Raw genomic sequence first — 72,089 nt, forward strand, 5'->3', positions numbered from 1 at the left:
CTAGAGGAGGGGTGAATAGCGCTCGTGGCTTTCACGTTCATTTTAAAAATAATCGAAGAGATAAAGGCAGCGAAATAAAGACAGAAAGAAAATAAGACAATGTTAACACTTTGATTTACTTGGTTCAGAACCTATGATAACTCCTACTCCAAGGTCTACACGTGAGAGTGCTTTCGATGGGCAAATACTATTCATTCAAATAAGTTACAAATGTGAATAAGTAATTAAGTGCAAGTAACTTGACAATTAAACAATATCGACAACTTTAGAAACAGATCTTGAATGTAGTCATCATCAGAGCAACTTTTAGGCATCAAAGAGGTGTTTTCTGAGCAGCACGCAGAAGCGGAAGTTGTTCGGAATGTTGTGTTTTAGCCTCTGGTCGAAGCCTCCTTATATAGCCCATTCTGAGAGCCTAGACCACCCCCAGGTGGTCTGATCGTGACGTAGGCCCATCTAATCAGCGCTCTCTAACTTGGCGACCAGATAAACTTCAGCGTTCCAGGGCCCAGACCAGTTCCGGGTGCTTGAACCGCAAAGGCACCTGCCTAGGCGCCTCGCTAGGGAGAAAGCTTCCCGGGCGCCTGGAGAAGCTCGGGGCTCTCGGACCACCAATTTCTAGTACTTCAATTTTCTGTAAAACAAGGTTAGTCCAGGCAGTAATATATAATAAAATATAAGTTTTGACAGTCGTCAGACTGTCCGATCCTGACTTTGAGTTTCACTGAAATTCTAGATCAGACCAACGCCTACTGTTTCTTCTTCTGGGAACGCATTCTCACCTACTCCTCTCAGGAGAAATTACCATTTTTCTCATCAGTTCTCTAGACCGTCTGAACTTCTGCTCAGCATCCGAGGTTTCAGGACTTTTTTGATGGACGTCTGATCCCCAACCAATCCAATCTTCCACATGGTGTCCGCAAGTCCCAGGACTTCCACCTAGAATCCTCGATCTTAGGATTTTGCCTCACGTCCTCGACCTACTAAGACTTTACCTAGTCCCCTGAACTAGGACTTCATTGTCTAACCGCAGCTAGGACTTTCCATAACCTAGAGTTACCTCCCCCTAGGATTTTCCACCTGCCTAGAATACGCTATGACTTTTACCTAAGAATACTTAGGACTTTCCTATAAGCTCATTCATACTTATTAGATAATAAGTAACCTTAACTTTGAACCCTTTGCCATTATCAAAACATAGATTTGATTGTCTGATGCTCCCTGCACCAACAAATCTCACCCATGTTGTTCAATTCATACGTTAGAAAAAATGGTTTGTACGACAGCAGGCACAATGAACAATTACTGATAAGAAAGTTGTTACACTTAACTGTTCTATAGAATGAATCTAAGACATCAATATTTTGCCTTTACCCCAGATTAAATCATTTACATTATCATGAATATCTCTAATCCCTCATAATAACTATTATCTCAAGAGCATATTAAACATCTTCAATCAATACAATTATTCATAATTACATTTTATGTATTCAACAAAAATATAATTGGTACCAATGAATAAATGCCAAAGATATAAATCAATCATAATCTTTCTTTTTAGCCAGAATTTATTTATTCTAATCAGTCATTTTTCTAGGTATGCTCCATAGACCGAATCACTTATAGCCAATAGGAAACATGCTAAAGTAGCAGACACTGATCATAACTTCAAGTAGACAGCTAAATAGTCACTTAGGGTAAGATTGAGATTAACTTACTCAAGGGTCTCATATAGTAGAGAAGTAGGGATCTATTCTCCTACTACCCTTATTGTCACTATAGCACACGTAGTATGAATCACATGCTACGATATTTTTTCTTTACTAAAAAGAGTATGTTTTTCTCAAAATTTAACTTCATACAAATTTTAATCTGTACATACCTAATGTCTAATCCTAGATTCAACATATAAATTCCAATACAACCTTAAGTAGATTCAATAAATGGTGGGTTCATTTACTCCGATCATTACACAAATGATCTCATTTTGACACAATTATCAAGACAATCTTAACTTATGGGTATGTCTCTATTCACAACTACATAAGTTGTTGATAAATAACGGTCTTACCTCTATTTATACTTAACAAATATAGATGATTGTCCATGTGAGTGAACTAATCTCAACCTACCAATATACTTTTCAAGACTTTATTCAAATGTAACATAGACATATACACATAATAGATCATGACATTTTCATATATCTAATTGTCTTTACAATATATTACACCTTTTTGAAGTCCCAAAGACTTCACATGTCTTTGAAATGACTCTTTAGTCAATGACTTAGTAAAAGGATTTACAAGCATATTATGTGTAGGGATGTACTAAAAAATTATCTTTTCCTTGTCAACAATATCCCTTACAAAATTATACTTAATTTTTATATTGTGTTGGCCCCTTCTCGACCGGCTAAAGGAGGGGGGGGGGGTGAATAGCCCTGAAAATAAACGAATACCCTTTCTCGATCTTCGAACTAAGTTAGGCAAACACTTGTATAATAACAGAAAATAAATTCATAAAATAAAGGCAAAGGTAAGAAAGACTTAGTTTGCAATCAGAGGATTGCTAATCCAAGGTACGTGAAGCTCACTATGAAGATCTCTTTTGGGCGGAGTAGCCTCTTACAACGTTGATAGCTTACACAGTAGTAGAATAGAAAGATAACTCATTTACAAGTGTTGTGTTTTACTACTGATCATCAGAGTTGTATTTATAGCCTAGTTTCGGGTGCCTGGAAGTGCTCAGGGCACTGGGTCTGGATAAAATTTTATCCATGACACAACGGATCATGATAGCATGACACAAATAGAGTTTTTTGGTCTCAGCTCTTGGACCAGGTCAGGGCGCTCGGATCGAGTTGAACCAGCCCTCGACCAGAGTGCGAGCTCGGGCACCCTGGCTGCCCCCGCTCGAGCACCCAGACCCCAGTCAACTTCGAGTTGACTTTTGTGTCCAAGCTTCTGCTTCAACTCTGCTTGTTCTGCTCGCTTGGGTGATTTCTGTCATCCGGAATTGGGCTCACTCGAACGCATCTTCCGGCCTTTTCCTCGAGTAATCTTCCACTCCGGCATCTCGTCCCTCATAAATGTCATGCGCTCCCTTCTCGTTCGTCAGCGTACTCTTCCATAGCATATCGTCCCTCCGACGCACCAAGTTCGTCGACTCTCTCTCGTGCTGTGCTTCTCGTGCTGGCATCTCGTCCTGTACTTCTAAGTTCCTGTACACTTAAACACAATGCATCAAACCATAATAGGACCTAACTTGACTTGGTTGATCACATCAAAACTACCACGAGGTACTTACAGATTATCACAGTACACTGTAATAGGACTCCCACTATTCTCAGTAATATTTAGATGCTTCAGAAATCTTCTTAACTAGACAACCTCTTGCATAGCCATTGTATAAGCTAGATGCTCAGCTTTTATTGTCAACAGTGCTACACAAGTCTATTTCTTGCTATTCAATGAGATGGTGTCACTATTTAGCAAGAAGGTATAGTCAGATATAGATTTTCTGTCATTAAGATCCCCTGCCCAATCTGCATCTGTGTAGCCACTCAGACTCATACTTGATCCATAGAAATAGAGACAATAATCAGCTGCCCCTTTGAGATATCTGAATATTCTCTTCATTGCTTTCCAAAGTCTCGATTATGGGTTTGACTAGAATGACGTAAAGGGGGCATCGTGATTAAATGGCGTAGATTCATCGGCATGCCTTCAACAAGGAAGTAGGTCCACTTATGTTGGTAGAAAAAGTTTATCATTAGTGTCCAAGAAGAAAAAAGATTTTAGATGTAAAACTAAGGTTTGAGCTACATTGGCCGAAATCCTTAACAATCCTTTTCTCGCCCTCAGGGCGTAGCGCAGACGGTGGGCGCATGGTATCTCTGGCGTAATGATCAGGGGTCGATTCTCAGGAACTGACGACCTGGGGTTTACCCCGCCATGCGCCTATGGCCTGTGTACTTGCATGAACCTCCCTCCATATCCGTGGGGCCGGCACTAAGGGGACCGCTAAGGTAACAGATCTACCTTTTCTTAACAATCTTTTTCTCATTCTCATACCTTTAAAAAAAAAATCATACAGTCTGATGTCAATATACAGTGCAACGATTAAACTCTTTAAGTGATTAATCAAATATAAATTTAAGAATATTAGCTGCTTAGATAGATTTCTATGGACGCTTTTTAATTTATCATAATAGCTCCTAAAAATTTTTAGGACCAAATCAATCATTTTTAAAATTAATGGGTTAAATTAGATAATTAGATTATTAAAAAAAATCACAGTGCATGTAACTAAAAGTCTTAGTTTATCTCTTTGGACTTCTCTGCATTTATTATTTCCAAAACATAAATAATCCTTGATTATTTAATTTCCCGAAGCTCTTGAGCATATTAAAAAAAACTGAAACAGTCAGCAGCAAATGGAGTGCACATCAAAATTTCTTTTACCAGAAACCAAAGACAAACTGAAACAGTCAGCAGCCAATGGATTGCACATCAAAATTTCTTTTACCAGATACCAAAAACAAACTCCCCCAGTCACACGCCGTCTCAAGTTCATGTGTTGCTTCATCTACTGCTGGAAGCGACTTTGATCCGTGACCTGCCATGTTCCACAGCAAGGATTGGTTTTGTGAAGAATTTATATAATAGATCTAAAATAAAAAAAAATAAAAACTTAGCCAATGGATTCTTCCCACATCTTTAAGAGGTAGTCCTCGCAGCTGCTGCCGTTTATCTCTCTCGAGGAGGCCATCTTAATGGGCTGCTCTCTGGCTTCGCGCTTGAGGTTGTGCCGATATTCCATGGCTACTTGCTCGAAGACCTCGAATTCGAACATGTTGATCTTGATCTTGGGCACCATGAGATCCCGCACGTAGGCAAAGGCGAGTTGATCTCTGGAGTTGAATGCCGCGAGCTCGTTGAAGAGGAGGCAGGAGAAGAGGTTGCCCTTCAATCCATGCCTCCTTAGTATCAGCGCAGTATCTGGAACGTCTGAAAAAGAAAAAACAATTGCACATGATTTCTTTGTTCAGCAAGAAGAAGCAATCGCAAGAACAGAATAATGGTCACCCGTTGTGTAAGGAAGCTTGCTGGTTGACCATGGTTGTAGCCCATTCTCGCAGTATGTCTCCATTTGCACCCTTAGCGACTCCAAGTCTGCCCACTTCTTCCACCTCGCAGTAGCGATGGCCTCCTCCATGGTGTGGATGTTAAACGGGTGATTCGATATCGCCATGTCTGCATCTGGTATTACAAGAAGAGAGTGGATCAAAAGCAGAGGATCCACCGTCAGTTGCAGCTTGGCGTCCAGCCACACGCTGAACTTTGAATTGGGGAAGAGACGCTGCACCAGATACTTGGGAATCACTCCATTCATTGCTGGGTTGTCGTAGGGCAATTGGTCACCGCGGAGTCTCACTATCCTCCACGCTCCGACCATGTTTACTTCCTCTTCGTTGGCGGAGAGGATATTGTGGGCGACGAGGACTTTGTGGGTGGCGTCGTCGATGAACATGAAGAAGCAAACGAAGTCTATTGTGTGAGATCCCAAGCCTCTCGGTTGCCGGAGTTTGTCATGGTCACCAATGATTGCTGATACCACGACTACGCCGTAGCATTTCTGCATGGCCAACCTGTCTAGATTCAAGAGCATACAAATAAATGCGCGAAATCAAAGTGGTTTCTTCGATTAATGTTTCTACTGATCAAACAATTGAAATATCAAACTGCGCGTTGAAAACAAACAAGAAACTTAAATTTCAAGATTGAGTTTTTTATCTTTTCGTTAGGCATCTTCTGATAGTTCAGAAAGGACGAACCAGATTCTTTGATGGGGAATGCCTGCAAGAATCCGCATGGGATCGCAACCCGATCGACATGGTTGTGATGGAAGAAGGACTTCCTCTTCCTGGCAGAGAAGTTGCCGGAAAAGCTATCTCCTTTTCCTTCTACATACCTCAGAACAGGGGATGACGTAGAATTCCAGCAGAGATTGCGGATCTCGTGGAGAACCTTACCGTAATCTTCTCCAAGGATGAAGAAAAATATATCAAAATCAGATCTTGGACGGAAGAAGCAGAGAATTGGGAGGTAGAAAGCGTACCGGAGAAGGGGGCAGAGGAGGTGCAATCGGAGTGGGCGGTGGGGAGGGCGTATTTCTGCTCGGAATAGGAGAGCGGGTAGGAAAAGCCGACGGAGCTTGGGAAGGGCGGCGGGGAGCGGAAGAGGCAGGTGGAGTGGGTGAAGGAGACGTAGAGAGCAATGGGGAGGGTGGTAAGGAAGTAGAGGAGCGACAGGAAGAGGAGTTTGGATTGGAAGAGGAGAGGGGTTGTCACACAAACATGCCCCATTTCAGCTGTTAAAATTGCATTTGGAGAATTGGATTAGAGATGATCGACAATGGACATAAAACTTAGATGAAGACATGGTTTATCATTATCGTGGGAACCGTTGAATAGAATTTTAATAATATCACTTTAATAATATTTTATTAATTTTTTTAATAAGTTAGATGATATCTAGAATAGATCCTTTTTCCTTAGCTCAACATAACCAGTCACGTTGTTTGGCCCCAATACATCTCTTGCCAGGGTAGCTGGAGACCCCTATACAACTAGGCAACTTGGCTTCATGAGCCCATTCATGTAGCTTAACCATTTGAGTCCCCTCTATGGTTTGACTCCGATTGGTAGAGACAGATCCACTTAAGGGCAGTTCTGAATTATAGTCCAGCCCTTAGTTGAATACTCATGTATATTCATACACAATGGACTATACATTTAAGTATTGAGTTTTTAATAAAATAAATAAATAAACTAATTGAATTATCAAACACCGAGTGAATGTGCTGATTTAAAAATTAGATTAGCATCGAACAAAATTCATTGAATAGGCATGAATATTATTCGGAGATTATTGGTACAATTGTCAATGGATCAAGATTGATCGATTTAACTAAATCTGAGTGGATTCGAGTTTAAATTTCAATATTTGGATAATATGTTTGGAAAATATTTGGAAGATGTCAAGTATGTTAAAGTTGATCGGATACTTGACGATATATGAGAGAAAAGTTAAGTACATTGTGGAGAACCAGATACTTGACTAGCAAAGTCCTAACTCAAGGGTTAGGCAATGGTAAAGTCTTAACTCGAGGGTTAGGCAAAGGTAAAGTTCTAACTAAAGATTAGACAAAGGAAAGTTCAAGTGGATTAAAGAGGATCGCACATTGACAAAGGGAAGTCCTAACGGGAGGTTAGGCAAAGGAAAGTCCAAGTAGATTAAGGAGGACTGCACGTCGATAAAGGGAAGTCCTAACTGCGATTAAGCAAAAGAAAGTCAAAGTGGGTCAAGGAGGACCACACGTTGGCAAGGGAAGTCCTAATTGCGGTTAGGCAAAGAAAAGTCCAAGTGGGTCAAGGGGGACATCACTTGGTGATCGGAAGTCCAACAGAAATTTGGCACAATATGTAAAGTCCAAGTGAGTGAAAAGGTTAATTGGACACTTGGTGAATAAATTCCAACAGGTTACCGTTGACCGGATGTAAGGCAAGAGAACCCTACACTTGGGTTAAGCAAGTTAGGGTTGACCAATCAATTGAATAATTGATTGAGCCAATACCAATCAATCAGGTGATCGATTGTGAGCATTTGTTCTCAAAATAGTGTAGGATAGAGGCACGTGAGAGAGGGGGATGAATCACATATGTTTTAAAAACTTATATTTTTCATCTTTTTTTTTTAAATAAAGTGTGTCGTGGAATAAAACAAACTAACAAAACAACACACATTCTATTTTACTTAGTGTAAAGTTTTCAACTCATACTTCAAGACTCAGGTTCTTCGGACCTTTCCGATAGGTAATTCACTAATCAATCACTTCTTTACAAAGTATGAATCGGTAACAAAACTACCAACTTTAGAATAAGAAGTGCAGTAATGAAAACAAGAGTAATAGCTACATGTTACCAAAGTCTAGGCTCATTTGAGTACGTAGCGATGTCGTGTCATCTTACATTGTTGAGGCTTGAAATGCAGCAACATAGCAAAGTCAGAGTAGCGGAATAGTCATAGGAGTGCGTATCAGGGATGTGTTTAATTGCACAATTCGATAGCTTCTTTTATAGAAGATTCGAGGCGCCTCCTTCCCTTGGAGGCACCTCCGGTTGATCTGATCTTCACAGAAGACAACAACTCTTATCTGTGTAGATGCGCCACCTTTCCATTGGAGGTGCCTCGGTTCGTCGTGACTCTATCCTTCGTGGCCACAATCCTTATCCTCACAGGGAGGCACCTTCATTCTCCCGAGGCACCTCCGCACCTCCAGTACTGAGGTGCCCCCTTACCACTAAGGCACCTCCACGACCAGCTGCTTCAAGGTGCCCCTAAACCAATCTGAGGTGTCTCGAGTGAATAGTATCCGAGGCTTCTGTAAAATACAACGCCCAAATAGTAATTAAATAATAAGGTTATTTGAGAAATAATTTTATTGAATTTTTTAAAATTTTTCGAGATTTAAACGGAATCCGTATGACTCGTTTTGAGGGGATGAATTGGTTGGGCTAGAGAAAGCCTATTTAGAATATCCATTTTAGTTGGGAGTTGATTGAGAAAATAACCTATGCTTTAATTAAAGGGACCTAAATTATAAACTTCCCTTTCCTATTCATTCCACGCTCGTGCTCGTGCCCTAGCCATCCTCACTGCCCGATCTCCTTGGCCCTCTCCTTTCTCTCGGCACCGTCATAGACCACCTGGGAAGGGAGTCGATGGGCTCGGTGCGTCCGAAAGACGAGAGAGCTGCGGAAGAGTACACCGGTGGGCGAGAAGAATGTGCGCGGCGTTCGAGGGACGTTAAGCCGGGGAGAAAGACTGCTCGAGGAGAAGGTCGGAAATTGGGTTCGGGCGAGCCTTATTTCGGTTGGCCGGAATCACCAAAAAGAACGGAGCTTCGGAAGTTGAAGCAAAGAAGTAACTGAGCTGGAAAATCTGCTTAAGGCGCCTTCATCATGGCTTGAAGGCGCCTTCAATTGATCAAAAGCGACCGTTTGTTCGCGGATAGAGTTTTATCCGCTGACTTGGTTGGAGGCGCCTTGGACCTCTGTTGGAGGCGCCTTGGACCTCCGAGATAGACTTTACAGGGGCTATAAAAGGACCCCCGAAGCTAGGAATTATTAATCAATTAAGAACTCAACTCTGTAATCAATTCCTAGCAACTAGTGAGCGTTCTAAGTGGGTAAAAAGGCTTCTCCGCCTACAATGAAGGAGACTCTGCTAGTGCGATCTTCGACTGCCTTGGATTAACAACCGTCTTGGTTGTAACCAAGTTAAACTTCTATCTCCTCTTTTATTTCTATTTTAATTTTATAATTGTTGCTGTATGTTTGAGTTGAAAGCTTTGAGAAGGATATAATTTAATTTTACAGCCAATTCACCCCCTCTTGCCGGCCTCCGCTGCACCTACACAATGATTATTGGAGGATCACTTCAAACTAAGTGATGATTAGTTTCAAGAGGTGCATGATTATTTTCAGCATGTGAGGGATTTTCAGGATCAAGTGGTAGTTTTTATTAGGGATTATAATGACGACAAAAAAAGAATGGAGGATTTCAGAAGCTCTATGGAGATTACTAGGCAACATGTGCCCATAATTTATCTGTATCATGAGCATATTGACACTATACCTATGTTGCCTCAATTTCCTCTATGACCACGTTCCCCTCGTCGCTCAAGAGTCCCAGTTCCACCTCCCCATAACCCTTACCCTCCTCCTCCATCGGACCACCCTCCACCATCGGATTATTTTCCTCCTCCTCTGTATTAATTTCATCGGGACAATGAAAGTGTTCAAGTCTAGGGGGAATGCATTTGCTTGTTTTAGTTGTAGTTTACTTATTTCAGTTCAGTTTTTCATCTACTGCACTTTGGTTTTTGTTTTGTTACACTCTTGTTGCAACTTTTGTGATAAAAGAGTTACATCATCATCTACTTTACTTGCTAACTTGTCTAAAAGTAGAAATCATAGCATGTTTATGTCTTGATACATGTGTTATAAAATTTATTCTAGTATTTTTAATGGATTTTCTATTTCTATCTCTTATAGCATGAAATGAGCAATGAATTGTTGTGAATGCTTTTTGGGTATTAGGTTGATGTTGAGTTTCTCACTTTACATAGCTTATGCCTTGAATGGTCGATAACCTTGAATAAAGTCATGATTCATTGAGTGTGTGTAGTACTTGGTTTCCTATGGTGACTTCTTAAACTAGATCTTGATTACTGGATGTTGCTCAATTCATTAAAGTTTATTTGGAAAAATTTAAATATCCCTATTTAAAAAAATCCTAAGTATTACACAATGCAATAACTTGGTGGATAAATAAAAAAATAATATATATATATATATATATATATATATATATATATATATATATATAAAGGATATAAAAAATAGTTTCGTAAGTGAAAACTATCAAGTTACCCCTTTTAGACCGAGTTGGGTGACTAGGAAAATAAATATTATGTTTCTCTTGATTTTGAGTCCGCCTTTGAGACTTTGGGTAGATTAAGAGGGATGAACCAAGTGTGTAGCAGGTAAGTGTTTATCGTTGGGAGCACAAGGAACTCAACTTGATAATGACTTGACTATGATTAGAGATTGAGACTTGAAGAGCGAGTATAAGTCACTTAATTGCACTGCGCACGATAACTTAATTTTGGACTAAACTCATAGTATTCTACGATTATGCTCACAAAATGAAACTAGTTGATAGGCAAAGATCTATTCATTAGGAATTATAATGAATTATCTGAACACTTGTGTCTTGATTGCAGGTTTTTTCTTGAGGACAAACAAAGGTTTAAGTTTGGGAGTATGATGTGCGTAATTTACATACACATTTATGCATGCTTTATCGCACATCTACGATTTTATCTTAATGTATGTCTTATGCTTTTTGTACTCCTATCATTATTTTGGCATAATTACTCTTTTGATTTGGAGATTTTCTCTTGTACATTTTGTGATGATAGGAACACTTTTGGAGCGGAAATTCGCTAAGTAGGAGCATGTGGAGAAAATGGCAGAGCAGGGTCGTGTCTTTTGGCATGATCATGCTACTTCTACCAATTGCAACTAGAACATATCCGTGCCCCAAGCACAGCCGTGTGAAATTTCTTGTGGCTAATAATTTCAGGTCGTGTAGATCTACACGACCGTGTGGTTCCTCAAGAGCTTAATTAGAGTAGTGCATTACTTGAGCCGTGTGGATTCCACACCGCCATGCACTAATTCCAACAGTCAACAAGCTTTAGCCGTGTCCAAGGGGCAAGGCCGTGGCCAGGCCCGCAACTGGGGCCGTACTAGCCTATTAAAAGGAGTTTCTTCCCAAATTGAGGGAGGGAAGCTTTCCCCTTTAAGGGAGATGATTCAAAGCTCTAAACCTGACATCCGGGAGGCTTCAACTCAACTATCCAAGGTTGGATTCCAGTTCTCCACCTCTCCATTAGCAAGGATTGATTCGATGATCACTCATCGACACTCACTAAGTTTCCTTTCCCTTACATTCTAGATTTGGATGTGGAGATTAGTGTACTTTATCTTTGGGATCAATTTTCCTCTTGTTATAGAGTAGATCATCTGTTCTAGGGACTATGGAGTAGATGTGAATGTGGATTTGATGTAAAACTCTTGGATTATGTCAATGCCCTATTCAAATGATGCTTTCATTTGTGTTCTTGTTAGATCTAATGTGTATGTATGATTTTATGCTTATTTCTCATGTTAGATTTGATGAATGTGTGTGGATTGTTATCTTTACATAGATTGATCTGTAAATTATATGACTGAGAGTCCTAGTGATAAGGATTCCCTCTTAATCGGACATCTAAGATTGATTTAGATGTAGAGAGGCAATTCTCCCAAAGGGAGATTTTAATTACTCTTAATGAGGTTTTCCTAATCTCATGTACATAGATGATGTGAGTGACCTAGGAATATATGACCGAGGGGTTCTAATGACAGAAATTTCTTCTTAATCAGACTTCTTAGGCTACCATTTTCATTTAGGTACATTGGATGACAATAGGGATAACACTCCGACATATAGCCGTGAATTAGTGTTAGTACATTGATTAGACTTCTTACATATATGAGAGTTGATGATAGGAATGTAAGAGTCCAAGTACATTAAGTTCCTTCATTTTGAAACTAAAACTCCTAAAACCTTTTATTAAGAAAGACTTCCTCAATCTTCTTATTTCTGGGTTACTTTCTTTATTTGTGTTCTTTACTTTTATGCAAGAAACCCTTTTTAAATATTCGTTAGTTTAGCTAATTCTAAGTGTAAGTCTTTAGATGTTCCCAATCCTTATGGGATAGATATTTTTATTACTGACGATATAACTGTACATTTACGGCTTTGTAACAATAGCGGATTCAAGAATGCTGGCTGTCAGGATGTGCCTCTATGCTCATTCCCTTGATTTACTCAGGTAGCTAGTTGAAAACTTTCGTATGGCTGGACCAATTATCCTAGGATTAATCGAGTCAAAGACTTGGATAGCTAATGCCAACTAAAAAAAATAAAGAGTTATTATATGAAAAAATTATAACTCTACTCACATATTAACTTTGACGCTAATTACTCACTTCCTAGCAACTCTTTGCCTAAGAAAATTATCGTCACTCAAAATTTAAATCACTCTCTTACATCTCATATACTAAAAGATTACTATTTTCTAGATTTTATCCCTACCTAGTTCTCGTATACCAAGGCCTCACTTTTAAGTCTTTGATTTATTATGTATCCAATTTATTTTAATTTATGGGGACTTTATTTATTTTCTGTTGAACTTTTATATCAGTTACCACTTATATATGTTTTTTTTTTCAAATATTTAGTGAACTTTAACTAATTTAAAATTAAACTAATATAATTATTTTTTTATAATCTAGATATCTAAACTTTGACTTCAATTAATCTCAGAGGTAAATGATTCTATCGAATAAATCCAAAAATACAAACAGATTCATTTCTAAAAACTAAAGTGCATTTGGTTTGCTTATTTTTTATTTTTATTTTTTGAAAAATATGTATTTCTAAAAAAATAACATTTGGTTTATATTTTCTATATCTATTTTTTTTTAAAAAATAGATAGTATTTTCATTTTCTATTTTCTAGAAAATACACATTTTTAAAAAAATAAAAATAAAAAACATGTAAATTAAACGCACCCTAACTTTTAGAATTTTTGATTCCATGAAAGAAAAATACTCTATGTGCATCATAGTTGAGATTCTATTGTACTCGTAATATTAGTGTTAATAAAACTTAATCGCTTAATACAAAATCTAAATACAGTAATATAAATTTGACATTAGATCTTTATCAACTATATTAAAACTATATAATAAGCTTGAACAGTTAGTACTAAGCTATTCGAACTTTGTTTTTTGGGGGTTAATTTGTTCCTTACACCCCAATATTAGTGTCTCTTAAGACGGTATCTTTCCTTCCCATGTAATGAATGATATATCCCCATCCCGTGGCCCTTCCCTACCGGCTACAGCAGCATGATACGAATTGAATTTGTATAATTAATTATTTCGATAATTATGAATATTGAAAATTCCACCGAAACAGATGCAGTGCTTAACAAATAAGGTAAAAAGGATGTCAGATCCAAGCCTCCACGTCTTCCTCCCTTCCCTATCGGAGATTTAGGCCTTACCTACGTAGACTTCCGGACAACTCCTCCGGCGCTTCTTTTCCCCTTGGTGGATGGAGGCTATCAGGAAGCAGGCTTCCAAATTCAGGGAGCAGGTAGCCCGACAGCAGCAGGTAATCCATCTATTTTAAGCTTTTTATCGCTATTCCTTCCCTCATTCGTTTTGGGCGCTCTTGCTTTGGTTCGCCTCTAGGGGCTTTGGATTCAAGCCGATTCACTGTATCTAGGGCATCCATTGACTCATCAAAGTCAAACAGTTACCTCTTCTTTTCCAATCTCTTGTTTTCGTGTATTTAACCTGTTGAAAGAAATCGAGGGAAGTACGCGTTTGCTCATGGCTGCGTATTGTTGGTTGACGCCTTCTTTATTTCTTTTTTCAAGGCGGTCGAGTCATCATGGCGTGATTGAATGCAATGATGATCATAATCCAAAAGGTTAATCTCGATGAATGGGCAATAATTATAAAAGAAGAGTAGACTACCTTATCGGAGTTATTATTTCATAGATTACAAGGTTATAATCTTGAATAATCTGTGTTCCATGGAACTCTATAACTACATAGAAAAATGTGGTATGCGTTTATTTACCTTAATTCTATCTAGCAATTGAAATCAGGAATGGTAATTACTAATAACTAGTCATTTGTAAAGAAGGGGTCATAACTCAGAACAATATTCTTACTCTCTAATCTCTATCCTTTCCCTATGTTTTTGGTGCAAGAATACAAAACTGTATATGGTAATTCACAATTATATGTTATATCTACCAAATTGCATCTCTTTGTAGACATCAAATATTTTTAAATACTCATTGATTGTTGATTTTATTTACTTCTTAGAATTTACCTCAGTTTTTTTTCTCTCTTTTCTTTCTGCCAAAATTCATGTGGTCATGTGAGAATTCTATTCTAGTTGCTTGAAGAATCAATTATTAGAGTGTTGTTCTTTAATTTTTTTCACCAAAAGAACTTGTAAAAAACAGAGCCACTTTTCCCTCTTTTGTTGCAGTGACTTCTTTGTTTAACTGAACATAATTTTCTTTTTGTGAAATGATTTATAGCTTCTTGTGGATTTATCTAGACTTTCATAGGGACTACATAAATTCAATATATGCTGCAAAATTTTCACACCAACTATAATAGATTGGATACCTACTGATATCATGTTGAAGATATGTAACATCTTTCTTTGTTTCAACAGGCAGTTTTCAAGCAATTTGGAGGTTCTGCATATGGAAATTCTGATAATGCATTTGCAGATTCAGCAGCATATCAGCAGCATCATAAATTAGAAAAGCTTCATTCATCAACCCGTGCTGCTAAGGTTGGAAATTGGAATCTTTTATATATTTTCTTGCCCAATTTTTGCATATTTCCTTTTTGGGTAAATGCCTCTGAATCATTTTTACAGCATTTTCAAAGGGATATAGTGCGTGGTGTGGAAGGTTATATTGTTACTGGATCCAAACAAGTTGAAATAGGTAATTTTTAAAGTTGTTTGTATTTCTTCGTCATGTTTATTCACATTTATTATTATTATTATTATTTATCTAGGCAATAAATTGTCTGAAGATAGTCGAAAATATGGTGCCGAAAACACCTGTACTAGTGGGAATACACTATCAAAAGCTGCTTTATGTTATGCTAGAGCTCGTGCTCAAATGGAAAATGAGCGGGGCAATCTATTGAAAGCTCTTGGTACCCAGGTCTGTGAATCAGCTATTCCTTGTTTATATCAATCATTTCATGCAGTTCTCATGTGAATGATGGCTGATAGAAGGCATCGAACTTATTGGTCCATAGAAGTCAGATAGCTTCTTCATATATATATATGTGTGTGTGTGGTTTTATGAATCCTTTTCCTCCTTTCTACTGCGAATGTAAAGGTTGTAATCTCTTCACAATATTTATTTTCATTCTTATGGATTTTATTTTTTTGACTACTCACCATCTATCTATCTGTGCATTATTCATAGGATATGCCTGAACTTTTTTTCTTGTGTAAACTTCAAGTGAAATTAAATTTTGGTCAAGGTGATGCTCCTAATTGATTATTTGTTATTTATTTTAATTTCTGAATATATGTGCAGCCAGCAATTATTTCTTGCTTTTTTCCCCTCCTTTTTTATTCAGTGTTCTGATAAAAAGAACTGTTGACAAACAGTTCATAGACTAGTGAACGTGCTTTGGATATTTTCTCCAAGGATGCTTAGGTAGCAAATTAACCAAATAAAGGCTTTTGAAAAAAATCTCAAATATAGAAGGAACTGCACATTCGAATTTGAGGCTAAGTCTCTGTCAAGTATGTTTATTAAATGAAGTCATAAAAACATAAAATAAGCACTAAGTGTCCTGCCCTTTTTTCACACATGTATCAGAAACTGTAATTACCCAATTTCAGTTCAGGATACCTTTCTCAGATAGTTTTATCTGGATTTCTTTTAGATATATTATTCCTAATCATGAATAACAAGTGTTAGTTAAGTTTTATGTCCTTGGCAAGATTTCTGGTTAATCAGCATTAAAGTGCAGTTTGCAAGTGGAGACTGTCTTGGTGCTAGCGGGGTTGGGGGAGTTCACTTTTCAGCTATGTCATCAACATTCATTGTCATCGATGCTGTGGATGCAGTTGATCCTACAACTCATCAGTCCATATGAGGATGGTAAAACCTTGATGCAACGGGGCACAAATTGCACTTCTTACTTCCAGCATAAATATTACACCTTTGCTACTGAGAACTTTATCTGGTCCATAAAGTCTCTGAGTTTCAGATATCAGAGTTTCTTCTTCACCTAACCATACCCTGCCAGATAGCCTGGTTATATTCACATTGAGTCAGAAAATGATCATTGAATGACGTGATTTTGAAGATGTTGGATCAGTTTGGGAGGGCTAGTCTTATCCTCTACTTTGCCAGTTGCATCTCCTACTAGGGCTATCACAACCTTACTGGTTTTGTAGCAGCATGGTGCTCAATTTATGGCTAATTATCTTTCCAAGGAGGATGCAATTTCAAGGGTATCTTTTATTTGGATTATGTGTATGGAAAAAAGGGTAAGTTGTATTAGGCTTCCATTGACAATTCGTTCCTTTGATGGGGAACTTGCAGTGAGCTACTTGTTCTTGGGTGATTTTAAGTTATACTTTGGTAAGTAAAGGCAACAACTTTTGTGACTTGAGTTTCTTGACTGATAGGTTGGATTGAAGCAAATTTTTTGAGAACATCAACATCATTAATATTTGCAACACGAATAAAAATAGATCATTTTTGAATATTTTAATAATATAAAAATTGACTCAGTGTAATCTAGAGGTTATGGGTTTGAGTCTCGGAATAACCTCTTGCAAAGTAGGGTAAAGTTGCATACAATAGACCCTTCACCAGGATCCGCATTAGCGGGAGCTTCCTTCACCGGTAGCCCTTATAAAAATTGATTCGCAGTGTACATTTTCTCTAATTGATTTTAATAGAATTCATTTAATTTCAGTTTCTATTAAGCCTAGTACACCTAATATAGATTTTCTTGAGTCTTAGGGAGGCCAAGTTATTGTTGAGTTTATAAAGGAGGTTCTCATCTCATTGTGAATTCATAGAATCAACAATAGAGTTTATTGTATAGTTGACCATCGAGGGCAAACTATGAGCTGCAAGACTTTGAGAACCTTGTTCATAATAGTAATTTAGTGTATCTCCAATCGACAATGATGAACACTCGATGGCTAGTGGAAGACTTTCGTGGATATGCTGAATTCTAGCCACTCGTCGTCTGGTTGCCTCTCGGACCATTCCTGTTGCGTTGTCTCACTAGTAGCTAGCAAAGAGGTCCTTCAAATTCTACAATGGGTGACCACTAGATGAACAATTCTGAGTAAACCCAACCAAGGTTCAACGGTTCGGAACCGTTGGTTCAATAGTTCCTAGAATGTTGACCCTTAACCTTAATCATCCAAGATGGTTATGGTTCACTGTTCGAAACCGACGGTTATGGTTTCATGGTTCGCAACGATTCAAACTTATTGTTATTTAAAAAAAAAACTATAAATTTATAAAAACTAATGAAGAAGTGCTTGCACTTATTTAAGTTTCTTACATATCCCCATAGGATATAAGGGAATCAAAGCCATTGCTTAACTTTTTACCTTTTTTACGTTAGGAAGTGACGTTATTACTCACTTTCATTTTTCGTTCTGTAATGTTCGTTCCTTTAGTATCAAAATCTTCTACTTCGACATATGAAAGTTTCAATCCTTGTATTCTTTTTTTTGTTCTCGTCCAATCATCAAGTAATGCTTGCGCTTCCAAAGAGTCGGGAGATAGTAGATTATCGTTTATCCATAATATTACTCTGTTCTACAACAACGTTGACATTGAATAAACTAGAATTTCTTTTGCTATGATAGAGAGGATGAGAACATTTTGATTCTTCTGTGACCTCCACTGTAGAATATTGAAATCTGACTCGCTATCTGCTTCACTAAAATCAAAAGAAGTCATAAAATATTTTTTAAATTCCTGTGTACAACTTGAGGATCCTCGCTGATGTTTCGTCCGTTGTCTTAATAAAATTGTGTTTTTGTAAGTTTTAAATTATTACTAATATTGAAATTTTGTATTTCATATATTTTAATTTTTAATCCATATTTTAAACTATAATCTTTATAACTGTCATATAAATTAGTTCTAATATTTTGTATAATATTAGCCGGATTAAGAGAATAAGAATCTTTAAATGCAATTAAAATATCATAATACAAAACTAACATTTCGTGTAAAACATATAATTTTAGTCTAAGGTCTAAAGCAAATGCAACTAAATAAATATTTGGAATATAATAAAAATATTTTTCCCATTTTATTTTCATTGTTAATACGCAAGGAGATAAAAGTTCATTCGTACTATGTTATTTAAAACTAAACCTATACTACAAAAATTCACCATAGCTAAATGAGACGTGGGATGCTAAACAACTGAATGTTGTTTGGCTGAATCATTAAATATTTTTAAAATTTCACAAATACTACATGTATTTCATCGGTGTGAAAGTAAATATATATTAGTATTATTAGTAATTTGTATAAAAAAATGAATAAAAGAATTCTCTATATTGAAATATTAAAATGAATCTTATAATAATTGATATGTTGAATTCACAAATACTACATGTATTCCAACGTGTTGGTATATCACATAGAAATTATTTAGGTCTCATTTCTTTAATTTTAAAAAATCTACCTCATTGTTTCATTATAGTAGGATGTGACCATAAATAAGAAATAACAATTTTAATTAACTTAATTTGATTTTCTAAAATTTTTTAATTCATCTTGAACACAAATTTAAAACATGAGATATACAACGAATATGAAAAAATTAAACCACCAATAACAAGTTGACATAAATTTAAGTTTTTCAATACTTGCAATAGTAGAATTAGCATTATGAAATGATATTGAAAATATTTTAGAAGTTAATCCATATTCTTCTAAAATTAAATTAAGAGATGTGAGCAATATGTGCTTCATCAAAAATTCTATAGGCTAATAAATGTCTTTGAATTGGCTAGAGTTACAAGTCACACTTATATATGAATGAGTTTACCAATAATTACTCAAAATATTAGAACATAAAAAACCTTATTATTTAATTTACTAAATTTTTTAATTAAATTTTTTTCTTGCCTTACTAATCTTTTAATTGTACAAGTGTTGTTCGGGGAACATGTGATGCAATATTTATATTTTGTACGCATTTCTATAGACAGAAGAGTGACCTCAAAATATTTAGTAAAAATAGACAATTTTAACGGAGTATACAACAACAACAACAACCAAGCCTTTTCCCACTAGGTGGGGTCGGCTGTATGAATCCTTTTACGCCATTGAGCTCTATCTCCTATTATATCATCATCTATATTTAAATAAATTTTATCTTGTTTTATCGTTGCTAACCAAGTCTTCTTTGGTTCCCTCATTCTTGATTAATGTGCATATTTGTAATCGTCTCACATCGCCTAATTGAGATATTTATTGATCGTCTAAGTACATATTCATATCATCTTAAATACATCTCTCGGAATTTTTCCTAAATAGGTGCAATTCCAACTTTTCCTCTAATCTTCTCATTTTTTTTATCTGTCCATCTTCATATATTTAACAGCTATAAAGACTTTTTTAGTGTGAACTTTTATAGTGGTATTAAAGTTTTTAAGTAAAATTTAATAATCATGTCAAGCAAAAGACCTTAGGTCAACAACATAATTTCCTATCACGAGATATCTCAAAGTTCTATTGCAAAACAATTTATCTACAAAAGAAATTATTTCTCTAAAGCCTTGTACATGACAAATGTCATGATACTTCTCTTAAACTAATTATCAAATATAGATGTAATTTCTAATTTCACTACGTCATTTCATTATGAGAAGTTTAGTCGATCTGGTGAGATTGTATGTGCCACTAGGAGGTGAATAGCGCAATAAAAATAAATTTGAGTGATCAAAATAATAAACACAACAAATATATTAAATGCTTTTATATTGTTAACGGAAAAAGATAAGTGTGGTTGAGATGTAAATCTTTAAAGAACTTCATTACTCACTCTGAAGTCTTTACTCTAGTCGTTACATCCTCATACATATCCTTAATTAGTTCAATATATGTTATGTTAACACCTCTCTTCTAAAATTCTCCATATAATTTCTCTTGGGACTCTATCATAAACTTTTTCTAAGTCAATGAATACCATATGTAGATCTTCTTTTTGCTTCTGATATTTTTCAATTAATTGTCTAAGAAGATGTATAGCTTCTATTGTTGACCTCCCAAGTATGAACCCAAATTGATTTTTAGTCATCCTGGTCTTCTTCCTTAATCTTTTTTCTATTACTTTTTCCCAAAGTTTCATAGTATGACTCATTAGTTTAATACCCTTATAGTTTACACAATTTTGTATGTTTTCCTTGTTTTTATATAAGGGAACTAGAGTACTTATCCTCCATCGATCAAGCATTTTTTTCGTTTTCAATATCATGTTAAATAATTTTGTAAGCCATTCAATACCTTGTTTCCCTAAGCACTTCCATACCTCTATCTAATATCATCGGCTCAACGACTTTCCATTATCATCTCATTTAAAGTTTGTTTTACTCAAGTTCGAATTTACGATAAAAATTAAAATTTCTACGCCATTCGACCTAATTAAATTACCTAAGTTAAGTTGGTCACCTAAACCTTCATTAAAAAGTTGATGAAAATACCTCTTCCACCGCTCTTTTATTTCTCCATCATTTACTAATACCCTATTACATTCATCTTTAATACATTTTATTTGGCTAAGATCTTTTGTGGTCCTTTCTCTCACTTTAGCTATTCTATAAATATCTCTTTTCCCTTCTTTTGTATCCAATTTTTGATATAACTGTCATTGCTTCACTCACTACTTTCTTAGTTCTTTCTTGGCTATTAGATATTTTTTAAAGTTTTTCTCGCTCTTATAAATATATAATTCTGATTCGTTTTTCCTTCACTTTCTCTTGTACTTTCTTATTCCACCACCAAGATTCTTTACTTAGTGGTGCATGTCCCTTTGACTCACCGAGTACACTCTTAGGTACTATTTTCAACTTTGATACCATCTTATCCCATGTTGTATTAGAGTCATCGTATATTTCACCTAATGCTTGTACTTCTACCTTCTCCTTAAATATATTTTGTTTCCCATCCTTTAACTTCCACTACTTAATTCTAGGAATCAGATATATTTTATATCCAACACTACTACCCTATGTTGGGTAGTTAAGCTTTCTCTAGGGATGACTTTGCAATCTTTACAAATCTTTCTATCCTTCTTCCTAACCATAAGAAAGTCAATTTGCGATTTATTATTCCCACTTTTGAATGTGACTAAGTGTTTCTCTTTTCTTAAAAAACGTATTAGCTAATATAAGGTCATATGCTATCGCAAAATCTAATATAGTTTTCCTTTCCTCATTCCTCGTTCCAAACCCATAACTCCCATGTACTCTCTCATATTCCTCATTTTTCACTCCGACATGCCTATTTAGATCACCTCCTATTAAAATCATTTCACTTGGTGGAATATTTTGTAATATTTCATCTAAGTCCTCCCAAAACCTTGATTTGGTAGCTTCATCTAATCCTACTTGTTGTGCATATACGCTAATTATGTTCATAGTTTCTTTCACCACTATTATCTTAAGGGCTATAATTCTATCCCCTTTTCTAACTACTCCTACAACTTCATCCTTTAACAAATTATCTACAATGATACCCACTCCATTTCTTGCTTTACTCTTTCCAGTGTACCATAACTTAAAACCCGAGTTCTCTATCATCTTTGCCTTCTCGGCTATCCATTTTGTCTCTTGTACACACAAAATACTAATTTTTCTCCTAATCATCATATCTACTACCTCCATTGATTTACCAGTGAGAGTTCCTATATTCCATGTTCCAAATATTAGATTATTAGTTTTCCTATCATATTTGTTCTTATCTAACCTATGGTGTGAGAACTTTTGCCTATTTAACACTACACCCAAGTTCTCATGGAGATGTAGCGGTCCTTGCTGAGACGTTACAGTTGGACCCTATAACACGAACTCTTGTATATTTATCACTACACCCGAGTTCTGGAGATGTAGCGGTCCTTGCCGAAACGTTACAGTCGGACCCTGCAACGCGTTCCTTCCGGGGAACAACCTAACATTAGCACAATAGTTTAATGGATTCATTCATTGAATATTTGCCATAGTTTGACACTGGCTGGCAACCTAATGCAACCCTCCTCCTTCATCCGGGCTTGGGACCGGCCATGACCGGTCATCATCGGCGGAGTTACAATTTTAACGGAGTATCCCGAACCTTAAGAGTATCGGTACTTCCTTGTGTTTTGGGCATCAAAACTTGTTCTGGCTATCATCAGTAAATTGAATGCCGTTAAGATCCACATTTAGGTTGACTATTTTCTTGCCCTTTAGAGAGCGATATGATGAAATTCCTTTCATTAGAATTAGAGAATTGAAGTTGAAAGCGATTTAGAGATGAGAGCAGAAAAGATAGTGTGGACATAATGAGTTGAGTTGTCTATTTATAGAGTTTGGAAAATAATAGACACTAAATCGTAGCCATTGATAAAAAAAACGATCAAATAATCTCAACCATTAAAAAAAGACCCACATTGCCTTCAAAAAAAAAAAATGCAGTTTAACCGGTGGTTTGAACCATTGATTCCACGGTTAATTAATGCTTTGAATCGGCCCTAGTCGATTCAGTTCCGATTTAGGCCCGTGTAATTGGGTCATAGTTGTTAAAAGTGCAGGGTGCAAAAAAGCGCTGAAGGCCCTTGGGGCTTAAAAAGTACAAAGAGCAAAGCGAAGCGCACACTTTAAGAACAAAAAAGCATAATAAACAAAAGGACTATTATATCTATTAAAGTCTTTGAAAATCCAAATGACCATAGACAAAATATTCTTTGCTGAAATTGTGGATTATTCAAAAAAAAAAAAAAACTAAAAATAAGACAAAAGTCTTTGAAAATGCAATTAACAATATTTGGATTTTTAGGATTCGAACATATTGTATAATTCCAAGCAATATAGGAATTGTTGTATTTGACATGGTTGAGATTTAAGACCACTGAAATCAATAAAAAAAACAAAATAGTAAAACAAATATCAGAATATAAATCTGATTTATATGAATTAATAAAATTTATTTGAATTTTTTTAATTTAAAATATATTTTTTCATATATTCTATTGGGATGATTTAATTAGGATTTATGAAAGCTATTTGAATGATCCCATTTAGGTTGGGAGTAAATTGAATTAATCAAATCCACAGACCTAAGCTTTCGTCCACAGTAACCGCGGGCATTGCAACGCCTCCCGGACACTTGAAAAATACAAAAGAGTAAAAAAATTGACAGAAAAGAAGAAAAGAAGATTCTTACCAAAGATCGAGAGGCAGCAGATGCTTCTGGCAGTGAGAGGCAGACCAATCGACTTAATGATCAATTTAAAGAGGGTTTAAGGCTTTAAACTAAAACAAAAAAGGAATGTTTATGTGCTTTGCGCAAGAGCAAATGCTTGTGCTTTTGTTCGCGCGTGTGCTTCAGAGACCTCGTGCGCTTCTGAGGTCTCTGAAGCGCATGGTTTGTGACTCGTTGCGCTTAGCTCTTAAGTGAGGTCTTCGTGCTAAGGAGGAATTAGAGGAGATCAACGTGGAATATTGGAAGGTTGATCAACCATCAGACTATGTCATGGATCTTTGGGCACGGGCCAACATGCTAGCTGAGGCAGAGCGTCTATTCCTATAGCAACGAGCTAAGTGTGCATATATGAAGAACAATGACCAAAGTTCTTTCATGATCTTGTCAAGCACAATAATAAACACAACACCATTGTGGCGATCACAAAGGCATTCGATGAATGCTCAACAAGTTTACTAGAGGTTATTGTAGAATTCGTTGGCTATTACAAGAGTTTATCGGGGACAGGTGTACCGTGTGCCAATTTGGACGTCAAAGTGCGCTTAGAACAGGCTGATAATCAGTGAGGTCCAATAATAGGGCTTCATCCTACCTATTACTCCGGAAAAGATCAGGCAATGACAAGGCTCTAGGCTTGGATGGATATGAGAAAATTTTACAAGGTGGCATGGGAGACAATCGAGTTTGATTTACCGTGAGTCTGATTTGCAATAAGTAGTCTTGGAGTTCTTTTCCTCTAGCTGCTTGCTGAAATAATGGAATTATGTGCTCATGTTGTTAGTCCTTAAATTTGTCCATGCTCCGAGTGTCACGCGCTATCGGTCAATATCGTGCTGCATGGTTGTGTACAAGATAATCTCCAAAATACTAGCAGCAAGGTTGACAACATATTTGATCCAGCTTAGGTGACCTTTGCTCAAGGATGATCGATAGTCGAAAACATAAATCTTGTGCAAAAATACTCAAGGAAACGGGTCCACGCTGTGGTCCAAAGTGGATCTTCAAAAGGCGTTTGATATAGTAGACTAGATCTTCTTGAAGACTGCCTTGCAAGGCTTTGATTTTTTGCAACTCTACATGGAATGGATCGTTGAATGAGTTACTACCACTCCCTTTTTGGTGTGCATTAATGGAGTAGTATACAGACACTTCAAGGGAGTGATGACAGGGCGACCCCCTTTCTTCGTTATTGTTCAGGCTATGCCTTGAGGTGTTTTTCAGACTTCTTCGGGTTTCTACGTCGCGACTGGGGTATCATCATCATCATCTTATTGTTGGATCGAAAAGAATTTAGATATCTCCACAATGGTATGATATTGTCCACTTTGGGCCTAAGCCCTCATGGTTTTGCTCTTGGGCTCTACCCAAAAGGCCTCATGCCAATGGAGATATCTTTTCTCTTATAAATCCATGATCTTTTCCATATGTTTTCAATGTGGGAGTATGTTTGCAATCTTGCAACTCCAACACTTATGTGTGCAACTACTGACATCACACATTTAGCGTATGCAGATGATCTTCTTTTGTTTGTGAGGTGGGACGAATCCACCATCATGATGATTGCAGATTGTTTGAGGGAGTTTGGTGACATTGTTGGACTGCGGGCCGGTGCACAAATCAAAAATGCATATGGACGGTGTCGATGCTTGGATGCGAGATAGATTGCTGGAGCTCACTGGATTCCAACAAGGAGTTTTCCCCTTTTGGTATCTTGGCATCCCCTTGGCAGTCAAGAAGCTTCATGAATCTAACTAGGGAGCATTGATAGTGACAGTTATGGGTCGGCTAACCTATTGGCTGAGACACATGCTGTCCTATACTAGGAAGTTGAAGTTGGTGAAGACGGTTCTGCTACGCATCGAGTGCTTTTGGCTCTCCATACTGCCGGCTCCGAGTGGGATCATTGACAAGCTATACTCCATTTGCAGATCATTCGTATGGACTTCCAGACATCCCCCTATCTCTTGAACTGCAATGTGCTTACCGAAGGAGGAAGGGGGATATGGGGTTAGAGATCTTCGAGTGTGGAATTCGGCGCTGCTCAGTCGTGCTCTATGAAACATTTAGTGAAAGAAGGACTCAGTTTGGGTCCGGTGGATTCATTATCTGTACTTGGGGTGGACGGCGGACTGACCTTTAGGTGTGGCAAACAAAGGCCTTCGATTCTCCACTCGTCAAAAGACTGCTGCAGATTCGGGATGGCTTTCTTGCGCACACGGGCACACTGGAGCAGGATGCTATGTTGCTCACTGATTGGTACGCACAAGACCAGCAGGGACTTTCCAAAGCCTTGGCTTCTGTCTGAGAAGCAGTGCTTAGCCATGGGCCACCTTCGTTTGGAAGCCTTACCTCATGATGTGCGGCGGATGAGACACTTGATCACACCTTCTTCTGGTGTTCAATCAGCATGGTCCTATAGGCCAAAGTATCGACATGGCTGGGAATGCTACGGGAGATGAGCACATCAAGGAGAATGCTGCGGGTCCTCAAGAGGACATTCCGAGGGAGTTGCCATCTCACTAAGGCATGGTGTTTGGCTATGTGTGTACAGTATATCTCATATGGAAAGTTAGGAATCCATGTAATTTTGATGATGATGTGCCAAGTATTGATAGGATGTTCATCAAGATCCCAACGTATATGTTTTGATCGTTGAACACCTAATATGTACATTCTTTTCTCGACTCCTTAATAGTATTTACCTTATTAAAAAAAAAAAAACCAAAACAATAGAGTTTATTGTTCTCGATACTCTCTTCTCTACCATGTTGCATGGTGCTGTGTTCTTACCTGTAGTTTTCCTTTGTTGCTATGCAAACTCTTGTTTTTGTAATTCTCTGTGAATTTTTTTACAAGATGCTATTTTAAAAATTATCAGGATTCTTACATATCAGCTATCCCTATTTTTGATTTTTTGTTCTTTTTTTATCTTAGTTATTGATTTCCTATTATTGCTGTGCTTGTACACATGCATCAGTTCTCCATTGATGATATGCTGTTCCATGTATTGAGATTTGTGAGTATAAGGCATGAGAATGCTACGCGAGACGTGCTGTGAGATTGCTTTAGAAGTTCATTGGTCATGCAAACATCAAATTTGAAAGCTTTCTGACACTCTCAACAATGCTACATGCTCTAAATGTATACTGATCATATCATTTCTCATGATCTTGCCAGGTTGCAGAGCCATTAAGAGCCATGGTAATGGGTGCTCCCTTGGAAGATGCTCGACATCTTGCCCAAAGATATGATAGGATGCGCCAAGAAGCTGAAGCTCAGGTAGTACTGTTGCAAGCTAGTTAAATTATCTTCTATTCCTTTTTCTCTGTAGGTATTATGCATTTACCAGTATATCATCCGTATTTTATGAAGCTTTGGTTATGGAATATTTTTACTTTTTTGTCAAATTGGTGTCTGTATCTCAAGTTTTTATTTATTGACTCGATAAATTTTCAATCTTTGTCAAAAAGCTTGTTATCAACAAGGATGCAAACACCGCTAAATATGCTTAGATAAGTTAAATTTTTCATCATACATAAAATTGTAACTGATTTGCATGCATTTCTTAGTTCCTAGTGCCTCCCAAATTGCATGTATGTGTATATATAACATTTCAACGTATACAAATAATATTTTTACTCTTTATGCCATGAAAAATTGGAGATAGAAAAATACAGAGATAGAAATAAGGCAACATAGAGGTGATAGAGTGATTCTCTAATACTTTTGAGAAAAAAAAACATATATAGAATTTTCTTCCCACACCATTTCTTTGGAAGATTTTATAGTTAAAATTAACCATTATTTTATCATTCTTATTTTTCAAAAACTTTAATAATAAAAGTAATGAGAAGGAAAATATAAAAAAGATGTCTTAATGTTTTTACAATAGTTAAATCGGTCTCATTGACTCATTTGTTCCCCCCCCCCCCTCTTTTCCTTTTAAATTGTCTTCAAAGAAATGGAGAAATTTAGAATCCCCACTCACTTCTCTCTCTACTATGTTTTTTTTTTTTTTTACTAGTGTTCCATTTGCATTTTTTTTTGCTAGTGTTCCATTTGCATTAGAGAAAAAGTCGGAGTTGTATCTATTAAGGGAAAACTCCGAGAGACACGTTTAAGATAGTATGAGCATGTACCTATACCAACAAATGCTTCAATTAGACGATGTGAAACTATGACAAAGACGTATATCAAACGAGGAAGAGAAAGACTAAAAAAGACTTGGTTAACAACAATAAAATAAGATAAAATTTATTTAAGTATAGATGATGATATAGTTCAATGTCATAAAATGATGAAAAAAAATGATCCATATATCCGACCCCACCTAGTGGGATAAGGTTTGGTTGTTGTTGTTGTTGCAGTGTTCCATTTGCTGTAGGAAACACATTGCATGATTAAGGGCATCTGCAACTTACTCCCATTATAACATCCACCACCTTATCAAAAAGCATGGGGTCTACTGCTACATACTCATTATAACAACACATTTCTTTCACCCATATTCCTTTTAACATTAACACTCATTATTTATAGGTTTCACAGTCCATTCAATCATCTTAAAATAATATCATAAATATGTTTTAAAATATTTAAATAATAATAATTATTTTTAATACATTTTAAAATTTATAATTTTTTTAATAAATAAAATTAAAAAAAATACACTCACATAGTGTGTGACAAGTGAGATTTTTTTTATAACATCTTATTTTTTTATAAAAAAGGCGATTGAACACACCTTTAAGTTTTTTTTTTTATTATTTTTTATATAAAGAAGGCAATTGAATGCGTTCAATGCCATGTTGGCATTAACGCCGACCTGCAGTGGTTTTAACATCAAAAACCAGTTATAACACCGGTTAAAAATAACCATTGCGGAAGCCCTAATAGTTGTCATGCACCAAGTGATCCCTCTTCCCAAGGTTATGAAAATTCACTTTGAAGCTGCAACAATTCCATTGATACATGTATCACTTCATGTTCTATCCACAACTACATCATAGGTAAAACACTTGTATTGACTCAAAGGGGTCTCTCAGTATATTGCAGTAGGTCATGTGATCCCCTAGTTAGACATTAACAATACTAAATGTAACACACCCTTCATATCCCTGAAGTCATATAATACCCCAATTAAGCATTGGTAGCTCAATCGTCATGCACTATTATATTTATGAAGATGCGTGATTACTAATTAGGGATTGATTACCTAATTCGTCATACACTCTATAGTAACCTTGAAGTCATATGATATTTTAGTGCACACTAATAACAAAAATCATTAGGCACCCTGCGATTACACTCCAATCATTGACTAAAAGCTCTTGGATGATTCCAAGATACATGTAAGTCCTCCCACTATACGTTAACTCATCCTATGATCTAAGTATAGCCATTATACTATAGATTCTCCATGTTCGTGTAAAATGTCTAGGAACATATGACCATATAACTCTCTACATCATTCTTGATGGAAGAAATAGCATCATTACACATTCTCTATGAAAGATAATAAAGGTAACTAAACATATATCATGATAAGCATGATTAAGAAGGTAAGCATGCTATCAATATGTATAATCCAACACATATAAGCAAAAAGGTAAACATGCTATCATTATGTTCTAGAGTCCAGCACAAGTAAGCAACAAAACAAGCAATGAACCAAAAAATGGTAAAGTGGCCTTTATCATCTTATATTATCATCTGGAGTCACTATGAGTTGTTATTTCTAAAGGTAAGGCCATCATTCATGGGTTAGGACCTAAAGTAGTCAACTAAGATGGTGGGGCTTACTCAACAATCTCTTTCCTTTGGTACCATGGTAAAACTTCCCTTTTTATTTTTAGAATCCCTCTAATGGGTACGATTCACGTGTTATTCTCATCGTAGTCTCTCTCCAATACATGCACTCTCTACAATCGGACATCACTTACACCACTTATGCATCCAAAATCCACCTCCTTGCTGGATGTTGCTAATGCAAACCTTGACGGCCATGTTGATGAACTTTTGTGGAGTGACACAAGTGAAGAGGGCGTCGGATGAATCCTACACCACCCCTTTGATGCTCAAGTCAGGTTTTGACAATGACTAAATGGCGGTAGGCAGTGGGGGGACAGTCAGTGACGCCTATTGCCTTGGTCGTCTAGGTGGTGCCTAGGCGGTTGAATTTTTTTATACTTATTTTTATATATAATATTATAAATAGTTAGTTATCATTCTTTATGTAATATATATAATTAAATGATGATTATAGATTAAAAAGCTTCATACAATACAATTTATATAAGATACAAATAAATATATAAATTCAACCAACAAGATAATTAATAAAGATTCGTCACCATATTAATACTAAAAAAGTAATATTATTACTTTTAATAAACATGACAAGAAGTCTATAAGGACTAGATTAAACATAACTAATATTCTAGATCATCTACACATGCACCATAAACTTCATCTATAATTCTCTCATCATCTGACTCAAAATCAACATCTTCTTCATTCTTCGCCTTTGATGTATTTAAATCCTCATAAGTTCTCTAATGGGGATGCTCCTTGCACTCCTCCTTGGTTATAGCACTTCATCGGCTCCCGAACCCGACTTGACTTCATATTCATCACCACCATCAATAAGCTAACCTTGAGCTTCACTAGCTTGAGAGGATAGAAGTAAATCTCTGTCTATTTCTCTTTTACTCTTCTTCATAAGATTGACGTTGAATTTGACATATACAAGATCACTCAATCTTGATGTCTCGAGCGTATTACTCTTCTTAGTATGTATCTAAACTATTATAAAATTATTAAAAACAATAAAAATAAAGGATAAATAACATAGTTTATGAATGACTAACTTACCCCTTCAAATTGGCTCCAATTTCTTTCACACCCGATGATATGCTTGTCAAAGAGAGAAATATCATTGCCATTTCTTGTAAGTTTGGAGTGTCACCACCATAATTGGACTACCATCTAACTTAAAAAAGTAAAGAGGCAAAAAAATAATAAACAAAAAAATAGGTAAAAGAGACGTGTATGTAAGTGAATAGAAATAAAGAGATGTACCTGGATCAAAGTCATGTACACATCCACCTTCTCACATGCTGCGATCGTCGTTTTTTCTTCTAAAGTTTCTGGATTTACTCTTATGCTTCAACAATTTATCATTAGAAATGATGGATTGCATGTCCTTGTCGGTGAAAAAAATTCTTTCAATAATTCAAGAACTCATTCATAACATTGGTGAAGGGAGCCTTGGCGCAACGGTAAAGTTGTTGTCATGTGACTAAAAGGTCACGAGTTCAATCCTGGAAACAGCCTCTTGCAAAAAAGCAGGGTAAGACTGCGTACAATGGATCCTTCCCCGGGACCCTGCATGGCGGGAGCTTTGTGCGCCGGGCTGCCCTTTTTTATTCATAACATTGGTGTCATTTTCTATGCTTGGATCTTTGAAGTAAAAAATCGGATTCAACGAGCGGCAAATGATTATCAAGTCTACCCTTAAACTTTTCATCAATAATCTTCAAAATAGGGGTGAGATTTTGTTCTTTTTTGAAAGTCTTTCTAATATCTTCCTTTGCTTGTTTAAGTGCACCCAATAAAAAGGCTATTCAAGGCTTTTTGCCACCGTCAACAAGATGTAAAACTTTCACTAAAGAGGCGAAAACATTCAAAGCTAAAGAAATACCATTCTAAAAAGAGATACTTGTTACTGTGGCCTCCACCACTTTCCCTTTTACACTACTCAATTTTATTTTGCTCCACTCCTCAGATGTAAACATAAGTCTCAATTGATCTTTCTTGCCTTTGAGACTTTCCCAAATCGAAAATAATGTAGCAAATCAAGTCGCCTCAGGCTTCACAACATCTATTGTCTTGGTATATTTTCTAATAATAGCCAAAGTTCTATGATGTGCATAGATGAACATTGTGAGGGTCTTTGCTTTCTTAAGTATCCTGCTAAACTTGGGTAGCTTTCTAATCGTTTTAAGCATGAGGTTGATTATATGAGTCGCAAAAGATGTCCATAAAATTTAATATTATGTAACCTTCAACAACTTTGCCGCCACTATATTGTTTGTCACAATGCCGTCACTACTTATGATTAACCATGCTGGGTAACATCGAGCCTGGGGTGACCGGTTCGACCCCACGGAAGTTTTTCATCGACCACCAGGGTAAATCGGGAAGCGCTCGCAGTGGGTAGCCCAGGAGCCCAACATCCTTTAGTTGCGTGCCCCATTTGGAGGAAAAATTCTTGCAAATTCGCCATAACTGGGGCTCGAACCGCGGGTGTCTAGGTGACAACCTAGATACCCTGCCACTGCACCATAGCCCCGGGGGCCATATGCCGTCACTACTTGAACAATATGTTAAGGGTCAATTTCATTAATGTATTTTTCCACAAACTTGAAGATGTAAGCCCTGGTGTGTGCCTCGATTCTTCAATAGAACCAAGGGATGAAGTGCCTAGTTTGCAATTAACACATAAATTCATAATGCTTCTCTTGTGATCGGTTTATGTTTCGGTTATAATTGAACATCCATTTTTCATTCACTCTTTTTCATGCTTTTTTATAAATAATTTGGTCCTCTCGACTTGCTCCAAAAGTGACTCTCTTAGAAGATATTTATTAGGACTTGTGCGAGCAGGGGGGTGAATAGCCTCAATCGCTTCGTCGATTGATCTTGTGCTCGTCGTTTGAATACACAGCAGAAACTTGAATCCAAAACCGACACTACATGCACAACTTCAAGATTTACTTGGTATCCATCTCTTAAGTGACTAATCCAAGGCCTACTCTTAGTAATCTCCCTCCACTATGAACTTTCTCCTTTTTGTAAACCTTCCGGAGGTTCAGAAGACTCTTACAATAAGTTCTTACAAGAACAACAAGAAAACAAGAATGCAAATACAAATAAAAGCGAAAACAACTTTACACAGTGATCTTTGCTTTGCTTGCTTTTTTGTCGCTTTGGAATGCCTCTTAATGGTTGGAAATGCAACAATACTTCGCCTTTAACCTCTCAAGAACCGACCTTATCAAATCTTCACGATTCTTTTATAGGGTTGCATGCTATTATCTATATATATTAGTTATTGATTAATATATTTGTCAAATTAGGCTAATTGTCAATTAGTCTAATTATAGTTTCCTAAGAGAGATTTTTATTGTAATATGTCTTACTCTTGGAGAAAGTGGATGAATAATTATCATTTTGTTTAACATGGTATTAGAGCCATCCGAAATAAATTCGAAATTAGGGTCAATATCCACCGCTTTTTCTGCCATTCTCGTTTTGTTCCTGACCGGGTACAACAACACCATTCTGCGCTTTGCGCTTGTCTCGCTTCCCCTTCTTCTTCATCAACGCATCACATGAAACAAAACTTGCCGCCCCCTTCTTCGCATCACACGAACTTCTTCGCGTTCCCAACAAGCTTGCAACTCTCGCAAAAATAAAAAAAAAAGTGTGAACCCTTTTGGATCACCGACATGCCCTATTGCTCCAGCTTGCCTCCCTGCTCCAGCCTCAGGAAGGTGCAGCCACGGAGAAAATTCCTTTCTGGCGAAAAGCTGCAGCCTGTGTCGCTGTTGCCCACAGTAGCTATTTTTCTTCCACAGCAAGGAGATTGTCTCCTCTCCAGTGCTGTTGCATCTTCCAGAAATTCCCCACAGCCTGCTGCTTGCTAACTCGCAGAAGCAGAGGAGAAGAAAGCCTTCTTCTTCCCTCCTCTGTTCTGCCTTTGCCTCGATCTCTCTCTCGCAGGCGGCTGGAAGCATCCACAACGCACACAACTGTGCCTGTGCTGTTTCATCTCTGGTTCATCAGCCTTATCCCTAGTGACTGTCTCAGATTCTTCTTTTATTTGACTTTCTTTAAAATAAAGTCTTATGGCAGAAAATAAGCCTTCTATTGTGATGGATGTGGTACCTGTGATGTCTAAGATCATAGATTATTGGATTGGAGTAAGACTTTTCGTCTTTATCTACAAAGTATTGACAAAGATGGTCATTTGACTAATGACCCTCCTCAAGATGATTTGAAGTAGACATGACTTAGAGAGGATGCTCGTTTGTTCCTTTAGATCTGGAATTGTATTAACAGTGAGGTAATTGGTTTAATCAATTATTGTGAATTTGTTAAAGAATTAATGGATTACTTAGAATTTTTGTACTCTTGAAAGGAAATCTCTCTTGCATATATGAGGTTTGCAAGGTATTTTACTGTGTGGAAAAACGAGATCAACCTCTGATCTATTATTTTATGGCATTCAAGAAGACATATGAGGAGCTTAATATGCTGCTATCCTTTAGCCCTGATGTGAAGGTACAACAATGCCAACGAGAGCAGATGGCTATCATGAGCTTCCTCGCCGACTTATCTCCTGAATTTGAGTATGCTAAGTCAGAAGTTCTCTTTGCTTCTGAGGTCTCCTATTTACAAGATGTATTTTGTCGCGTTCTCCATACAAAAAGTACTGCACATGTTCCTCTTAGTAGTGCTTTGTGAGTCGCAATACTAATTATATGCCTGGAAGATCAACTAGTAGCAGAGAGAACAAAGGAAGTGGCTTATAGAATTTTGAAATTTGGACACCAAATTTGGGTGGTATTGTGTGCAACTATTGTCATAAGCCAGGATATACGAAATTTGAGTGTAGAAAGCTTCAGTATAAAAATTAGTAAAAACACTTGGCCCATATGACATCCACGCATGATGTCTTTGATAAATTGATCCTCATCTCTGTAGATGAATTTGTTAAGTTCTCAAAATATCAGGAATTACTCAAGTCTTCATCTCCCATTGTCACTGTTATTGCTGATTCAGGTAAACAAAACACATGTCTTCTTTCCTCATCCTCCAAATGAGTCGTTGATTTTGGTGCCACAGATCATATACATGTAATTCTATTCTCTTTTCTACTATTCAGTCCAAAGCTAACATTTCGACTGCTACTTTAACTGATGGATCTCTATCTTGTGTTCGTGGGTCTGACACTATAAACCCTACCCCTTTGTTTTCTCTATCTTCTTTTTTACATTTACCTAATTTATCCTTTAATTTGCTCTCTGTCAGTCAACTAACTTGTAATCTTAATTGTTGGATCTCATTTTTTCATAAGCATTGCTTATTTCTGGATCTTTTGACAAAGAAGATTATTGGTAAAGAACATGAGTCAGAGGCCTCTACATTCTTGACACACTGGTCCCAAATTCTTTTGCTTGTTTGAGTGTCACTTCTCCTTTCGAGGCTCATTGTAGGTTGGGACATCCATCTTTCCCTTTGCTAAAAAAGTTTTGTCCACAATATGGTAAGGTATCTTCATTAGATTCTGAATTATGTTAGTTTGCAAAACATCACCGTCTTAGTTTGAGTCCTAGAGTAAATAAACATGCTACTATTCCTTTTGAATTAGTTCATTCTGATATTTCGGGTCTTTGTCCTATTTTGTCTAAACTTGGTGTTAGGTATTTTGTTACTTTTGTGATGATTATTCTCTTGTAATTTGGTTATATTTACTGAAAAATCGTTCTAAGTTATTGTCTTTGTTTTGTGTCTTTTGTGCTAAGAAACTCAAATCAATGAGTTCGTCTGTACTTTGTAAAGTGATAATGCCAAGGAATATACGTTTGGTTTATTCCAATCTTATATGAGTCAGAATGACGTGCTTTATGAAACCTCTTGTATTGATATTCCATCCCAAAATGACGTGGCTGAATGTAAAAACAGACATGCACGAGCCCTTTTATTTCACATGAATGTTCCTAGACCTTTTTGGGCTGATGCAATTTCCACATATATTTTCTCATTAATCGCATGCCATCCGCAATTCTTCATGGTCAGATCCCTTACAAAATTATTTTTCCTAATAAGTCATTGTTTCTTGTTAACCCTAGGATATTTGTTAACACTTGTTTTGTTCGGGATGTTCGTCTGCATGTCATGAATTTAGACCCCAAATCTTTGAAGTGTATCTTCCTTAGTTATTCTCGTCTTCATAAATGTTTTAAGTGTTATTGTCCTAGTATTATTAACAAATATCTTATCTCAATCGATGTTACCTTTATAGAAGATATATCTTATTTCTCATCCTCACCTATTCCGACTCGTCAAAAGGAGGATGATGATTTGTTGGTATATTCTATCACATCCTCTACATTCGTCCCGGAGTCACCTCCTGTCAAACCACCTATTATTCAAGTCTATTCAAGACGTCAACCTCTTGATTCATGTCCTGCGCCTACTAGTTTGTCATTGGATTTAGTTCCGAGCAATGATCTTCTTATTGCATTACGTAAAGGTAAACGCCAGTGTACTTATCCTACTTCTTTTGTTTCTTATAACGACTTGTCGTCTTCCTCTTGTTCTTTTATTGCTTCACTTGACTATATCCATTCCTAAAACTGTCCATAAGGCCATATCTCATCCTGATTGGAAAGATGTAATGATAGAGGAGATGAATGCTTTAGATGATAATAACACATGAACTTAGTTGATCTACTTCTAGGAAAACGGGCTATTGGATGCAAATGAGTATTCACAGTTAAAGTTAATCCGGATGAGTCATTTGCCAGACTAAAAGCCTGTCTTATCGCTAAAGGTTATGCTCAGACCTATGGTATAGATTATTCTGACAGTTTTTCTCCAATACAAAGTTGACATTTGTTCGATTATTTATTTTAATAGCCGTTATTCATCATTGGCCTTTACATTAACTTGATATCAAGAATGCTTTTCTTTATGTTAATCTTCTGGAGGAGGTGTATATGGAGCAACCTCCTGGTTTTGTTGCTTACGGGAGTCAGGGCAAGTTTGTCGTTTTCGAAAATCTTTGTATGGTTTGAAATAGAGTCCTCGTGCTTGGTTTGGAAAATTAGTCAGGTTGTTGAAAAATTTGGTATGATGAAAACAAGTCTGGCCATTTTGTGTTCTATAAGTAGTCAGAAGTTGGTATCATTCTATTAGTTGTATATGTGGATGATATTGTTAACACTAGTAGTGATACTACGGGAATCTTATCTCTCAAATCTTTCATTCATACTTAGTTTCACACAAAAAAACGTGGGGTGTGAAAGTGTTTCTTAGGTGTTGGAGTTACGAGGAGTAAAAAAGGTATATTTTTATCTCAGAGAAAATATGTCCTCGATCTATTAACAGAGACAGGGAAATTGAGGCCAAAGCCTTGTAGTGCTCTAATAAATCAGAACATGCACCTCGCAAGATATAGAGAACTATTTGAACATCCTGATAGATATCGAAGATTGGTTGGAAGTTGAATTATCTTACTGTAACTCGTCCAGATATTGCATATTTGGTTAGTGTTGTCAGTTAATTGTCATCCCCAACTATTCATCCTTGGACAGTGTTAGAGCAAATTTTGTGTTACTTGAAAGGAGTATCCAGAAGGGATATTGTATATGCAAATCATGAGCACATTCATATTGAATGTTTTTCGGAATCAGATTGGGCAGGTTCCAAAATTGATAGAAGATCTACTTCATGTTATTGTATCTTTGTGGGAGGAAATTTAGTAGAATGTTGTGTTATGATCTAGTGCAGAGTCGAAATATAAGGCTATGACGCAGTGTGTGTGAGATAATGTGGATATATCAACTCTTGACTGAAGTAGATTTTAAAATTTCAGTACCAGCAAAACTGTGGTATGATAACCAAGCAGCTCTTCATATTGCATTGATTCTTGTGTTTCATGAGCGAACTAAGTACAATGAAATTGATTGTCATTTTGTTCGTGAGAAAATTCAACAAAGCTTGATTTCTACGTGATATGTGAAGATTGAAAAACAACTTGGGGGAATCTTCATAAAAGCTTTAAATGAGGTTCGAGTTGATTATCTTTGTAACAAGTTGGGTATGATTAATATCTATGCTCCAACTTAAGGGGGAGTATTATCTGTGTGTGTGTAGGGTAATATATCTCTCAGATTAGGCTAATTGTCAATTAGCCTAATTATAGTTTTCTATGATTTCTATTGTGTATATAAATATGTCTCACTCTTGAATAAAGTGGATGAATAATTATCATTTTGTTTAACACATTCAGATTAATTTCCAGCTACCAATATCAATCAATTGTCACGTTGAATCTGGTCATTTAAACCTACAAAACAGCTATTTTTTACCTTATCAATCGATTGATAAGACTCACCAATCGATTGATTACTTCTAGTCGATCAGGTCAATTGATTCGGAAACATTCTGTTCATTGGAAATAAGCTATGAATCGATTGCACTAATCGATTGGTAAGTAGTAAAAATATTGATCTTTGAATGAGCTCCGTTTCGATAAAAACTTGCCTCGTTCTGGTATCCAAGTAAAAAATTATGGCCTTCGGAAGTTTGCTCTGTCGGGATTTCCTCGTTACCTAGCACCCGATCAACCTTGACTTGTTGGGACTTCATACCTCATGCCAGCTCCCTGTTGGACTTTCGATCGCCAAGTATTTGGTTAATCATGACCCACGTGGACTCTTCTCTTGCCAACTACCTATTGGACTTCTGATCATCAAGTATTTGGTCAACCATGACCTACTTGGACTTTCTTCTCATGCCAATCCCCTACTGGACTTCCAATCGTCAAGCGTCTGATCAACCGTAGCCCACTTGGATTTCTCATCTTCGTGCTAACTTCCTGCCTTTTGATCGCTAGGTGTTCGGTCAACTGTGACCCACCTGGACTTTTCTCGCCTCATGCCAATGCAACATTAGACTTCTGACATCATCAAATATTTGATTAATTTTGACCTATTTGATTTCTTGTGCCAACTCTTTATTGAACTTCTGATATCATCAAGTATCCGGTCAACTTTTGACCTACTTGACTTTTTTACCATGGTCAACCATAACCTACTCGATTCTTTTTCATTGTCAAGTATTCAAACAATCTTGACATACTTGACATCTTACTAATATATTGATCAAACATCGAAACCTAAATTCGAGTAAACTCAAGCTTGGTCGACTAGGTCAACCTTGATATGAGGTCGATTGCACAAACAATCTTCCCATTTTGATATTTGATAGACTAACTCTTTAGCTCAACTTTTCTTCTTCATCCTTCTTCTCATGTCAAAGTATGAATGAGGATGTCCTAATTAAAATCTTACATTCTCCTTCTTTAACAAACATCAAAAAACTTTTCTTAAGATCCATTCATCTTAAACTTCCAACATCACAATGGAGGCTCCCTATCTTCCATTATCTTCAATGCTCAACTTTGAGCATACACCCATTATCCTTTTTCTCAATCCTTCATATCTCTCATTTTCATTTCCAACTCATGCCTTTAAGATAGACCTTCCCTCAAAGCATTCTCCAACTATAATCATTACACCAACAATGATTTAGAATTCCTAAATCTTTAGGAAATTTCAAAATCTTAAGATTAAAAATTCAATTTTGAATCTAATCCTCCTCATATCCTCATTCTTCTCCTTTTACCATCCCTTTTCATATTTTCATCAAGAAAATCACGTTTGAATGTTTATCCAAGCATATCAGAGGGTTAGGAATAGTTAGGAACTCTAAAAATTAGGTTTAATGGCTGAAATAAACTCATTTTAATAAAAAATATAGCTACCAATCGATTGGTATTTGGTGGACTGAAAACCTGAAATTTTGATTTTCAAACTGAATTTCAAAAATGCATAAGCAATTCTATGATATTTGAAAAATCACGAAATTTCGTGTAGACTTTTAATGTCAAATACTATCAGGTAAATATAATTTTTTATGAAAATGCATCTTGTTTTCATGACTTTGTATCTAACTAATCAATGGTGATTCCTATTAACAAATAGACTTCACCAAGATTTTCTAAAATAATTTTGAAATGATTTTCAAATACAATTTCCAACCATTGGTGGCAAAAGGCGAATACGCTTGCCCCCAGCGCCCCCGCCAACCCGTACCAGGGCCAACATGGAGGAGGTAAATCACGGGCGGCTACTAGCCTTTAGAATAGTGACTAGCACATAAGGGAGACATTTACCTCGGCTTTGCCGAGATTCGAACCCAGACCTCATTGGTGGCAACACCTCATGTGCTAGCCACTAGACCCATCCGAGGGGACTTACAATTTCCAACCATGATCTATGCGCTAAATGCACATAACTTACATATTAGTTTTCCCATGATTGATTATGTAAAATCCATTAGTTTGATAAAACTAAAGCTCATTTTGATATATAAAATTGCATCTTCAACTTAGTTCGTCATTCTAACATCTTACTTGTGTCTAATCATTAGTCATCCTATTGTCTTGTGAGATGTAAAATAGGTTTTCTTTAAACCAAGAGATCATGTATCTCTAACTAAGCATTTTAAATTTGATCATCGTACTAAGATATCAAACAATGGCAAGAATTGAAATAATCTATGTAAATGAGTATGACATACAATACATATCTTTCAAAAAGAAGTCTAAATATATTATAGCTTAAATGAATGATGCATGTATGACATGTATTATTTTTATGACAATATGAAAGATATGATGTGATGACATATGATAGGACACACAATCATGATAATTATGACTCATAAGAAGATATCTAAATTTTCATTTAAGTGTCATCAACTAATCACTGTGTCAAATACTCAATTTTACATAGATGATCTTATCTCCCTCAAATGTGCCAAAAACCCACACTTTGTACACTTCATGAGGATCCGCCACCTCAGCAGCTTCCTCTAGAGTTGACCCCACAAATATGGAGGGAGATAAATTCAGGTACACAGGCGGGAGATGTATGATGGGGTGAGTTTCAAGTAGTGAGTTCCTACGAGATTCGACCCTTGACTGTTACACCAGACATGTCATGCGCCCACCGTCTGCGCTATGCCCTGGAGGCCACTTAGCACACTTCATGATTTTTTCCTATGGTGCCAATTTTTAATCAGCTTAAGAACTCATTTCTTATTGACACTATAAACTTATCAAGGATAAAAAATAACTTCTCATTTTGAAAATGCCACAATACCTTGAAAATGCTCTAAAATATCGACTTTACCATGTTTGGGTTAATTACTTTTCCAATTAGGGTTGACACCTTATTTCCATTTAGTGTAAAGAGATCACACTCTTAGGAACTTAATACCTATTGGAGCTCTTTGGGTGCACTAGGTACTCATTAGGGATAACTTCCCTACATACCTTCCTAATGACTTTTCTAGGCTTCTTAGAAGCTTTAGTCATCCTAGTCTTCTCAAGCTCAACACTAGAGAACTTCTCTTGTAACCTTCACTTGACTTATAGAGTTAGGGTTAATTCTATAACTATATAGAACTCTATACTACGATGACACATTCTCCTTGGCATTGAGTTTATATCTCAAATCTTTCTTGACCGTGAATGATTCTTGCCTATCTAAGCCTAGATTTTTCCTGCTTGGACCCTTTAACTTTATTTGTCATTTTCTTAAGGGTCTTTTCTAATTTATCAAGTCTCAACCTTAAAACTTGATTTTCCATTTCTAGGTCATTAATCCTTGACTCTTTATTAGGGGTGCAAACGAATCGAATCGAGTCGAATATATAGCAAAATGTAAGGCTCGAATTCGGCTCGAAATAAGTATATTCGAGTTCGAGCTCGATTCGAAGTTCGAAAAATTTAAAATGTCTGGTTTGAGTTCGGTTCGAATTAGGGCTCGAGTTCAAGTTCGGCTCGAAATATTCGAACATGTTCGCGAACTATTCAAATTATTGCTCGAAAATAGGTTCGAAAGGCTCGAAATTTATTTATTTAACATATATTTAACTTATATTAATAAATATAGCGGCTCGCGAGCGGCTCGCGAACAACTCAAATAATATAATTTGGACTCGAGTTCAGCTCGAAAAAAAATTCGAACATGTTCGAGTTCGGCTCGAATTCGATAAATTCGAATACGAATCGAATATTTTTCGAGCTGGCTCGAAAAGCTCGCGAGCCGGCTCGATTCGTTTGCAGCCCTATTGTCTTTATGAATGCCTTGATTATTGTTCTTTATAGGCATATGTCTAAATTTCTTAGGGTTCTTGCCTAGATTGTTTCTATCCTTAGATTGGGTAGGTCTACCATTAAACACCCTAAACTTTTCACTATGTTCATGAAAGTTAGCACCAGGATGATAAAATCTATTTCTAACATGGTCATTATCTTGAAATAAAGAAACACTATTAACTAATGGTACCTCAGATTAGGTGTTCTTCTAAACTTGTTCTCCCTCCTTTGTTCTTACTTAAAAGTCTCCTCCTTGGATATTGATTTTGATAATATCTTTTTTGATTGCAAGAAACATACAATGTACTCTTTGCCCTTTTGTATCAAAGTTTCGGCTTTCTTTGACTTCTCCCTCACCTTAGGTGCTAACTCTGTCTTTTTCTTCGTCAAGTTAGAACTTTTGCTCTTGTAATGACCTTTTCCCCTACACTCGAAACAAATGATATGTTTTTTATTTTTAACAATTGCAATTGTTATACCGTCGCTCGTAGAGGTGACATTCTTCTTTCTCATTCGCTCTGAAAGTTGAGGGTTTTTCTTGTTTTAGTATAGCTCCCTCCTTCGATCCTTAAGGTGAATGTTTCTTTGTCTTTTATCTTGGATGTTGAGCACATCAACCTCCGAGTCATCGTGCTCTAGTGTGAATCTCCCTCCTTGGGCTCGTTTTCACTTTGTGCTGATGATGGATTTTCATGGAGTTTGACCAACTTGCTCCATAGTTCCTTTACATCTTGGTATTTTCCTAGCTTACACAAAATATTATTAGGCACTAAATTAGTCAAAATCTTGGTTGCATTATCGTGTGCATCGGATCTCTTGATTTGCTTCTCGGTCCATTTACTCTTTCGAAAAGGTTTTGTCTTTTTGTCTTTAGGAGCTTCAAATCCTTCCGCTAGAGCAAATCATTGCTCTATATCTATCTTCAAAATGTTCTCCATTCTTGATTTTCATTAAGCAAACCCTCCTATTCCGAAAGGAGGTGGAATTTGACTGTTGTATCCAAATCCGCCCTTAAACTCTGCTTGACTCCTTCAAAATGAAGCTTTATCTTCTACCTCTAGCTTTGTGCTCCGATAGAAGTTAATCTAATGAAAAGCAACCTTGCTCTATACTATTTGTTTGGACCCGTGCAAGCTGGGTGAGGTGAATAGCTCCAATCGCTTCATTGATTGATCTTGTGTTCGTCGTTTGTATGTGCAACCGAAATTTGAATCCAAAATTGACGTCACATGTATAACTCTGAGATTTACTTGGTATTCGCCCCTTAGGCGACTAATCCAAGGCCTATTCCTAGTGGTCTCCCTCCATTATGAACTTTCTCCTTTTCGGAAACCTTCCAGAGACGAAGAGGCCTCTTACAAGAACTATACAACAACAACCAAGCCTTTTCCCACTAGGTGGGGTCGGCTTACAAGAACTATAGGAAAACAAAAAATGCAAATACAATTAAAAGTGAAAACAACTTTGCATAATGATCTTTGCTTTGCTTGCTCTTTTGTTGCTTTGAAATGCCTCTTGATGGTTGGAAATGCACTAGCACTTCGCCTCTAACCTCTTAAGAACTGACCTCTTCAATCTTCACGAAACCCTCTTTTATAGGGTTGCATTCGGACTAATTTTCGCCAATAATTTTGTTGGATCCGATGGTTTAAACTTGCCGAACGATTATTTTTTACCTCACCAATCGATTGGTTGCTTCCAGCTAATCAAGCCAATTGATTCGGAAGCATTTTGCTTGCTGGAAATAAACGAGCTTTGTTCCACACAAAAATCATTTTATTCTGATATCTGAGTCAATAGTTATGACTTCGGAAGTTTGTTGTGTCAAGACTTTCTCATTGCCTAGCATCCGATCAACCCTGATCACGCCTCATGCTAACTCCCTATTAGACTTTTAACTACAAAGTGTCTAGTCAACCGTGATCCACTTGGACTTTTCTTTTGCCAACTACCTGTTGGACTTCTAATCACCAAGTGTCTGGTCAACCGTGATCCACTTGGACTTTCTTCTTCTCATGCCAACGCCCTGTTGGACTTCTGATCGCCAAGTGTCCGGTCAACCGTGACCCACTTGGACTTCTTGTCTTCGTGCCAACTTCCTGTTGGTCTTATGATCATCAGGTGTCTAGTCAACCATGACTCACCTAGACTTTTCTCACCTCATGCCAACGCCACGTTGGACTTCTGACATCGTCAAGTTTCAGGTCAACCTTGATTTACTCGACTTCTTGTGCCAACTCTCTGTTGGACTTCTGACATCGTCAAGTATCTAGTTAACTTTGATTTACTTGACTTCTTTACTATTAAGTATTTGGTCATCTTTAATTTACTCGATTCTTCTTTACCGTCAAGTATCTAGACAACTTTGACATACTTGACATTTAACATATTGATTGAACATCAAAATCCAAACTTGAGTCAACCCAAGTTTGGTTAGCCTGCTTAACCTTGACTTGAGGTTGATTGCACCAACAATATTGACTTGGAGGTTTGTAGTGGGACTGAATTGATCAACCGCCTCTACAAATTGTCTGAAGCTTTGATTGTCAATTGCATGAAAAGGAATTTCTGCCTTATAAATCCATCTTGCAAGTTACTCATGCACATCATTTGTAAGCTTTAACTTCCATGCATCATTTATATTTTATTGTCTTGCCTTTGTTGTTAGGACCAAAAGTAGCTAGAGGGGGGTGAATAGCTCGTCGCGTGCTCGTCGCTCGGCGTGGCTTGTTTCTTCAAGGATATGCAGCGGAAAATAACAGAAACAAACACACAACGCTAACAAGGTTGGTTTACTTGGTATCCACCTCACAAGAGGTGACTAATCCAAGGATCCACACCACGCACGCACCCTCCACTATGAAAACACTCCTTTTCGGTAACTACCGAGGGCGGAGAAGCCCTACTGAGACTCTAAAGAAAGGAAGGAAAGCAAAATTCTTACAGCTTTGACAACTGAAAACTCTAACCCTAGCTTCTCTTCTTGCCTTTGATCCGCCTCTTGACTTGAAGCTTCCAAGATCCTTGAAGGCGATCGATCTTTGAGGCCGTGGAGAAGTTGGCGAAAGATCCGGTGAATCGGAGAAGAGATGCAGAAGGAATCGTGCGCCTGCGGCTTTTATCGACGTCAGCGGTCGGATCCCGATCGATTAAATTCTCAATCGATCGGAGACTTTGGATCGATCCACGGATCGATCCGGGCCTCCGCGCGAAAAGCGCTGGATCGATCCACGGATCGATCCGGCGCTTATCGCGCGGCAGCCCAATCGATCGGTGATCGATTGGGACCTCTGAATCGATCCACCGATCGATCCGGAGACTTCTGACCGGCGAAAGATGCGGATCGATCCGGTCGATCGAGCACAGATCGATCCATCGATCGATCCGGCGGTTTTGCGAAACCAAGTCCGAACCTCCAAACCAACATCGGTCAACCTTGACTTGTTGGTACATCATGCCTAGCATCCGGTCACTCCCTCGACCGCCAGACTCCCCATGAAGTGTCCGGTCAATCCCTTTGACCCACTTGTACTTTTCTTTCATGCCAAGTATCCGGTCACTCTCTTGACCTACTTGGACTTTTCTTTCATGCCAAGTATCCGGTCACTCTCTTGACCTACTTGGACTTCCCAACACCAGATGTTCGATCATCCTTGATCCATCTGGATTTCCCTTGCCTGGCTTCACTCACCAGGACTTTCACCTAGCTTCACTCACTAGGATTTTCATCTGCCTAACATCCCAGTCAGGACTTTCACCTGGCTTCACTCACCAGGATTTCCTTCTGCCTAACATCCCAGTCAGGACTTTCACCTGGCTTCACTCACCAGGATTTCCTTCTGCCTAACATCCCAGTCAGGACTTCCCAGTCAAGTATCCGGTCAACCTTGACCTACTTGACTCTCCTTCAATCAGTATCTTATTGTCAAACATCTAAACCCAAACCAAGACTCAGCTTGGTTAACCAGGTCAACCTTGACCTGAGGGATATTGCACCAACATTTGTTGGATCGATTGCGGATGTCCACTTATCAATAGTCCTGAGATGCTTTGAGTTCCTTTTAGAAAACTTTTCCTCCACTTGACAACCATCATCCTCTACTTTAACACATATATTTACTTTTGCCCTCTTTTTTTTAGTTCTTCCACCTTTTCTCGCTTCTTATTCTTGCTATTTTTAAGATAAACTCTTCCTCTTTTTTGTCTCCATCAGATGTTTTAGGTCATGCTTCAACTTGTCCTATAATACCCGTAATATGACGCTTCTTCTGATAAACTCCTCCCTTAATAAGTTGCTTATACAATTTGCACGTGATCCAATCTTTTTTTGCAATACATTACCCTATAATCCCAAATAATGTTATTAGACTTTTGCTTCAATTCTACTTCCGGTTGTTTCTCATTTTTTGATTCCAGGCGGAAGGTGTTGGGTTGTGGGTGACTTTGTAGGTTGGTGGAGATATTTATGTTTTGAAAAGGAGAGAAAGTGTATTAATATCTAGGGTTTTTAAAATTTTGTTGACTATGACCGTCTCACCCATTGCCTCGCCCGCCTTGTGAGTCGCCTCGCACGCCTCACGAGCCTCTTTTGCCTCACCAACGGTTGATGCCTGCCTCTCGCCTAGGTGCCACTTAGGCGGTCGCCTCAGCCGTCATTTAGAACGCTGGAAAATAAATTGATCTTTCCCTAAAGAAAAATTAAGAGGAAGATATTAATCAGAAAAGAGGAGAATCCCCTCACGGTTATGGAGTTTACCTTTATAAGTCTTATCTCTGAGCAATGATAGTGACATGATCCTGAAGTACAGATGCCTATTAGAGGAATGTGTTTGTGGATTAGATAAGCTAGGGGTGGCCATGTCCTGCTATGGTTTGCTCTTGCCATGGCCTTCCCCATTCATGGCTTACTTGCCCTAGCTATGTTTTACGATGACTGCTATTGTCATTCTTATTTCGTGTCCATCCATGAGCCCATACCAGTCCGAGTGTCATGCAGGTTCTTTGAGGGGTGTGCAGGGTTTTTGAAGAAAGCGCCCTTGTCGGCAGAAGGTCCAGGAGATGATCCGGCTTGGACAATCAGCTGCCCAATTAACTAAGTCAGAGCAAAAGGACAAGAGATTCTCAGGCAGGAGCTAAAGTGCTCGATTTGCCAAGTGCTCATTCCATCCTTCAAGAGTGATGTGTGCTTATGCTTGCTTGTGTGTTTGGAGGTACTTTTCCCAGGTATCAACCACAATTATATCATAATTATTAGATTGAACTCTTCACCAGTTATGGACACCATAAGCAAACAAGCTTCTCTTGATCATAACCTATCCCTTGGCTTGTTGCTTCCTGCCCGGTAGATCCTCTAGTTTGATAGTCTTCCCCCTGTAAAGAGTTGAGGATCCTACCTGGAGGAGTAAGGTTGACTGCCAAAGGATGATCTAAGGATGCTGTTTACTTCCCTTGAATCTGATGCTTTAAATGAAATGGGTAAGGAAATTTAGATACATTTTCAATAAATCAAGAGAAAAATTATCTAACCTTTTGTTCCTCCGTAACCCACACGCTGTGGCTCGACTGAAGGAGGGAAAGGAGCAAATCAACACATTTCAAGAGTCGCTGCAGCCACCTTGAATCCACACAAGATTCCTCAATTATGCATGTGAGAAATGGAACTTGAATGGGCTATTCGTAATTGCTCAAGTAGGACAAGGGAATTTCGGTACAAGTCAATAAATCAAGGAGAAAAGTATCTAACCTTTGGTTCCTCCACAATCCACTAGCTGTGGCTTGACTGAAGGAGATAACGGAACAAATTGGCTTGCTTCAAGAGGCACTGCAGCCACCTTGAATCCACCCCAGATCCCTCAATTTTGCATGTGAGAAATTGATCTTGGAGGGGATACTGTCATTACTTATCCAACATGCAAAATTAAGGTATGGATGATGATGATGGACCATCCATTACCATATTAAGAAAGACAAGGCCCTTACCATTTCTAATCACTTCAATGTTTTTTTTTAATTATTATTGAATCCCTATTCCGGTAGGCAAAATGATAAAAACTTAAATTTTGTGGAAAGTTTTGTTTATGACTCCATAAAGTTCATTAGGAAATTGAAGATAGAATTATTATCTTCAAGAAATTCTTGTCTGAAGATATATTTGTTTTTCATCAGGCAATTGAAGTTTCAAGACGCCAAATTAAAGTAAGAGAAAGTGCAGCTGGTGGTGATTACATTTCAAAGTTAGAAGCTGCTGAGGCTAAATTGCAAGAACTAAAATCTAATATGGTAGTTCTAGGTAAGGAAGCAGTTGCAGCAATGACTGCAGTTGAAGCCCAACAACAAAGGTTAACCTTACAGCGGCTTATTGCCATGGTATTTCCCTATTTCTTCCATGCGGTTAACTGTTAGTTTCCAGTTTTTATTCATGTCAAGTAACAAAATTCTCTTCTCTAAAGGTTGAGTCAGAGCATACTTACCATCAGAAAATCCTACAAATTCTTGAACAACTTGAAGCAGAGGTAACTAACCATCATTCTTAGTCTTATGAATATATTTTTGCTTGTAACTTCACTTTTACACATTTCTGGTGGATAAACTTTTTTCATATGGAATACAGAAACTAAATTGTTCAACTTTGCTGATTGGCCACTTTACAGATGCTGTCAGAGCGCCAAAGAATTGAAGCATCTCCGAGTCCTGCTGCAGAAAACTATATGCCACCTCCACCATCATATGAAGAAGTCAATGACATTTTTGTTGACTCTACTACTGATGTATCAACTGAAAATGTGCAATTCTTTTTAGCTGAGGTAGCCAGTGGCTTATATGTCCACTATATGAAGTTAGGTTATGCTAAGTTGTGCTCACGTGTGTTCATATATTCTATTTGTTCTGCAAGGTTATACAATCATACTTAGCTGAGACAGAAGTGGAGCTTAACTTGTCTGTTGGTGACTATGTAGTTGTGCGTAAGGTACGTGTTATTCTGCAAATGCATGCTGTGGAAGTAAGAATTTTATTTTATAATTGATGTTGGTTCAAATAGTAAAATAACTATAGGAATGTGACTTTGTTATAGAAAATTATCATTCTGATTGTATTTCAATTTTTTATTCGATCTTATTTTAAGATGGCTCTAGAATTGGTCTCATAATGCTGATATCATTTGTTGACTATTTCCCTCAGTTCCTATGTCGTATGCCACTATTCATTCTTCAGCAATGATAAGATTACTTGCTTGTTGGTACCTGAAGGGTTTGAATTGCTGAAACAATTTCTTTAATGTCTGTTACATTAAATAGATGAGATCATTTTCTTAAGCACATTTGAATTGTTTGACTCATGTTTCATATCACAATAGATTTCAAATTGAATGTAAAATGATAAGTTCATAAATAATCCAAAACCTAAAGGAACCCTGAGGACCTGATTCAATTCAATATTATTTGATATGAGTCACATTTTATCTGATTTTTAAGAAGGAAAAACACTATAAATTTCAGTAAATTAAATTTCACTAAATTAACTTGACCGTTAAAAAATAATTCATGTCATTGGAAATGAAACCCAAATCACTAAAATGGTAGATCTTTATTGTACGATAAAAATAGAAGCCAAAGAAGGTGAACTTTCACATAGAAATAGAAATCTTTACCCTATGTAGACTTATGAGTCAGTAAGGCTGTAAGAATCTGAAAAAAAGTTAGCGAGGGTGAAGTCCGAACCCCAACAATGGCGTTTGGGAGGGAAAGGCTGCACTTCATTTTTTTCGCAGAGAAGGATCACGTTTGTCTTGATGGGAGGATGGTGTTGAAGATGAGCAAAAAGTCTTCACATGTTGAAATCATCTTTCTCTTCAACCATGTTAATGCTATTTAGACTTGAAGTCGAGAACAATGTTGGAGTTAACAATGACCAATCCTATTTTTGAAGAATTTCAAAGCAAATGTCCTAAAGTCATTTTGTTTCATTTAAAATTGTATGAAAGATGAAAATGTTAATGAAAGATGAAAATGTTAATCAACATCTTCCATTGTTCATGTTATGTGACCAGATAGGTTGGTTTTTATATTGGGGATAAAGCAGGGATTTTTTTTTTACAAATTTTAGCCAAATCTTGTGATTCATAATTGCATACTGATGCAGGAGGAGATCCAAAGTATTCAGATTTACATCTTTTAGTTTTTTTTAATTGGTTATCTGTTTATTAAATTTAGTTTGTTTTTTCCTTAATTATATTTAATCTTGTCCTAAATCTTAGGGAACTAAGTCTTGTTGGTTAATTTATCCTAAATCTTAGGGAATTAAGTCTGGTTGGTTAATTTTTCATTTAGATTTTTTTAGGGCTTTAAGAGCTATATAAACCTATGTGCCTCAGAATAATTTATATTTTGCCTGACGTTAGTTGGTATCAAAGCTCATTAAGATCCAATGAAGGGTCATTGTGGATGTGGTCATGGTTGTGGTCGTGGTCGCAATACGCAGGTTCCGAATGAGGAAATCCAGCATCGTGATCGTAACATCTAGGATGTAATGATGATTGAGGATTTGCATAAACAAGCTGTGAAATTAATCCAACGTCTAGCAGCACGGGATTTTAAAGATCTTGTGATCTCTGATCGTAACTCTGAGTCTACTTTTGAGAATCCATATCACCATCGTACTACATACTGAGAATCGTAGTTGAGAGGAACGATATGGGGACTTTGGTTTTCCAAGTTGATCTTTCTAATTTTTTTGGCACATTACAGGCGGAAGGCTTCATTGATTGGATCAACGAAGTAGAGAGGATTTTCAAGTACAAGTACCTGATCAAGTCAAAGTAAAATTAGTCGTTATCAAGTTCAAAGGCCAAGCCTTAGTATGGTGGAAGCAACTTAGATGATCACGAGAGAGACAATGTAAATCCAAAATCACTGGTTGGGAAAAATCGAAAAAACTGATGAGAACCCACTTTATTCCCTTTGGCTACGTGCAAACGTTGTTTCAACGATTCCATACGTTGATACAAGGGGCTAGAACTATCGACGACTATAAGGAGGAATTCTATTAGCTTATTGTTGGAACAATCGATCTGAGACCGAGGAGTAGACGGTAGCGCGATATTTGGGGGGATTACGACAACCCTTACAAGATTCCCTGAGCCTCCACTCACTCTGGATTGTTTCAGAGGCTTATCAGCGAGCCTTGACTCTTGAAAAACAGTTAAATCGAAAACTAACAAATAGGAGCAATCAAAACAATCGAGTTGTTCACCCTCAAGAGCTACGCCCTTCCCAACAGCCACCACAAGGTAATCCTAAGACATTTGCCAAGTGCTTTTGATGTGGTGAACATAGGCATCGAGCTTCAAATTGTAAAAGATTCCTAAATAAAAAAAAATAAAACCTGGTTGAGGAAGACATGGAGGATGAACCTGAACAGACGCAAGAGCCTACGGGTGCCCAAGGAAGAATTGGAAGATGATTGGCTGAGAACCAACATCTTTCACACAACTTGCACGGTTACGGACAAAGTTTACAAGATGATCATTGATAGTGGAAGCTGTGAAAATATTGTATCCGAAGATGCTGTTCAAAAGCTACAGTTGAAGACAGATCGTCTTTCAACACCCTACAAGTTGTCATGGCTTAGCAAAGAGAGCGAGGTAATTGTGGATAGGCATTGCTTTTTGTCTTTTTCTATAGGGCAGCAAGTATTACGACCAAGTATAGTATGATGTTGTGTCAATGGACGCAGGTAATGTACTGTTGGGATGACCTTGGCAATATGATCGCAGCGTCATTCACGAAGGACATAAGAACACCTACACCCTCAACATTAAAGGGAGGAACATCATATTGGCTCCTCAACAAGAAGGAACCCCTTCAAATTTGGTAATCAATAACTCTACACTATTTTATATATCCATATTTTTGAACGAGATGAAGTATGGAGATGTGGTATGTGCTTTACTTCTTTGCAAAAGTAATGTAATAGACCTAGACTCGGATCTACCAGCTGAGGTGCAACAACTTCTATTCGACTTTGCTGATTTGATGGACGAAGACCTGAGGAAGACTTCCCTCTATGAGAGACATTCAGCACCAGATTGACTTCATGCCGAGGTCAAGATTACCTAACTAGCCGACATACCGTCATAGCCCTAAGGATGCTGAAGAACAATAAATTGTGGATCTATTGAGACGAGGCTATATTCGCGAGAGTATGAGCCGTTGTGCAGTCCTTGCCCTACTCGTGCTAAAGAAAGACGGTTCGTGGTGCGTGTGTGTTGATAGCCGAGCTATCAACAACATCACGATGAAGTATAAATTTTTGATTCCTTGCTTAGATGACATGTTGGATCAACTTTCCGATTCTAAAATCTTCTGCAAGATCGATCTTAGGAGTGGTTACTACCAAATTTGAATCAAGCTCGGAGATGAATGGAAGACCACCTTCAAGATACAACATGGGCTATACGAGTGGATGGTCGTGCCTTTCGGACTATCCAATGCACCCAGCACGTTCATGAGATTCATGCATCAGGTCTTGTGACGATTCATGGTTGTATACTTTGACGACATCCTCATTTATAGTTTGACGCAGGCTTTGCACCTTGATCACCTCCGAACTGTTTTTGAGAATCTAAAGGCAGAATACTTATTCGTCAACAAAAGAAAGTGTTTTTTCTTCACAACCACAATTTCATTTTTGGATTTATTGTGCCTACTAATGGTGTCTGTGTAAATCCAAGAAAAAAGATGCAATCTTAGAGGGGTGTATTCAATCAAGAGATTGAATAACTTTCATTGACTTTTTTTAATGATAGAATTTTATGGAGTTGATAGATTTTTATTGATTTTTATAGAATCTTACATAGTTGTGAAAAGAATTCTATGGAGTTCTATAGACTTTTTTTTGTAAGACTTTTACAGACATTTGTAAACTTCATGAAAACTTGTGGATTTACGGGAAAGAAAAATTCTGACGGTGAGACCCTCGATTGTGTAGTTTTCTAAAGAGAAAGGAATGTCTCGTCTTGTGAGAGTAGAAAAGAGAGAGACGTGTAGGGTTAAGGGGGGTGTATTTAATCTTGGAAAAGCATAGGTGGTCATGGTCTCGCGCGATATTTATCTTTGAACAAAATCTAAAATACCTAATTAAATTAATTTTTTAAATAAAATAATAAATAGCATACTTGTCGATAAATTTTTTTTTTTCAACTTTTTATACTTTTGGCTTGTTTTGGCTAAAAAACGAGAGGATACATCTCACTTTGTAATTTAAAAAAAACTTTAATTATATAATTTTAAATCCAAAAATATTATAACAATTTAAAATGTTTTTTATTTATAAATTTGATCCAAATTATCATGAAAAAAAGAAAAACACACGTAAAGAGAAAAAAGAGAAACTCAAAACGAAATATCCGAGCGTATAGATTATCAAGTCAGCTGGTACAGGTTGTGGGTTGATCAACAATTAGAGCCTTTATATCCCATGATTATCCTGACAAAAAGGTTTATCTGTAGGTCCTTATAAACTGAAAGCTTCTGATGAATTGAAGAAGCACATGATGAGAATCTCGAAAGAGATGGTCAATGATGTAATCAGTAAGGCAAACAAGCCTCTCAGTAAAGGTGAGGTCTTGTGGCGCTTGATGTTGCAGCTCGACCTTGATGTTTGCCGTGCCTGTTCTAGGAATCTTGAGCAATTGGGCACTTTTGTTATCTCTCAAATCGGGTCACAATCTTGAGTAAATTTATTAAAAATGAAATGCATGCTCGAGACTTAAAACTTGTAAATTTATAAATTTACTCAAGATAATTTATAAATTTTTAAAGCATTTCATGCAAAGCTCATGAATTAACTTGAAACTGGTGAGCATGGCCTACTTCACCTTTTATTAATTTATAAAAGTCTTCGCATGGAAATTTTTATAATTCAAGTTTCAAGTTTATTTATGAAATTAATAAAAGTCTTCGCCTCACCAAATGAGCAATTATAAATTATGAATTTGCTTGAGTCATAATCATGAGCTTCGCATGAAATGCATGCTCGAGAGGAAACAAGAAGAGTGGAACGATTGGGGTACGCAAAAGGTGATGTAGGCCGTCGAGAGGTTAAATAAGGATTGGGCCTTTAAGATTAAAGAAATAATTAAAATCAAGGAGTTGGAAGAGAAAAGGGTTATTCGCAAAAAATTAAGGCGCTTTGAAGTCCATAGAAATCTCATGGGTGAGGAGAAGACTTTTTATTTTATTTTTAAGTTGTATCAAGTGTTTTGGAGAGCTCTTATTGTTTAAATTTTGTATCCAAGGGATTTTAAATGAATCCATGAAAATCTATTAAAACTTTGGATATAAGAAGATTTTTATAGAGTTTTAAAAAGTCAAGTTTGAATACCACGTGACTTATTAAAACTCTATAAAAATCTAGTTTGAATATCACTATATTTCTATAAAGTTTATAAAAGTCTAGATTGAATACATCTAGACTTTTAAAATCTACAAAAGTCAGTCAAAGTAATTAAAACTCTAACATTGAATACACCCCCCTTAGAGTGGTCGCAGCCAAAAACTATTTACGACGTCCGAAGTTTCCATAGATTGGCCTCTTTCTATCGTCGGTTCATCTGAAACTTCAGCGCCTTAATTGCTCCTATCACCGAGTCTCTCAAGGGGCACGAGTTCAAGTGTACTGAAGTGGTTACAATTAGTTTTCTACCGGTGAAGCAAAAGATGACTGAGCATCCATTCCAGTACTTCCAGATTTCAACAAACTATTTGAAGTAAACTGTGACGCATCTAGCATTGACATTGTTGGAGTTCTAAGTCAATAGGGATGCCGATTGCCTTCTTAGAAACTATTTAGTGTCAAGAAAAATTACTCCACCTATGACGTGGAATTCTACGCTATTGTGCAATCCTTGAAGCATTAGCGTTATTATCTCGTGCAGAAGGAATTTATCTTGTTCATTGATCATGAGGAGTACATCAACGACCAACACAAGCTGAGTAGTCGACATGTCAAGTGGGTAAACTACTTGCAAGAATTCAGCTTCACGCTGAAGAATCAATCCGGGAGTCTCAATCATGTTGCTGATGCTCTAAGCCATTGTTCTCCCTTGCTTACTACCATGAGCATTAGAGTTGCCGACTTTGGATCTTTCTCAGATATGTATGTTGTTGAACTCTCCTTCGGCAAGATATTTTAGGAGGTAACTAATGAGCTTCGTAACGACTTTATTCTGTATAATGGTTTATTTCGTGAACTATGATTATGCATTCCGGATTATTCCTTAAGAGAACACATTATCAATGAATTGCATAACGAAGGACACCTCGGCCGACATAAGACATTAGCCCTCATTTCTTCTTACTTCTATTGGCCCAAGCTAAACATTAGCTCATTTGTGGACTGTTGCTTTGTTTGTTAGCAATTTAAGGAACCCTTACCAATGTTAGTTTGTATACTCCCTTACCAATTCCCGAAGTCTTTTGGTGTGAGGTTAGCACAGATTTTGTATTGGGTTTACCCGCACCCAACGGACCACATTTTATATTCTAGTTGTGGTGGACCGATTCTCCAAGATGGTTCACTTTGTGCTGTGCAGAAAAACTACGGATGTTGTTCGGACTGTCACCCTCTTCTTCAAAGAGATGCGTGTTTACATGGTATTTGTCAAACTAATACTTCATATCATGATACTAAATTTGTCAGTCAATTTTGCAAGAGTTTATGGGGAAAGCTAGGGAAGAAGCTAAACTTCAGCAGTGCCTATCATCCTTAGATGGATAGTCAGACCGAGGTGGTAAACCGGAGCTTGAGAAATCTTCTGAGATGTCTCATAGGAATCAAATCAAAGCAATGAGATCTAGTTTTACCTCAAGCAAAATTCACATACAATAGATCAAAGAACATAACCAATGGTTTGAGCCCTTTAGAAGTTGTTTATGGACGAAACCCATTCGGGGTACTAGATTTAGTCCCTATTTCACGTCCAGGACAAGCTAACCCCATGGCTGAGCATTTTTGGGTCATTCATGAGCCGGTTAAGTAGGCTATTCAGGAAAGCAACACCAAGTACAAGATGACAGATCGACATTGACATCAGGTTCTTTTTGATGTCGGTGATATGGTTTGAGTTGTATTAACTTGTGACCGTTTCCTTGTTGGTGAATACAACAAGCTCAAAGATCGGAAGATTGGACCTTGCGAGGTACTAGAAAATAGTAATGATAATGCATATAGGTTGCGCCTTCCTTGTCATTTAAAAACTTTTGATGTTTTTAATGTGAAACACTTAAATCATTGTGCTGTGGAGCTGGATATACCCACCTTAAACTCGAGGACGAGTTCTCTTCAACTCCAGGCAACTGATACAGGAGGGGTCTAAAGTATTCAGATTTGTATCTTTTTGGGTTTTTTTTAATTGGTTATTCGTTTATTAAGTTTAGTTTGCTTTTTTCTTAACTATATTTAATCTTATCCTAAATTTTAGGAAATTAAGTCTTGATGGTTAATTGTTTTCTCAAGAAGGTTTTTAAGCCTATCTTGGGCTACTTCTTATTCGTTATTTTTCTCTTGTTTCTCGTTAATCTCTCAAAAACTTCACGCCCTAGAATAATCTATATTCGCTCGACGTCAGATACACTTAACAATTCAAAAAATCGATGGATTCATGATTCATAATTTATTATGAAATTTTTTCTATGTGCTCTATGATCTGAGCGACAATTTCACAACCTTTGATTTTGAAGCGATCGATTAAGTGGTTTGGCAACTGATTTCCTCTTAAACTTTCTACTTTATCTTGTCATGCTGTCATCATGATGTGTGACAACTAATTTGATTTTTAATATTCAAGGATTAAGATAACAGATATAGAAAGTGCCTGGTCTAATTGGGTGCCCCTATTCAATTTAGTTTGATCAATCGACGAATCTTGTTTATCCACGTCCCATTTGATTAATTTTCAATTCTTTTTTGGATCTAAATGAAACTTATTTGGTTGAAGGCATAACTCCTTAAATTGCGTCTAGACTGATGCTCAAGACACAAACTAGAACCATGCAGAATGGTGGCTAACATTGACAGCTTTCTTAAGGAATGAAATAGAATAGGACTAGAGTATGAATGAAATTTTGTAGTTAATTGAAGAAATAAAGGTTTTATTCTGTCTCTATGCTTGGTTTGGAGATATTGTGCAAGTAATAGGATGGTGCAATGTTATTCAACATTGCATTCACCCACCAACCACACTTTATGTCCACCCTTTATGTTGGACATTGACATTGCCATTTACTACATGTCAAAGTGTTGCAGACAACTTGTTAAACATCTAGATCCAAGATGGAGTATATTTCTTTTTAGTTAGGTTGAGTCCAATCAACATTGGAAAGGAAATGAATGTTTTTAAAGGATATTTATGGAAAATAACAATTAGGCTGCAATATTATTTATGTAGGTTGATGGGAGGAATGGGAAGCAAGAATGCTAGATTGAAAGAAAATAATATTATTTTCTCATGAGTTCTGATTTTATTCTTTAAATCAAAGGCACGAATAACTACATCAGAATTATGAGTAATGGAATAACCATTCCTATGAACCTAAAATGCTATGAGTTTTGGCTAATTTATGCAATACCTGCTACCCTGAAACAAAGCACCAGACCTAGTGAGTTGGAAGATAAATTACATTTACTATGCAGCACTTGCTGTATTTCTGGCTTTAACTTAGTAAACTATGAAAAGATTTAGAGTGGCAGTCATATGTCTGGTTCACAGAGCAGTTGATAAACTCTGAAAAGGTTTAATCTGTCTTATTATTTCATATGCTCATTCTTTTTCAGTTAATAGTTAAAGCATACAAACTGCACATAAGTTGACAAATTTTCTACTATGGTGACACTGGTAGTGTTACTTTGTATGTATAGTCGACAGTCTTGATGATATTATTCTATGGATGCCAATTCACACAAGCTGAATCTTACTAGGTGATCTCTAAGTTCTATTCATGATTACCCCTAACTATGCAAACAGGTGTTCTCAATCCTCCACAATCTGAGCATCTGTCAAATGTTTCTTATTTTCGTTTTTGTTTACTTGTTCCTATTACTTAATGACAAAAAGCTGCCCCCAGGGCATAGCAGAGACGGTGGGCGCATGACATCTATGGGGTAATAGCCAGGGGTCGATTCTCAGGAATTGATGACTTGGGGTTTACCCCACCATGCGCCTGACGGCTGTGTACTTACATGTACCTCCCTCCATATCCATGGGGCCGGCACTAGGAGGACTGTTAATGTAGAGGATCTATATTTAATGACAAAAAGGTGTTATTTAAACTGCCACAACCATGCAATTCTCAAGCGGAAAATCCTACTAGTTTCCATTTGTTTCCACTTACTGATCTGATTGTTCACTTGCAGATTTCAAATAATGGTTGGGCAGAAGGTGAATGCAAAGGAAAAGCTGGTTGGTTCCCTTTTGCGTATATGGAAAGACGGGAGCGAGTGCTTGCAAGTAAGGTTGTTCCGAACCTATAGATATCAATGTTTCATTAGATGCCGACCTCGTGCAGTGATGTTTGCATCCATAAGCTGAAAACATATTGGGTTTGCATCTACTCTTGATCCCCCCTCCTTTCCTTTTTTCTTGCATGTTCTGTCTATATATATGGCTATTTTTTGTAAGCCTGACACATGATCTTATCTTGTTTATGTCCAATCTAATTAATCTAGATACTATATTATTGTGAATCCACAGTTTCTACAGTCATAATGGTCAGCATATCAAACAAGTTATTGTCTCTAGAAATAACTTGCGGATATTGAAACATAGTTATTCCTTTTCCATATCGAAAAATCCTTTTAACTTTGAATGACTTGTGGTAAGTTTTGATTGAAAGATGTTCCCAGGTATTCTACTTGATTTCTTCCTTAGGTATTTGTTTATTGTTACTTTCATATATAATGAACCTTTACCTTCTTGTTCTCGTTATTGTTGCACCATCTTCGTTCTCGTGCTTTCATTTATTCCTTATCAATTAACTAAGTTCTATTGTCTTGATAAGTTCTAAAATCGTGGGCTTCGAAGTGTTTATTCTTGCCTTGATTTGTTAAATCGCCACGAAGTGTAGTGACAATTTAAGCTATTTTGCTTGGTGTTTTTTTTTAAATTCATCTAACTAAAATACAAATCATGCACTAAGTTGTGTAAATTAAATTATATACATTTTTTGAAAATTTTAATAATTTCCTTTCAATCTAAGCTTTCTCCTTATTGTTTCCATGTTACCTTGATAAGATGTTGCCTTTAGCTTCTTTCTTTCTTTTTTTTCCCTTACGTTTCTATTTTTCTTTCTTGGCACGAAGATACAAGTTTTACAATGTCCTTTTTTTACATAAAAAACAAACATATTATATCATCTTTATTTTTTACATTTTTAATTATTTTTTAAAAATGGGGCTATTAAATTTATTCTATTTTTAACCTTTCCAATTGGTATTCTTGGTTAATTTTTTAAATTCCTCTAAATAAAATGCAAATCATGCATCAAGTTAATTATGAAATCATAGTTTTTATAATATGTGTAGCAGTTTATAAATTATAGCTGTCACAATATGTCCAATGAATATAATATTAGAGGATAATTATATTATTTTACTTAAGATAAAATAGTTTTTTTAAAAAAAAATTAAAGTGGGGCATCTCTTTACAATTTAGAAAAAAAACGGAATGTCTTCTTTATTTTTGTCCATTTTTATCTATTTTTCCTTTGTTATCTTAATGGGATGTTGCCTTTAGCTTCTTTCTTTTGTTTTTTTCCGCTTGCGTTTCTACTTTTCTTTCTCGGCATGAAGATACAACTTTTACAATGTCCTATTTTTACATAAAAAAACAAACGTATTATATGATATTTATTTTTTGATGTTTAGACTGCGACACTTGGAATGTCGAGGATGCTTTCTCCATCACTTACCCTCAATATCGGCTCTTTATTCGAGGGCAGAGGCGGTTTCATTAAGGTTTTCTATTTGTTATAGTGTTGATGGTCTTTCATCCTTCTCTTCCAACTTTTGACCTTGAGATTGAGTTGGCGAGCGATTTTTGTGGAGGTTGACTCTTATTTCACATTTCTTTTATCTGCATAATTACCTATCTTACACAACACTTCATTAGACAAAATATTATTAAATAGTAGTTAATATACTTTTTACCTTTTCTTTTGCCTTAGATTTTTCGATCTATCTCGGTAGGTCCACTTTTATTTCTTAATTATTCTTCTATTCCTATCCTTTTGAGGCTCGAAGCCACTATATCGCTATCCTACATTTAAAGTTCGTTTGGATGAGATATCCTATCCATGACTTCATATGCGAAGTTCGCCCCGTTTCTTCTAATTTGTATCGTTGTAGGTAGCAAGTCTCTCAAAGAGTGCTCTTTGATACCAAATGTGGATGGTAGTACAGCTCTCTTTTCTAGGTTTAGACTCTATCAATGGTGAGTCCTCTAAGAGCAAACAACTCCAATACCAAATATATAATTAATAGCGTTGTAGAGGATGAATCTTTACAACATAAGTTAGATAAGAATAAATATAATAAGAAAATTAATAATCTAAGATCTAGAACATGGAACATACGAACTCTTAATAGTAAATCAATGGAGGTAGTAGATATAATTATTGGGAGAATAATTAGTATTTTATCTGTATAAGAGATAAAATGGGTAGACAAAAAGATAAAACTGATAGAGAACGCGAGTTTTAGGTTATGGTACATAGGAAAGAATTATTGTAGATAGTTCGTTAAAGGATAAAGTTATAGGAGTAATTAGAAAAGGGGATAGAATTATAGCCCTTAAGATAATAGTGGCGAAAAAAATAATGAACTTAATTAGTCTATATGCATTGCAAGTAAAATTAGATAAAACTACTAAATCAAGGTGTTGGAACGACTTAGATGAAATATTATAAAATATTTCATCAAATGAAATGATTTTATTAGAAGGTGATATAAATAGATATGTCGGAGTGAAAAATGAGGAATATGAGAGGGTACATGAGAGTTATGAGTTTGAAATGAGAAATGAGGAAGGAAAAACTATGTTAGATTTTGTGAAAACATATGATTTTATATTAGTTAATATGTTTTTTTAAGAAAAGAGAATAACACTTAGTCACGTTCAAAAGTGAGAACAATAAATCGCAAATTGACTTTCTTATGGTTAGAAAGAATGATAGAAAAATTTATAAAAATTACAAAGTTTTCCTTGCAGAAAGCTTAACTACTCAACATAGGTTAGTAGTGTTTGATATACGTCTCAATAAAATATATACGACTCTTAGAATTGAGTGGTGGAAGTTAAAGAATGAGAAGTAAAATATATTTAAGAAGAAGGTAGAAGTACAAGATTAGGTGAAATATACGGTGATTCTAATACGACATGGGATAAGATAATATCAAAGTTGAAAATAGTAGCTAAGGGTTTACTCGGTGAGTCAAAGGGGCATGTACCATTAAGTAAAGAATCTTGGCGGTGGAATGAGAATATACAAGAGAAAGTGAAGGAAAAACGAATAACTTATAAGGAATTATATATTTGTAAGAAGCAGGAAAACTTAAAAAAAAAATATACAATAACCAAGAAAGAAGGTAAGAGAGTAGTGAATGAAGTAAACAATAAAACTTTTGAATGATTATATAAAATATTAGATACAAAAGAAGGGGAAAGAGATATTTATAGAATAACTAAAGTGAGAGAAAAAAAGATAAGAGATCTTATCCAAATAAAATGTATTAAAGATGAATATAATAGGGTACTAGTAAACGATAGAGAAATAAAAGAACGGTGTAAGATGTATTTTCATCAACTTTTTAATGAACATGACCAACTTAACTTAGGTAATTTAAGTAGGTCAAATGTGTTGGGACCTTAGATGGCTAGAGGGGGGTGAATAGCCTCTTTGGAAAACACTAAACAACAATTTCTTCAAGAACTTTGTTAGCACAGCGGAATTAGAAAACAAAAACAAGAAAACACAGCACACTAACTCAGAGATTTACGAGGTTCGGGGATAACTTGCCCCTACTCCTCGGCGTGTCCGTAAGGTGGACGAATCCTCTTGATCTTTCGGTAGATCACACCCCGGAAGCTATCCGGCTAAAGGATTCTCCTTCTCGGTGGAGTAACCTCTCCACAAAGTCTTTAACAGCAGTAAGAAATTAAGCACAAGACTTACAGTAGTGGCTCAAGTGAAATGATCAAAGGAAGCTCACAGCCACAATCAGCGAAGAACAAGCGCACTGCTTCAATCTTCCAGAGAGTTTTTTTCCACTGTTTTTCACAGCAAGAGCACAAAAAGCATTATCCCGAGAGCCTCTCCTCTCCACCTTCATATGCCTCTCTGCTCTGTAACGGATCTCTGCCAAACCTGCAGCAAATCCCTGCAAATCCCTGCAACCGTCCACGACGTCGCCAATCACACTTCTTCCTTGTCTGATTGTCTCAGCTCCCACCAATGGCATCCTCGTTTCCACTGGTACCTCTGAGCTTGAACCTATCAGCACAAGTCAAGCTGATTTCGACCAAACGGCTGCAAAACTGGTTTGTCCGCAGCAAGACACAGCAAAAGCTTTTTGTTGCCTTCTACTAATGATCCTTAATTTGAATTCACCCAACATCGTAATCTGTAACCTGAAACTTCGAGAAAACTTGCAGCAGATGGTTAGAAACGAAATAGGTAAAAGAAATTGCGAATCAGAAACAATAAGAGAAAGCGTACAAAACAAGCCATACCGTGGATTGGTCGCCAGACCGATCCACGCTTATTTATCGTCACCGATCGGTCCGGGACCGATCGGTACTGTCCGATCGGTCCCAAGACCGATCCACCCTTCACGCGAATCGGTAGCGGCTCGATCGGTGCGGGACCGATCAGACTCACCGGATCGGTCCGTAAGACCGATCGGTATCCACTCGATGTGCTCGAGTGTTATCGATCGGTCCCGGACCGATCGATACACTCGATGTGCTATCGAGTGTTATCTGATCGGTCCCGGACCGATCGATATACTCGATGTCTCGAGTGTTGTCGTCGGTCCCGGACCGATCGATACACTCGATGTGAGTGTTGCTCGGTCCCGGACCGATCGTGATCGATCTGACCGATCGGTACCGGATCGGTGCAGACCGATCCAAATGAGTCTCGAGTCAAGCTTCCAAGCTTGCCCCTCACCCCTGACGGTCCGAGAGCGTGCTACCGAACCCTCTCCGACATACATGCCAAGCTTCCACACTTGGGCTTCCCAATTGCCTGGTTTCACTCACCAGGACTTTCCAACCGCCTAACATTAGGACTTTCCCACTGCCTGGCTTCACTCACCAGGACTTTCCCGTGCCAAGCTCCTCGCTTGGACTTTTCCCAATCAGATCAATCAGGTTAACCAAGTCAACCTTGATTAGTAATTAGTCTGAGTTAATTTAATATCTGATTCAAACTTAAATCAGTGTCAACATCAAAACAACATCCAGGTCAGACTGTATCAACAATCTCCCCCTTTTTGTTGTTTGACAACACAATTTAAGTTTAGATCAGAAAAATTCTCATATCCATAATTTCAGGGAAATTAAGATCTCCCCCTAAGATGGATATAACTCAGTTACTTTCTCTTTTTTTCTTTATTGATTCAAAGAGGTCAAATCGTCTCTGAACTTAATTATTTTCTCCCCCTTTGTCAAACACCGAAAAGGTGTAAAATAATGAATAAGACTGACAAGCACCTCCCCCTTTTAACCAATAACGCCCCAATCTTAATCCACAAAAAAACACGGTATATGAAAAACAATGGCATATGAAACATCATAAGTGTATCATGAATAGTGAAGCATCATAAATAGCATGAATATAAGAAACACAGCTAACATCCAGTTCAGATAAATGTATCAAAGACATAGTATCAACAAAACAATCAAAACATAGAGAATGTCAGCCAACATCCTCATCAAGAGGATCATCTGCAGCATCAGCTGGAAGAGTGGAATCCTGAAGAGGCATGCTGCTGCCTGAGGGTAGCTCGCCCGCAGAGTGCTGAGGAGGTGGATGGCCGGCCATCCATCCTAGAAATGCCTGATGTGTCGCCAACTGCTGTCTCTGTAGAGTATCGAAGCGCTGATCAATCTGGAGGCGCAGGCCATCGAACTCTGCAGCCACCATCTCCTCGTGGCTCTCCAGCTCAGCGATCTGCCAGCGCAGATCTGGATCCTCCTCGCCATATGCAGCAGCAGCAGGAGGACGAGCAACCTGTCGTGGAAGTGGTAGCTCACCCAGTGCCCTCCCATCCTTCCACCTAACCGTCCCATCCTGACTTAGGATTCCGGACTTGGAAAATGCACGTTTCCCAAGTCGACAATCCTGCCTGACCATCTTCACTATCCTCCCCCTAGAGACGTCAATACCCATGGATTCGAGCCAATCAGTAATTATATGCCCAAAAGGCATATAGATGTTGTCGCCGCTCGGTTCGCTATGGGAAATGATAGACATATAGACACTCGACATAATATCAAAATCTAGACGTCGACGTAACCCATAAAGCATCAGACAGTGATATGGTCGAATTTCTGCCAACGGTTTAGAGGTGATAGGTAGAAGACATTGTGTGACAATTTTGAAAAGAATGTAGTCAGGAGCAGAGAGTCTAAGGGCTGCAAATGTAGGAAAGTCGTCATCTAACTCATCTAAACCATCCAGTCTCGGATGACCAAAAAAGTACTCATAGATTGAGTCAGAAGAGACATTAAGAGGATGAGGTATGGGTTCAGGCAAAACAGGATAGATGGAGAACACCGTCCCCGAACACAAACGACAACCTAAATACCCAAAGAAGTCAATTATGTTGAGATCAACGTTTTGCTTAGCCACTCTTGTCCTATAACTACCATCAGGAGTCTGATGAAGGTTGTTATAGAATTCAGATACTAGATCAAAGTTGATGTCCCTTTCTAGAAAAACCAACGAATCGAGCTTGTAGTAGGCAATGGTTTCTAAAATAGAGGGACAAGATTCCTGCATGAACTTCTTATCAACAGATCGACAAGGGAGTAATTTGAAAGTCCTCTCCTTAAATGATTTTTCAAATTTTTGGTTGGGGAATCTCCCCGAACTAGCCGGTTGAGGTCGGGAGGTAGCAGGAGCTTTGGACTTGGATTTGGATTTCTCGGTTGGTTCCTTAGAGGTACCCTCACCACTAGTGGGTTTCTTCCTAACCATTTGGACAATGGGAAACAAAGAGAGAGCACCGGAGCCACCAACAAATAAGAACCGAGACAAACACAACAACAGAAGATGAGAAATGAAAACACAATGCCAAGTTCTATAGAGGTAGGAGTTACCTTGGAGCCATGGAACTCTCGGCTAGGGCTTCCGAGGGCTGGAGCTTCGGCGTGCAAGGAGAAGAGAAAGGGTGGGCTGGTGGGAAGAATCGGCTAGGGTTCGCGTGAATGAGGGAAAGAGGGGATCGGGAGGTTTTAAGGGTTAAGATGGGTGTACAGTGAAGAAATGATCGGACGGTTGTCCGATCAGAAGGTATCCGACGCCCCTGATCGGTCACCAGACCGATCAGGGAACCTCCTGACCGGTCTGTGGACCGATCAGAAGGTGATCAGTAGCATTCAGCGAAGCCCCTGATCGGTCACCAGACCGATCAGGGAACTTCCTGATCGGTCCGTAGACCGATCAGAGATCGAACAGTAAGCCCCTAAGTCACAGCCTTAACCAATGGAACCACTGATCGGTCTATGGACCGATCAGAAGAGCCTTATGCGTATCAGATTATCCTGATCGGTCCTTGGACCGATCAGTGAGTCGCACAAAAATAACCTGATCGGTCCCTGGACCGATCAGATTACAGACAGAAAGATTGGGAAGTTTTTGGATCGGTCTGTCGACCGATCCATCTTCTCCTGATCGGGCTGTAGCCCGATCAGTGTCTGATACTGAAATTTTCAGTGATTTCAGTAACCGAAATCCTTTGATAGTTCGTAGAAGTTTCTCCAGTAAAACTTTCAAAATCAATATCTAGAACCCTGAGAATCTACAAGCATAACTATGTCCTAACGATGGGCTCTTATGGTGTGAATTTGTTTATAATTTGAGACTTTCATATTCGACTACAAACACTGAGATTTCAGACAAGTTTCAAGTTTGTCAAAACAGACAACTTGTCCTAATTTGCAATCAAGGCATGAAAGCTGAAATTCTTGATTCTTGTTATGTTTAGTTTCAAGTTTGTCAAAATATATTCAATTTATTATTATTTCCTTTAATAACCTATCGTTCTATCAATCAAAAGTCATGACATGAACCAAACAACAATACCAATCAACACATTAACCATCAACCATGATTAGAAAAATTTCTAGGCAAATGTCCAACCAAGATTCCTTGGTTGGAATATATGAGTAAGATCTAGGAACCAAATACACATGAATTATGTAATGGCATTCCCCATACTCAATTAATGTCTCTTCAACCTAATTATTCAAGGGATGCATAATACATTTTGAATAAATTGGTTGTTCCTAGCATCTCACCCCATTTCTAGCAAACAAAAACAATTTGTTAAACCTTATCGTTTGTGTGAGATGTCCCCAAATTGCCCAAATCAGTTTCCCAACTACTCTTGTCATCTTAATAGTCCTTATTGATCATGGTGAAGTTCTAATGACCTAAGGAGCCAAACACATTCCCAACTCCCTCCTTAAATGACTAAATTCATTCTCCGGAAGGGGTTTTGTGAAGATATCGGCTAGGTTTGACTTTGACTCAACATATGTGAGCACAATGTCTCCCCTAGCAACGTGATCTCTTATGAAGTGATGACGCACTTCAATGTGTTTGGTCCTCGAATGATGGACTGGATTTTTAGTTAGGTTGATTGTGCTAATGTTGTCGCATAGCACTTGTACACCCTTATAAGAGAGTCCATAATCCTCTAGGGTGTGTATCATCCACAACAACTGTGATACACTCTCTCCCATGGCAATATATTCAGCCTCGGTCGTGGAGAGAGCAACACAATGTTGCTTCCGACTTGACCAACTAACTAAACATGAACCTAAAAATTGGCAACCCCCACTCGTACTTTTCCGATCCAATTTGCACCCAGCATAATCGGAGTCGGTATAACCTATCAAGTCAAATGATTCAATGCGAGGGTACCAAAGACCTACTCTAATTGTGCCTTTAAGGTATCTCCGAATTCTCTTAACTGCAATTAAGTGAGATTCCTTGGCACAGACTTGATACCTAGCGCACATGCCCACAGCAAAGAGTATGTCCGGTCGACTAGCTGTGAGATATAGAAGACTACCGATCATGCTTCTATATTGCGTTAGATCAACTGATTTTCCACTCTCATCATTGTCAAGACGAGTGCTCGTCGCCATAGGAGTGGATACTTCCTTAGAATCACTCATTTTGAATTTCTTAAGCATCTCTTGAGTGTATTTTGCTTGATGGACATAAATGCCATCTCTAGTTTGTTTGATTTCTAGTCCAAGGAAGAATGTCAACTCTCCCACAAGACTCATTTCAAACTCACTTTCCATGTGAGTGATAAATTCATTTAAATAGCCCTTGTTATTTGAGCCACAAATTATGTCATCGACATATACTTGGGCTACAAAAATATTTTCACCATCTCGACGAAGAAATAGTGTTGGGTCTATTTGACCCCTTACAAAACCCTTTTCTAATAGATAAGTCGACAACCTTTCGTACCAAGCTCGAGGTGCTTGTTTTAGCCCATAAAGAGCTTTCTTGAGCTTGAACACGTGGTTTGGAGCTTCGGTATTCACAAACCCCGGTGGTTGTTCAACGTAGACTTCTTCTTTAATGAAACCATTTAAGAAGGCCGATTTAACGTCCATTTGATAGAGCTTGAAACCTCTATGTGCAACAAAAGCTAGCATTGAACGAATGGACTCCAATCGTGCCACAGGAGCATAGGTCTCATCATAATCGAGGCCTTCAACTTGACTATAGCCCTTGGCTACTAGTCTTGCCTTGTTTCTTACTACCTCTCCCTTTTGGTTTAACTTATTTTGAAGACCCATTTAGTTCCAATAATGGTGGTCTTCTTAGGTCTAGGAACCAAATCCCACACTTGGCTTCTTTCAAATTGACCTAACTCATCTTGCATAGCTATGACCCAATCAGGATCATGCAATGCCTCATCAACTAGTTTAGGTTCGATTTCTGAGATCAAAGCAACCTCATTCGACTCATTTCTGAAGAATGATCTAGTCCTAACCCTTGTTGGATGTCTCCCACAATCTGGTCTTGTGGATGACTAGAGACTATCCTAGATTGCCTTGGAGTTGGCGGTGCCTCATGAGTGGTCTCACTCGGCACAGGCAAGAGATCAGATTGAGCCCTTTCTTGCCTTTGCTCATCATCTTCAGAGTCAACTTCGACTCTTCCAATGTTTTGATCATTCAAACTTAGATTTCTAAGTTCGAATTGAATTTCTCCTACATCCCTTGATTGATCATTTGATTTAGGGATTTCTTCAAATGCTACGTCTGAGGACTCTTCAATCAATTTAGTCCTCTCATTGTAGACTCGATAGGCTTTGCTGGTAAGAGAGTACCCGACCAGTATCCCTTGATCAGCCTTAGCCGTGAACTTCCCAAGATGGTCCTTGGTGTTTAAGATAAACACCTTACAACCAAACACCCTAAGATGTTTAATTGTAGGCGGTTTCCCAAACCAAAGTTCATGGGGAGTCTTTCCTAAAAATCTATGTATCAGAATTCGGTTTTGCACATAGCAAGCTGTATTCACAGCTTCAGCCCATAAGTAGCTCGGTAGTGAGTACTCATGAAGCATGCTTCGTGCAGCCTCTTGTAGGACTCGGTTCTTTCTCTCCACAACCCCATTTTGCTGTGGGGTCCTTGGAGTAGAGAACTCATGCCTATATCCCTTTTCTTGACAAAACTCTAAAAACCTATGATTTTGAAATTCCCCACCATGATCACTTCTAATGGTTTTAATTGTTGTCGATTTTTCATTTTCAGTTCTTCTACAAAAGGAAATAAAAATATCTATAGTTTGGTCCTTATGTTTCAAGAAGAAAGTCCATGTGTATCTAGTAAAATCATCAATGATTACCAAACAATATCTACTTCCATTCAATGATATTACACTACTGCAATCAAAAAGGTCCATGTGCAATAAATCTAAAGCAGTAGATGTACTTACATTGCTTTTACCTTTATGAACAGCTTTTGTTTGCTTACCCTTTTGACATGCATCACATAGTTTGGTCTTGTGGAACTTGATGCTTGGTAAGCCTCGCACTAATCCTTGGTTGGCCAACTTCCAGATGTTCTTCATGTTTACATGTGCCAATCTTCTATGCCATAACCAAGACTCTTCTTCTTTCGACATGAAACACTTAATCAAAGTATTAGTAGCACTTTTAAATGATACTTGATAAATATTGTCAACCCTTGTGCCTACTAGTACCGTGTCAAGTGTGTCAATGTGTTTAACCAAACATTGACTTGAATGAAATTCAATTGTGTAACCCGTATCACACAATTGACTGACACTTAGGAGATTAAAAGTCATCCCTTGACTAGAAGGACATTCTTGATATGAAGACATTCGGATATATGAATGTCTCCAATTCCTACAACCTTAAGGCTACCATGCTTACCAATAGCCACATTACCTCTACTTTTGTTTTGAATGGTAGTAAACAGTGATTTGTGCCCAGGCATGTGCTTGGAGCATCCACTATCAACAAACCAAGTTGATAGATGCTCCCCCTCGACCAATGCCTACAATACACGAAAAATAGAGGTTTTAGGTACCCAAATCTTGGGACCTAATGCTTCTACAACGAAAGACCTAGGAACCCATGCCTTGGTCATACCTTTCCTAGTTCCATGAACTCTAGAAACATGTGATCTACTATTTTGAGTTCTAGACATTAGAGAAATGAAACTCGACTCCTTGGGTTGATACCCTAACCCGGCTTTGTTGTAAACTGCCCTTTGGGCATTTAGAATCATGTCTAGAGTCTTAGAGCTAGTTGAGAATTTCTCAAGCATTTTCTTGAGTTTCTCAACCTCACCCTTTAAGGCCTTGTTCTCATCCTCAAGGACTTCTAGATGTAGGTCATCGACCTCATCTTCCCTAAGGGTCCTTAAGGTTTTTACTTCTTCTTTCAACAATTTATTTTCTGTTTTTGACTTTTTAAGCAATGTAGATAAGTGAGTGATAGTTTTATAACACTTTTCTATATGAGAAGGGGTTACCTCTTCATCATCCGAAGATGATGAAGCCGTGGTTGAAGCGCTTGAGTCATCACTCTCGGATTCGGACTCTTCCCTTGCCATGAGTGCCAATTGCCGAGTGCTCTTTTCCATCTTCTCTTCTTCCTCCGATGAGCTTGATGAGGACTCATCCCAAGTGGCCTTGAGGGCCTTCTTCTTCTTGGCTCTTTCCTCCTTCCTTTTGGCTCGTTCCTCCTTCCTCTTTAGTTTCGGACACTCGCTCCGAATGTGTCCTTTCTTGCTACACTCATAACATGTAACATTAGATTTATCAAAATTTTGATCATTAGTTTTACCTTTTCCTTTGTATCTTCGGCCTCTTCTCATAATCCTCCTTACGAAGTTCGCCATCTCGCTTGATGATGATCCACTTTCATCATCGGATTCGGAAGAAGAGGTGGATGAGGAAATCTCCTTTTCTTTCTTCTTTTCCTTCTTCCTTCTTCCATCCTTGCTCTTTGGTCCTGCAAATAAAGCAATACCCTTCTCTTTTGACCTTTGTTAGCAAGCTCATGAAGTTCCATCTCACGGAAAAATTCATCTAGTTTAACAATGGAAAGATCCTTGGATACCTTGTAGGCATCTACCATGGATGACCACAAGGCATTCCTAGGAAAAGATTTAAGAGCGTACCTTACTAAGTCACGGTTTTCTACCCGTTCATCCACGGAGTGGAGACCATTGATGATCTCCTTGAATCTCCCATGAAGTTCACTCACCGTTTCATTGTCCTTCATGGTTAGATTTTGGAGCTGATTCAAGAATAGGTCCCTCTTGGCAATCCGAGAATCCCGAGTTCCCTCTTGGAGCTCGATGAGTTTGTTCCATAGGTCTCTTGCACTTGAGAACGGACCTACCTTGACGAGTTGGTCCTTGGCGATTCCACATTGCAAGGTGACCATAGCCTTGGCATCGGCTTGTGCTTTGCGGAGTTGTTCGGTAGACCACTTTGACGACTCGAGTTCCTTACCTTCTTCATCCTTTGGTGGTGTGAAACCTTCCTTGACTGAGAACCACATGGCTATGTCGGTTTTGAGGTAGTACTCCATGCGGCCCTTCCAATATTGAAAATCTGCTCCTTCGAAGTAAGGTGGACGGTTGGTGCTAAATCCCTCCTTCATGGCCATTGTTTTGCTCTTTGGGTTGTTAAGCCGAAATGAAGAGCACCAGGCTCTGATACCACTTGTTGGGACCTTAGATGGCTAGAGGGGGGTGAATAGCCTCTTTGGAAAACACTAAACAACAATTTCTTCAAGAACTTTGTTAGCACAGCGGAATTAGAAAACAAAAACAAGAAAACACAGCACACTAACTCAGAGATTTACGAGGTTCGGGGATAACTTGCCCCTACTCCTCGGCGTGTCCGTAAGGTGGACGAATCCTCTTGATCTTTCGGTAGATCACACCCCGGAAGCTATCCGGCTAAAGGATTCTCCTTCTCGGTGGAGTAACCTCTTCACAAAGTCTTTAACAGCAGTAAGAAATTAAGCACAAGACTTACAGTAGTGGCTCAAGTGAAATGATCAAAGGAAGCTCACAGCCACAATCAGCGAAGAACAAGCGCACTGCTTCAATCTTCCAGAGAGTTTTTTTTCCACAGTGTTTTTCACAGCAAGAGCACAAAAAGCATTATCCCGAGAGCCTCTCCTCTCCACCTTCATATGCCTCTCTGCTCTGAAACGGATCTCTGCCAAACCTGCAGCAAATCCCTGCAACCGTCCACGACGTCGCCAATCACACTTCTTCCTTGTCCGATTGTCTCGGCTCCCACCAATGCATCCTCGTTTCCACTGGTACCTCTGAGCTTGAACCTATCAGCACAAGTCAAGCTGATTTCGACCAAACGGCTGCCAGCAGATCGCAAACGAGACGTTGCTACCAAAACTGGTTTGTCCGCAGCGAGACACAGCAAAAGCTTTTTGTTGCCTTCTACTAATGATCCTTAATTTGAATTCACCCAACATCGTAATCTG

At 37.6% G+C, this 72,089-nt stretch overlaps 2 protein-coding genes and 1 long non-coding RNA gene across 3 annotated transcripts; 2 read left to right on the top strand and 1 right to left on the bottom strand.

The window, feature by feature from the left end:
• Window positions 1–4,698: 4,698 nt before the first annotated feature.
• LOC122048613 (probable hexosyltransferase MUCI70) lies at window positions 4,699–6,373 on the bottom strand. The gene is made up of 4 exons (XM_042610159.1): window positions 6,127–6,373; window positions 5,843–6,046; window positions 5,094–5,660; window positions 4,699–5,015 (listed from the first exon to the last, which is right to left on the bottom strand). Exons 1-4 carry the CDS (start codon window positions 6,371–6,373, stop codon window positions 4,699–4,701), a joined length of 1,335 nt encoding a protein of 444 aa, XP_042466093.1.
• Window positions 6,374–13,666: 7,293 nt separating this feature from the next.
• On the top strand, window positions 13,667–58,526 carry LOC122046947 (SH3 domain-containing protein 2-like). The gene is made up of 10 exons (XM_042607907.1): window positions 13,667–13,866; window positions 14,953–15,075; window positions 15,163–15,232; window positions 15,306–15,457; window positions 26,942–27,043; window positions 47,952–48,152; window positions 48,236–48,298; window positions 48,437–48,589; window positions 48,679–48,753; window positions 58,197–58,526. The coding sequence occupies exons 1-10, from the start codon at window positions 13,807–13,809 to the stop codon at window positions 58,311–58,313; spliced, it is 1,116 nt and encodes a 371-aa protein (XP_042463841.1). The 5' UTR covers window positions 13,667–13,806; the 3' UTR covers window positions 58,314–58,526.
• On the top strand, window positions 45,676–47,941 carry LOC122046948. Its single transcript, XR_006130440.1, has 3 exons — window positions 45,676–47,009; window positions 47,132–47,261; window positions 47,355–47,941. It is a non-coding gene; the product is annotated as an uncharacterized LOC122046948 (long non-coding RNA).
• Window positions 58,527–72,089: the final 13,563 nt, after the last annotated feature.

Source organism: Zingiber officinale, chromosome 2B (assembly GCF_018446385.1).
Source record: "Zingiber officinale cultivar Zhangliang chromosome 2B, Zo_v1.1, whole genome shotgun sequence".
Lineage (NCBI taxonomy): Eukaryota > Viridiplantae > Streptophyta > Magnoliopsida > Zingiberales > Zingiberaceae > Zingiber > Zingiber officinale.

Bases quoted from the DNA above. Each gene is read 5' to 3' on its own strand.
- LOC122048613 (XM_042610159.1), bottom strand. From the start codon at position 6,373: ATGGGGCATGTTTGTGTGACAACCCCTCTCCTCTTCCAATCCAAACTC. The intron at 6,047-6,126 runs GTACGCTTTCTA...TCCTTGGAGAAG, and splicing joins CTCCTCTGCCCCCTTCTCCG to ATTACGGTAAGGTTCTCCAC. The intron at 5,016-5,093 runs GTGACCATTATT...TTTCTTTTTCAG, and splicing joins CAAGCTTCCTTACACAACGG to ACGTTCCAGATACTGCGCTG.
- LOC122046947 (XM_042607907.1), top strand. From the start codon at position 13,807: ATGGAGGCTATCAGGAAGCAGGCTTCCAAATTCAGGGAGCAGGTAGCC. The intron at 13,867-14,952 runs GTAATCCATCTA...TTGTTTCAACAG, and splicing joins AGGTAGCCCGACAGCAGCAG to GCAGTTTTCAAGCAATTTGG. The intron at 15,233-15,305 runs GTAATTTTTAAA...TTATTTATCTAG, and splicing joins ATCCAAACAAGTTGAAATAG to GCAATAAATTGTCTGAAGAT.